The sequence below is a fragment of the Saccopteryx bilineata genome, chromosome 2 (genome assembly GCF_036850765.1).
Source record: "Saccopteryx bilineata isolate mSacBil1 chromosome 2, mSacBil1_pri_phased_curated, whole genome shotgun sequence".
NCBI lineage: Eukaryota > Metazoa > Chordata > Mammalia > Chiroptera > Emballonuridae > Saccopteryx > Saccopteryx bilineata.
In genome coordinates, this window is record NC_089491.1 from 309,149,485 (window position 1) to 309,221,015 (window position 71,531).

A 71,531-nucleotide genomic window follows, 5' to 3' on the forward strand; every position below is an offset into this window, starting at 1 on the left:
GCTGGCCAGAAAGCATGCGGCAGAGCTTCATTCTGTTTTTGTTTCTAATGCAGGCCTTAGGCTGGGTCCTGCCCCATTGGCTGGTATGGTGACCTTCAATCTTACTCTTTCCTAATTAGCTAGTTTAAATGATTGCATTAAGGGAGAAGGGAGAGGTGGGGATAGCTTTAACTTGATGAAACTGGATCAGTGGGTTTGGGAAATCATTGCCTGAAACTGGATGAAGGTGGCTGGGGAAATTCCCGTTGAAGAAAAAGAACACAAAGTAAATGTTGGTCAAATAAGTTTGTAATTTGATATATATGTTTGCTTGCTTATAGTTTGCAATGTATGTGGGAAACAGGCTGTAAGCAGGCTGGGTCATTATAGCCTGAGGTTTAGTTTTAAGACTAAGCTTTTCAGCCTGACCTGTGGTGGCGCAGTGGGATAAAGCATCGACCTGGAACGCTAAGGTTGCCGGTTCGAAACCCTGGGCTTGCCCAGTCAAGGCACATATGGGAGTTGATGCTTCCTGCTCCTCCCCTTTCTCTCTCTCTCTCTCTCCCCCCTCTAAAAAAAATCAATAAATGAAAAAGAAATAAAATAAAAATCTTAAAAAAAAAAAAGACTAAGCTTTTCCCCACACCCTTGACTGTTGCATGATATGGGGTGGTGTACTCTCATGAGGAATCCCATTATGCCTCAGATAAGTGACTTTGTAACAGAGACTTCCTTCTTTGTATATTGGATTAAAGGTTTTGAATCTACACTATACAGGGGGGCAGACCAGGAGCTTGCTCTCTCTCAGTTCCTGAGATTAGCATTAGAAAGGAGACCAGAAAAAGGCCATGTGGAGGAGGCCAGTAGAAGCAGCCAAGATGGTGGCTGTGATGGTGGCTGCAGCCACTGGCTTCACAGTAAACAAGTTGTTTTTCCTTCATAACAAATTCAAAAATTCACATGGTCCTATATGAACAGTAATAATACAAATGCTCAATATTTACTGAGGATTTATTACGTGACAGGTAGTTCTTAACTCTTTATACACATTAACTCATTGATTCCTCAGAAGAAAATTGTAAAGTACATATAAAATTTAGCTTGTTTCTATAAATGAAAAATTTAAGAAAAAAATTGTTTATTACAGTACTGACCCAGGGTCAAAAAATTAAGTAGCTGGCCCTGGCCGGTTGGCTCAGTGGTAGAGCGTCGGCCTGGCATGCGGAAGTCCCGGGTTCGATTCCCAGCCAGGGCACACAGGAGAAGCACCCATCTGCTTCTCCACCCCTCCCCCTCTCCTTCCTCTCTGTCTCTCTCTTCCCCTCCCGCAGCCAAGGCTCCATTGGAGCAAAAGATGGCCCGGGCACTGGGGATGGCTCCTTGGCCTCTGCCCCAGGCGCTAGAGTGGCTCTGGTCGCTACAGAGCGACGCCCCGAATGGGCAGAGCATCGCCCCCTGGTGGGCGTGCCAGGTGGATCCTGGTCGGGCGCATGCGGGAGTCTATCTGACTGCCTCCCCGTTTCCAGCTTCGGAAAAATACAAAAAAAAAAAAAAAATTAAGTAGCAGATTGTTGGGCAGATAAAATGTATTATGCTCACTTTGTTAAAGATAATACGTGAGGCCGTTGCCCAGGTGATATTAATGTGTGTTGAGAATCCTTGTAGCCTGGGGCTTGGTTTTGGGATTAAGCCTTTCCCACCCGTTTTGATGTGGGGTGGTACAATCCAATCATGTCTCAGAGACGTGACTTTGTATTAGAGACTTCCCTATTTTGTATATTGGATTAAGGGTTTGGATGTCTACACTATAAAATGGGGACGGAGCGGGAGCTTGCACTCTTGGTTCCTGAGATTATCATTAGAGGAGAGAGCAGAGCAGAGAGCAGAAGGAGGCCACGTGGAGTAGGCCAGGAAAAGCAGCCAAGATGGCAGAGTGCTGAGTGAGATGCCAGTTTGTGTGGAGTTTGTATCTGGGATAAGGAAGGAGATGGGGAACTGAGGAAAATAAGGCTGGTGAGCTAGAAACCTTTGATTCTAGGAAACTCGGATAAGTCAGTAGCTTTGTGAGCACTGAATGTGAGTGGGTTTTGGAGCCCAGTGTGTGTTTTTACTTGCCCGCTGGGTGCAAGCTAGAATTAAAGACTATGGCCCACCAGTTTGTGGCTCCGTTGTTTCTTTACAGACTGTCTGAATCCAATGCGAACCTGCATGGGCCGGGCAGCTTTGATAGTGGCAGCAGTGGCTCCTGGCTTTACACAGATGTCAAGAAATTTCCAAACCTGTAAGAATTTTTTGTTTATTTGAGCCAAACTGTTGACAATTGCATGGAAGCAAAGTCTCAACAGATTGAGAAAGTGCTCCAGAAAATGGCTATTTCACTACCCATTTTATATATCAGAATCAAAGGGAAAAAAATAAGGGAGTTACATGAAATTGGTGATAGATTTGGTGGGAGAAAGCAAAGTGGGGAAATCTCTGGGATTGGACAAAAAATAAAAACGCATATACTAAAATGTCTTTTACATAGCAGGTATAAAACAGCTACTAGTTAATTAACACGATAATAACAGCAATGAGGAGATTTATTGATTTTTGCTCTGGTGGGCCTACCCTGAGGGAAGCAGGAAAAAAAGATTAGCTGCATGTTATCAGGTACCTTTATTGTAGATGCAAAAGACAATAGACAGTCTAGATTAAGGTAAGCACTGATCTTTGTTAGAGAAAAGTACCTACCTCCCTAGGACATGACTACCCATCATGAATTGCTTTTAGTTAGAAAGTTTCCATTTCAGACCATCTTGTGTGGTGACTTTAGATCTCTGCATGTGCAAGGCCAACATGCAGGCTTTACCAGAGCTTGTTAGGTTCAACATGTGGCCCCCTTTTCCTCCACACAGAGGTGGAATTTGAATACAAGAAGTCACTCTTAACCTCTGTGGTCTACTCTACCTACTTTACAATACACATTGAAGAGCAGAATGCAAAGGTCTTTGGCACAATAATAATTTTGTATGGCTTTTAAAGGAGATATTCCATGTAACAAGAAGAAAAAAAAATAATGAGCTTAACAAAGGTAATAAAATGAGAGCAGATGTCAAAGGAAAGGTAGTCAGTCCTTTTTAAACTCTTATTTTGTTGCCATTTTCTCCAAGAAGATTGTTTAATTATAAGTGTTGTAAAGTAGCATTCCTAGAACTTACTTCCATGGCTTTATGTACAGACACCAAGTCCAAATGAATTTTTTTGAGTTTTATTAATATGCTGACTGCATATGACTGACATGGGGTATAGCTGACCCAAATCGTGTATACATGAAATAGCCTTGCAGCTTGTTATATAGACTTGATCACATACAGGTTTGGGGGAAGGGAAAAGGAAGGGGAACATGACACAATAATTAATTCATTAATATTGGGCAGATAAAATATATTATACTCACTTTGTTAAAGATGGCACTGCCCACGTGGAAGCCCATAGCCCAGGTGATGGTATTGGTTGCCCTTCTTGCTTGGGATGGGCGTGATTATATTAATGTGTGTTGGGGGTGAGCTGTGGGCAGGCAGGATCCTTGTAGCCTGGGGCTTGGTTTTGGGACTAAGCCTTTCCCACCCTTTTTGATGTGGGGTGGTGCACTCTCATGAGGAATCCCATTATGCCTCAGATAAGTGACTTTGTATCAGAGACTTCCTTGTTTGTATATTGGATTAAAGGTTTTGGTTTTTCTACACTATAAAGTGGAGCAAACTGGGAGCTTGCTCTCTCTCGGTTCCTGAGATTAACATTAGAGAGGAGAGCAGAGACAGGCCACATGGAGGAGGCTAGGAGATGCAGCCAAGATGGTGGAGTGCTGAGGGAGAAGCCAATTTGTGCAGAATTTGTGCAGGAAGAAAGAGATGGGGAACAGAGGTAAATAAGTCTGGTGAGCTAGGAACATTTGATTCTAGGAAACTCAGATAAGTCAGTGGCTTTGAGAGCACTGAATGAGTGAGTTTTGGAGTCCAGTGTGTGCTTTTACTTGCCCGCCAGGTGCAAGCTAGAATTAAACCAAATGGTCCACCAGTTCTTGGCTCCATTGTTTCATTACCATCTGTCCGAATCCAACACGAACCTGCATGTGAATGGCCACGATGGTGGCTCCTGGCCATACAATTAACAAACTTATAACATTTGTCTATAGGATCTATAAAAAACATTTCTACATATTGAAACCTATAAGGCAACACAATAGAAATGTCATTTTACATATCAAAGATATCACAAATCTTCTAGTGTCTACCTCCCATTCCTTTGTCTAGAAGTATATGTTATTCTCAGGATTCCAGGAAGAGAGGAAGAATTGAAATCAGTGTAGGGTATATAAATTTTGTCTCTTATTGAAAGGGAAAGAAAGTTCTTCAGATAACCTTTATTCTATAGTTAAAACTAAATGACCCAGTCGTCCTTGCAAGCTAGAAAGCTTCTGCATTTTTCTCCCTCCATTCTCCAAAGAAAGGATGGACAAGAAGCCTGACTTTTCCTCCTTAAATATTAATATTAAGTTTTGCAATTCTTTGGTACCTTACCACATTTCCCACTGGTTTATATCCTGAGTCAAATCCTTGACTCATTTTAAGGAGCTGCAAGGCTATTTCACACATGCACAATTTGGGTCAGCTATACCCTGTGTTGGTCATATGTGGCCGGCATATTAATAAAACTCCTCAAAAATTTATTTGGACTTGGTGTCTCTATGTAAACCCACAAAAGTAAGTTCCAGGAATGCTACTTTACAACATAAGAAAGTAGATTAAACAGTGTTGTCATATTGAAGCCAAAATAAAAAGTTTCTAGTTGTTCTAAAATAATAGCTGTCTTGGGATTCTGGAAAGGAAACAGTTTGGCTCAAAGACCCATTCGTGCTCTGAGGAGGAGTAAAAAGAGTGAGAGTCATGGAACCCAACACCCTAAAGACCATCCAGCCCAGTTCTGTTTCATTTTACTCAATATAGTTGACTAGATTACGCTCAGTTCTGGGTATAACATTCTGTGGGAAGCATTCACAAACTATTGCATCCATGACTACAGAAGTAAAGTCTCACAATAAAGTGCAGATGCTGTGCTGTATGAAGATCTCTCGTGGGAAGTGGGGCTGTCCTATAACTACGGAAGGAATACTTGCATGGCACTTCACAATTACAAAGCACTTTCACATGCTTTATATTCCTTGATCTTCACAGTAGTCTTCTGCAGTAGATGCTCCTGAGCCTACTTAACAGAAGTTTAAAGGAGGAAACCAATATGCCCATAGAATTGAAACTGAATATAAAACAAAGGCTCTGCTGACTGACTATACCAGGCTCCCTAATGACTGCTATCTTCTACTAGCTAAAAGGCAATCGTGTAGAACAAGGGTTAAATTTGTTCTGTTAGCTCTATCTGGGCTCTAAAGAGGAACAAACTTCCCAGCAGTACAGCACCTCCAACTCTGAAAATGTTCCAGTGGAACCGAGAGATTGGCATGTAGGTTGTTCTACTAATTGGAGGTTGGTCTGATAAATAGTGGTTTTTAGACTTCAGTTTATTTAAAACAAAACAAAATAATAAATGGAGCACTGGCATAGGATTAACACTCTTACCATTTGTTTTTTATCAGCCCATTAAAAAAGAGAAGCTGCAAACCAAAGAAAAAAATAGTATACTACCACACTATCTTTTCCTTCCTACATTTAGCTATAATCTGGTATAAGACTTTGTCACAAACTGACAACAATCCACAGAGCATTGTTTGAGAAATATTAGATAAGCAAGTTTTTGAGGTTCTTTCTAATTCTAAAAACTTGACAACTCTAAATCACATATTTTGATACCCATTTATGCCTTTCATATATTTTAGCTAACATCCTGAAGTCTTCCTCAGTGCTGAACAATGTGGTAAGTTCAATCCTCCAAATAACCCAATATAATAAGTACTTGCTAACCCACTTTCAGTGAAAACGGAGACTCTGGAAAGTTCTATGACTTGTCCCTGGTCACATAGCTGGGAGTTCAACTTTGGTCTTTGACTTTAGTGCCTTAATTCTCAACAATTGTATTACATTTCTTCCATTAAAATACTAATGAAACATTTCAAATATCTTCACAAACTCTGTGTTTCTAGGTATCAGGGTCTATATATTTTTAATTTCTGATTGCAATTAATTTCCTGTGATTGCAATCAGTATACAGTAACTCTACTGCAGTCAACAAAGTTAACAAGTATTTATTGAATGCCTACTATAGTTCAGCTAGTATATTTGGGGTTTATTGAGGCACACAGAGATATTTGTTGATTAGTTGAGCAGTAAATTGGTATAGGAAAATGTGTATCTATAAAATTGGCAATATAGTACTCTTATTTAAATTATTTGTTCTCTGACTATTCAAACTCACAACAATCACCAGCAAGGGGGGTCTTTTCTCTGACTTAACAACCCCCAGAATAAAAGTACTCATGTTCTATTACTTGAAACTCTCCTCTCCACACCAGGGAGTACAGTAAGGACACTACCCTTTATTTCCTCTGTTCTCTACCACTAGCCTGAGCCTGCAGACCTTTTTACAGTCTGAAAGACCAAATAGACTCCCTTCTGTATCCTTTTGAGCATGGGTCCCCAAACTTTTTACACAGGGGGCCAGTTCACTGTCCCTCAGACCATTGGAGGGCCAGACTATAAAAAAAACTATGAACAAATCCCTTTGCACACTGCACATATCTTATTTTAAAGTAAAAAAAAACAAAACGGGAACAAATACAATATTTAAAATAAAGAACAAGTAAATTTAAATCAACAAACTGACCAGTATTTAAATGGGAACTATGCTCCTCTCACTGACCACCAATGAAAGAGGTGCCCCTTCCAGAAGTGCGGCAGGGGCCAGATAAATGGCCTCAGGGGGCCGCATGTGGCCCGTGGGCCGTAGTTTGGGGACCCCTGCTTTTGAGCCTCTGCACCATTAAAAAGTGTTGGGAAGAGCATACTAAGAGCCAAATGGTAGGAAAAGTGAGTTTACAAGAAAAGGTGAAAAAATTTGGAGTAAGAGAAAAAAATTCTAAAGGGACTGGTGTTTGACTTCACAGTTTATACTCATATAATACTCAACTTGTGCCCTCTGTTTGCATATAGGGTTTGTATAACACTGCCACCTTAAGAGTCAAAAGATTTGTTTTGCACATTCTTGTGCAATCGGTATAGTTGCTATCTTAGTTTGAGCACAGAATTTGGAGGATAGGGGCTCAGGCCAGGCTGTAGGAGCTGTCCATGCTGCCCCTCTCTCTGCCACCTTCTCTGGTGCTACCTGCTTTAGTCCCCTTTAAGCACTGCTCTTCCCACAGCACTGGCACAGACTCATCCAGTGTCTGGACTCAGGGACGGTGGGTAGGTGAGGAGGAAAGTACAAAGAGCAAAATCTATTCATGACAACCTGGAGGCGACAATAATCACATTTACTTGAAAGTTGCCTGAGAATTAACTACCTGTTTTTTGTGTGGATATGCAAATATATACAATTGACCTTCTTAACTATTTTCTTCATCTGGATGTGGCCCCTTGTGGTGAGGCCAGAGGAAGTGGGATCTAAGTGATGGATTCTGTCTAGTTCTTCTTTTGGGCTGAGGGGGTGGCTGGAGAAATATTTGTCATTCTCTAGGCCACCCTTTTTCTACAGTTATTTGAAGAGGGGGATAAGGTGGCTAGGTAGGCTCATGTTCAATCAATGCATATTGCTTTACTCTAGCTTGTTCTAATCTGAGGAAATGTGCTTTCTGTTTCCTGTCCCCTTTCTCATCACCAGCACCTCCCATGAACCCCTTGCATAGACCATAATGTGATAAGAAAACAACATTATCATATTTTTCTGGGTATTTGGTAAACAGAAAACCTTCCACATTCTTGAACCTGAGCCATCAGTTCAAAAACAAGAAGGCTGAATGTGCCTCAATTCAAGATAACTCTCCAAAGTTCAGACCTGAATGTCCAGAATCTACAATGGAAAGTACAGCAACAGGGCTCTGCTATATGAGTCACTACCAGCTGGCTGCAAGACAGGAAGGAGCAAGGGCTTCATCATTCTGGAACACAAAACTGGGTTCACTTCTTAGATTTTTGTGGTTCTTAACAATTTATACTTGGACAAGTTGCATAATTTCTGATTGGAGGGCCTCATTTTTCTCATTTGGTACTTAACCTTTTCTTCCAGATATGCATTAATATATACAACAGACATTCAAAATGCAAACTTTGTATGCATTACTGAGCTAGGTTCTAGAAATTGAAAGATAAAGAAGCCATAGACTCTGTTCTTAATACACCTAACCTAGTGAGCGTGGCACACAAGGGCAGAGGTTCAATAGCACAAGGTGATAACTATTATACCAAAGATGCTTTGTGAGCACAAAGCAGGTACACCTAACTCACCAGTACAGCCTGCAGGGACACAAAGGATGGGCTATAGGTCAAGAGGCACCTGAGCTGAATCTGAAAAGCAAGCTTAAACATTGACTAGATGAAAAAGAAGTAGAGAAAGCTGTCTAGTCCATGGAGCAGCCCTGTGTAAAGACACATGAGCCCGAGAAAAGAAACTTGCTTTGTGGAAGCAGCTTGTTATGCTCTATATCTAAAACTTGACATGACTGGCAAGGTTGAAGAGGCAGGTAGGTGCCATGCTAAGGTTCCGCATTACTCTAGGACAAGGAGGACACTTGAAGGAGTGATGTGGTTAGACAGGGCATGTTTTCGGAACCTTTCTGACTATAGGGGGAGTTATTTTGAGAGGGCCATGTTGGAGCCTGAGAGGCCCATCAGATGGCTAAAAAGCTAGTTACCCCATTTTCCCCAGAAAAGGTAGATCTGAGCAATCTCAGCCAACATCTATGAGCCCAAGCTGCTCTGCGGCACAATTGTGAGGCAGGTAGTTTATCTCTGAGGTTCCTCCATCTCTGCTCCTTCTTCATTTGGCTTGTTGTTCCTCCTCAACTGCCTGATTTTCTCCTGGTGCCCTTGACCCTCCTTTGGATGACATTTCTGCTAAATTAACCTGTACCTAATGTTCATTGTGTAATCCATTATCACATTTAAAGGAATTCTGTGTTAACAGAGAAATACAAGGCATGGGCAGTGTTTACCAGTGGAAAGACATCTCTAACAGCATTCATTTCAGGACTCAGGGAATATGGCTGAGTAATGGAGACTACACTATGAGGCCTTCCCATTTTCACATTGCCTCACTCAGATCACATAGGAGAGGTTGATTCCATGTGACCCTAGAAAGCTTCTGGGGTTAAGTTTGTCACCAAATGCAGACAAGCCATGGCCGGTGAGAATGAGGCACCCTGTCCTCTGCCTTAAGAAAACGGTGCTTGGACGCAGGTCTGGAAGTGGAGACCATGAGTGACTATGCATACATGCTGGCCTTAATGCCTGTTGCTGCACAGAGTGAGACTATGTGTGGCCCCTCCACTACATCGACAGAGTGATACTTCCCCTTGGCACCCCTCAACCTCCAGTCACTTCTGATCCTGTTCTTACCTCATACTTGACTTACTGACCATTCCCCACAGTCACCCTTCCTAGAGATCATCCAGAGCAAGAGAAGATAGAAAAGGTGAAAGTTTGTGTTCCCATTGCCCACAACCTTCAGACCTCTGCCCCTTGGGGGAATATTTGAAGAAAGTCTACACTTTGGGGTCAGAGGGAGCCTGAGATGAAAGGGAGTTATGTTTCTGTTTTCCCACTTTGTCTAAAGCATGGGAACCAAGTGTGTGCAGGGCCTGCTCCCAATGCATGGTAATCCCTAAATTTTGAAGTAGAATCTGGAAGACAGGGAGATTCGAGAAGGGAAAGTTAAGGGAATTAGGGCCTTTCATCTCCTGGTGGCAGAGTAATGGATGGGTTGCCTTGGGTGAAGACGGAGCCTAGGCTGAAAATGCAACAAAATGTACACAGTGCTTTTCAGACTTCAGTGTGCAAACAAATCCCCTGCAATCTTGTTAACGTGCTGATTCTGAGTCTGTAGCAGGTCTGAGAGTCTATTTTCTATAAGCTCCCAGGTCATGTTAATAAAGGGTATAGAATACGTGGCATTAATTTATTTCCAAATAGTTGGGAGAAGCTCAGGGGCAGCTGAGCCGATAAGTTCTCCCCACTATTCTACTTTCACACAAGAAGCATTCAAAAGATGCCATGTCCTCAGGGACAAAAACCGCAGGAGAGAGTGTATGAGAAGAGCTGGAATGTGGTCATTGTAGGGTTCCAGAGCAAGGTTAGATAACATAAATGACATTGCCAAGGTATCATTGCTTTATGGCAGTCAAAGGATATTTTATGCTCTGCCTTAAATAATACTGTAATGCAACAAAACCCAACCCAAATGCTAGCAAAATTCCTGCTAACCACCCCCCATTATCACCATTATTATCACACCCACTGATTGGCCTTTCTTTTTAAGAAATGCTTTCTGGGAACTTCCTGTCAAGCTGTCTGGGGAAGATTCTATTGGCCCTTTGGTCACCAAAGTAAGTGGAGGCAGAAGGATAGAGGTGGAAGGGTAACTCCCAAGATTCCAGTGTCTTCTGACATATTATTACCTTTGTAAGAACTTACATTCAGGTGAAATGGCCCAGAAAGCAATGGATATATTCCAACTGCCTACAGGGCAAACTCTTTAATATTCATTACAGTGCATTTCCTCCTAGCTATCACTCATTTTACAACTTCCACATCTATTCATTTCTGTAATGCTTATGTCGTATCTATGAGTTAGGCAGGATAGGCATTTTTACCTGCTTTTCTCAAGTAGGAAACCTAAAGCTCAGAAAGTTGGTAGATGATGCAGCTCAAGAGGTCAGGAACCATGCCTCCAACTCAACCTGGTGTTCTCTCAAAATGTGCAGGGCACAGAAATGACACTCAGAATCCATGACTGAATGCTGAATATTCTGGGAGTTATTTACTGTGATCTATAAAAAAATGTTATTGAAGATCATCCAAGACCTGGCAAAAAGGGGCAGGGTGGGGGAGATTGCTGAGCAATTCCTTAATTTTAAAACCTCTATTTATTAATGTTAATTATAGTGAAGAAGTTTCTAAAATATGTATTTTCTCTTCATAGGGCACCTTCATCCTCATAGAGTCAAATATCATCAAATAATTCTCTGGCTGAACCCAAGTCTGGAGAGAAGTGAAGCTGAAGTGACAGCTTCTGACCACTAGAGGGACCCTAGGCACCAGCTACAATTTTCCCGCAGCAATTGGTACCTGGAACGAACAGTACAATCTCTTCGGAAAATGTAGGTCAGGTGCATATCTGACTAAGAATCCCTTCATTGTTTTACAAAACAAGTCCATAAAAAAATCTTTGAACTAGAAGATTTTAATTTGAGGATCCAAACAAAGAGATTAAAATTATCACAAGTAGGATCCAGACACCAGAATCAAAGACTATGCTTTTATAGCTCTTTCATTTAACATATTATCATAGAGTTTTAATAGTATTCTAGACCCAAATAATCGGACTCAGAATATTTCAAATTGAGTAAAAACAAAACAAAAACAAACTACTGAATAATTTGCCTCAGGCCATTCTGATGCACTGTCAATTCGGGGAAAGTTGCTGGACTGGTCTTTGCTCTAACCTAATGCATGGGATGGTCCTCTGCTTTGTTTTGATGATTTGTTACTGTCCAGCTTCAGCTTGAGTTTGTCTGTGACTGTGAACTCATAATTTAAATTAGTTTTTTTCTTTTATTCTCTTCTATGCTTTTCCTCTGATAGCAGTTGCAATTTATCTGTTTGCTAAATGTCTAATGTCTGCCTCTCCTATTTGTTTCTAAGCTCTGCAAGAGTAAGGCCCTCACCTGATACATGTACCACTATAAAACAAGAACACTGAACAGTGTAGAGAACATAGTACGTATGTAGGAGTGTTTTGGTCAGTGGTAGGATTCAAATAATTTAACAATTGGTTCTCTGCCCTAATGACTGTTTTAAGTATAAAAAGATAATATACTAAAAGGTAGTTTATTATTTCATTTAATACTTAAATAAGAACAATAAAAGAAGTACACAAAACTAGATTATGTTATGAGTTTTAAAATATTAATTAAAAAATTTTAAATATACCTAACAAAAACCAATAAAACTGTTATCTAAGATATTTTCATATTGCTTCTTTATTGGCATCCTCACTTGCAATTTTCTTCGCTTTTATCAGAGCATCATCCGTTGTGTGATTTATCCTTAACCATCTTTTCACTGTAAGAGTAGGATCCCATTTCTTTAGAGGTAGGCCGATTAGACTAATAGTCATTGTGTTTGATATTTTAGAAACAGGTGACGTCTCTTCTCTGAACATATTATGTTCATCTTTGAACATCACCTATGGATGGAATGAATATTACTATGGGCACTTAGAATACACTGTTGCCCAAAGGAATGTTAAAAAAGAGCAAGGAATATAATTTTGTGATTTCCACATTGGGCAGCTGCCCAGGCACCCACCTTAGAGAGAACCCTGATTACAAGTGCCATTTTAACAACTGGTTCGCCAAACTCAACAAAAAATTAGATATCGGTTCTACCGAACGGATGCGAACCAGCTGAATCCCACCCCTAGTTTGGGTGTATGTGTTTACACTAACAAGGATGCCACAGCCTATTCCTGTAATGAAGAATCTAATTGTGAAAAGCCTTTTCTAACATTTAGTCCAAATCAATCTCTGTGATTTCTTCCCTTCCAGTGTTTCTATTATGAAGCTACAACCACATACATGTCTAATGCTCATTTTACCGGACAACTATTCAGCTATATAAAGACAGCTCTATATTTTCTATATTTTTCCAGCATCAATGTCCCACTCCCACTCACCCCTGCTCCTCAACCCTTTCTTACAGAAGTAGCACTGTCATCATTTTGACCACTCTCTTTTTAAGAGTACTGATTTGCTAGTGTCACTTTCAACGTGTGGTAAACATAGCTGAGTTCTCTATCTCAAAAATGGTCTGTCCAGGGAGGGAGCCAGTGATATAGTATCCCCCACACCCACACCCCTGTCCTGTACATTGTATCTCTTACTGCAGTTTGAGTCTGATTTGCTATTTGGCCACCACACATACTATTGACTCTTGTTTAGCCCACTGTGAAGTGAAACCTCTAAGTCTTTTTTTGCAAGAACTACTGTTGAGTCAGGCATCTTCCATCCGTTTTTGTCGTGGTTTTTTTTAAACATAGATTTTGCATTAAACTCTATTAAATTGTATTTAATTTCTACAATTTTTGCTATCTCAGTGACTTTTTTTCCTTTCAGACTTGCAGAGCTTTCCATGGCTCTCCTTCCAACAATCGATAAAGAAGGTGAAGTGAGCAGCCTTGTTCTGGATCTTGAAGGAGTGGCTGTGAAAGGAGAAACATGCCTATATTTTTGAAGCTTCCAGGCTAATAGCAGAGACAGTCCACTTCTTCCTTACCTCTTTCTCAGGTCATAGACAGAAAAGGGCCAACTAAATTTTGAAGAGTTTTCTTTTTTCAATAGTTCACACCTTTTGCCTCTTCTCTGGGTAATTAGCCTCATTGTACTGGCTTCTAAAACCAACCTACCCACCTTGTAGAAATGTGTAAGAACATTTCTGCATGTGACAATGCTGCAGGACCACCCACTGATGGGAGGCTTTGTGGTTTGCTAAGGGTCTTTTGTTGTGTAATAGAGGCTTGGAATGAGAATTCTAGGTGACTAATGGCCTGGTCTATTTGCTATGTGTCCTGGGATCCAAATATGTTCAGGGTTATTGCAGAGAAGGCTAGGAAATTCTGAAAACCAAGGGAAAATAACTGACAGGTATCTTTTGTAGTGTCTTCAGCTTAGTAGACACTCAATACATTATTTAAATGAAATAAGCCATATTCCCCTAAGTGGTTTTTTGTTTGTTTGTTTGTTTTTTGTGACAGAGATAGAGAGAGGGGCAGAAAGGAACAGACAGACAGGAAGGGAGAGAGATGAGAAGCATCAGTTTTTCCTTGTGGCACTTCAGTTGTTCATTGATTGTTTTCTCATAATGTGCCTTGACCAGGAGGCTACAGCAGACCGAGTAACCCCTTGCTCAAGCCAGTGACCTTGCGCTCCAGCTGGTGAACTTTGCTCAAACCAGATGAGCCCACACTCAACCTGGCAACCTTGGGGTTTTGAAGCTGGGTCCTCCGAATTCTAGTTCAATGCTCTATCCACTGCACCACCACTTGGTCAGGCTACCCGTAGTGTTTTAAAGGGTTACCCAGAACTATAGAGAGGTAAATTGCCAAGCTGGGGGGAGGTGAAGAAAGGATCAGGGGTGCTTAACTGAAACTGAAAAGAAGAAGGGGGAACTGATAGAGAAAAAGAAACATCAGCTCTGGCCAGTTGGTTCATGGTAGAGCATCAGCCCGGCGTGTGAAAGCCTCGCATTCGATTCCCGGCCAGGGCACACAGGAGAAGTGCCCATCTGCTTCTCCACCCTTCCCCCTCTCCTTTCTATCTCTCTCTTTCCCTCCCGCAGCCAAGGCTCCATTGGACCAAAGTTGGCCTGGGCACTGAGGATGGCTCCATGGTCTTCACCTCAGGTGCTAGAATGTCTCCAGTTACAATGGAACAATGCTCCAAATAGGCAGAGCATCGCCCCCTGGTGGGCATGCCGGGTAGATCCCAGGTGCATGCGGGAGTCTGTCTCTCTGCCTCCCTGCTTCTCACTTCAGAAAAATACAAAAAAAAAAAAAAAAAAAAAAGGAAACAGAAACATCAACCCTGGAGACTAAAATGACTTTTAGGTCCTAGAAAGGTGTGGGCTCTCTCTAGCTGAATGTGATAAAATTTGAGGAGGTGGCCAGACCTTAAAACTGATTATAAACTAATGGATGACTCTTATTAGAACTCTACGATAGTCTCCTGTGACTCACTTTCCCTCAAGTTAAGATTAAAATTACAGCTCTTCTCAGTGCTTCTCTACTGACTAAAGCCTACAGTGCCCCAATGAACCCCAAAGTGTGGGTGAGGAAATGCAGCAAAGTCCTCCAGTTCCAGCCAGCCAGAAGGGATGCAGAAAACAAGTGTACAAGCCAAAAATTGTGTACTGACAATCCTTCAGTCTCTTCTGCTTCCAAATGATTGACTGGCAGGGGAAAGGTATCCCCTCCAGGGATTAGGGAGAGGAGATCTGTCTTCTGGCATTTTATCTGCATTAATTCTTTGCCTATTTGTTTCTCTTCCCCATGACACTGTATATACCCTTTAAAATGGGGCACAACGTTTTATTCATACAAAATTAATTAATTCACACATTTAGCACATGTTTACTGAGCTCTGACTATGTTTCCGTCACAGAAAAGTTCTTAAATAAAATCTATCCTGCATTTTGCTAAACTGATTTCTAAATTTCCTCACACCCTTCCTGCCCAAACCACCTAGCGGATGTGTAGGGATGATTTAAAGAACTTGGAGTTGGTAAAACAGTCACATCATCTGCAAAGTGCATTGTTGTTAATTAAAACCATGATTCACCTTATGCCCAGATGCAGGGCTGCTGATGTCAGAATAATTAAGTAATGTATGATGGTTTTCTTGTAAATCCCTGACAATTAGAGTTGGTAACAAATGGGGTTTAAAATCTCAGGGAAGGTCTCAATTAGAATTCCTCTGATGGTGGCTTCTAAAGGAAGGTGATGATGGGACTGGAGGGTAAAGAGAAATAGGGGTAGACAAAAGGGTGTGAGGACCAGCTTCTTGGTTCCTAAATCCTGGGAGGGGCTCAAGCTTGGAATAAACAAACTTGGAATAAATGGGCATCAATGTGAACTTCAATCTTCCCTTAAGAAATAAGTCTCTGTCCTTAAAGAAGCCTTGCAGACCACCCCCCCGGGGGCGTTGTGTGCTTCCAAGAATCTATTTCACAGCTTCCATTTTTCTGAGGGAATTTTTTCTTTAGTCAGGAGATCCAACAGCTTGTACACAGCTAAAGTCCTCCTTGCCAACCCCGAGATTAAACTATTCATGGATCTAAGAAAAGAGTATCTATGTTCCAGAAAGGTTGCCAAAAAAATGTCAGTTTCAGAACAATGTTGACGTGTTTGGTGACGGACAGCGGGTTAAATGGGCTAGGGTAACAGAACTCCGAGCAAAGTCTTAAAGAAATTACTGAGGTCAAGGTTTGAGTTTCCAAAGAACTATCTAAATTCAACCTAGATGATGACAGGGAGAAGGGACTGAGAAAAACCTGCAGGGATGGAATGGGGAGGAGACAACTATGGGGAGGTGTTTCCAGTCAGTCTTGAACTCTTCTAGACAGCAGGCTTTTGCTTCTGCCTTTCCTTGGTGAGAGATATAATAGCTGCTGAACTATCTGCAGTTTTCTCTAACTGGACTGAGCAAGGAGGGATTTTTACCTGGGGGCATGCTCTGGGGTGGGGAGTAAATAAAACAGCTCAAATGATCTTAAATGAAGTTCCCTTGCATCAGGTGGACACTGAAAGATTCAGTAAGTCAAAGACACCCTCGCTTTCTCCTTAACTAGGTCAGCATCCTCTGAGAATCCAGTACCTTTTTAAGGGAGCTGGAAAATATCTGGTAAGACTGAGAGAGTAGTCACAGGTTAGAGGAGAATTTACCTTCTAAGCTGATAATTTTGGGATGGGCTATAACTTCACCATAATCTCTAACACTGCCACCCCAAATAAGTACATATGCTGATTTAAAATGGTGGGCTTGTTTTACTAACACATTCATGAGCTGTAGTTGGAGACCATAGCATAATTTAGGTCTGTAAAAGATTTTTCTTCATTTTCTTTCCCTTCCTTTCTCTTTCAGAACATCTCCAGCATCTCAATCAGCCCCAAAATCCTGCCATTTGATTTAAGATGCACCGATCAGCAGCTAAGCACATGATTACTGAGCAAGGGGGGATTTTTACTTGGAGTTACTAAGATACAAGAGGTGGGAGTTTTTGGAGTGTTTGTCACTGCACCTACCCAGGAAAATTCCCCAAGCCTTTCGCACGGCTTGCCTAGAATGCTCTCGCTCATCTCTGCTCCTCCCCTGCACTCTGCTGTTTATGTCCAAGCCCAAAGAATCAAGCAGAACTGGCGTAGGGCAGAGTCAGGTATACTTCACCTTTGAAAGTGGAAAGATCATATTGTGGCTAAGATGTAAGGGACCCTCTCAAGTTTCCCCAACTTTTGATTAGGTTAAAGATAGGAACTCGTGTGAGTGTGAGTGTGAGAGTGTGTGTGTGTGTGTGTGTGTGTGTGAGTGTGTGTGTGAGTGTGTGTGTGTGTAATCTTGGGTAGAGGGTAAATTTGTTGATGATGGTAGAAATTGTTCCCCTTATATAGAAGGGCTTATTCATTGTTCTTCCAATCATCACTTAAATGTAGCTGTGTGGGGGTTGAGAAAAAGCCTCCGGGCCAAGATTAGCAGCCCCCAAAATCAGGAAGGTATTTAAGGAAGAGGTGCTCAGAGCATAGGGATACAGTGTGGAAGGCAAGATTTGTGTGGAAAAGAAAGGCTTATTACAAGAACCGGGGTTTAAAAGGGAAATTTAGAGGATTCTAAGCAGAAAAAGATCAGGTCAGTCCCCATCCCCTTTAAGTTTCTCATGCTGCACAATTTCTTGATTTTTAGTTCCCTGTACAAAATTTATAGAGAAAAAAACTAGGCACAGAGACAGGGGTATAGAAAACTCATGTGTAGGGAGCGTATCAGAATTACCGATTCTATGTCTTGAGAATGAGGATGGAGAACAGAATGAAGTGAAGGGGGCTAAGATAAGTCAGAGCACACACAGAGGTGTGTGCAATTCACACACTAGTGGTGAGGCAAGCACATATCAGCAGATGTTATTACATGCACACATATACCATGGATATGAGTTTTAACAGATCAAGACAGATATACATGCGCGTGCGCGCACACACACACACACACACACTTGGGAATTAAGGTCATGCCGAGAAATCAACCTCAAAGAGATGATTCCTCGGTAGTGGTTTATAGAATTATCTTTTTTTTTTTTTTTTTTTTTTTGTATTTTTCTGAAGCTGGAAATGGGGAGAAACAGACAGACTCCCGCATGCGCCCAACCGGGATCCACCCGGCACGCCCACCAGGGGCTACGCTCTGCCCACCAGGGGGCGATGCTCTGCCTCTCCAGGGCGTCGCTCTGCCGCAACCAGAGCCACTCTAGCGCCTGGGACAGAGGCCAAGGAGCCATCCCCAGCGCCCTGGCCATCCTTGCTCCAATGGAGCCTTGGCTGCGGGAGGGGAAGAGAGAGACAGAGAGGAATGAGGGGGGAGGTGGAGAAGCAAATGGGCGCTTCTCCTATGTGCCCTGGCCGGGAATCGAACCCAGGTCCCCCGCATGCCAGGGCGACGCTCTGACGCTCTACCGCTGAGCCAACTGGCCAGGGCCTAGAATTATCTTGATATGTTACCTGGACAAAGTGACATCTCAGGATGCTTCTCTCCACCTTTCTCACCACTACCCTGACCTCTAAACAAGCCAATAAGTGTCGGGGAGACAAAAGGCACAGGGGAAGATAGAACAGGTCAGAGAGGGAGGAGGAGTCATGTTCTGGACTCATCTTCTCCGCTTTGCTTTCTCTAGTTTCTAGTTTTCTTTCATTTTCTCTCTGTAGCACTTCTCTTCTTTCCTTACCTTCTAAAACTTCTCTTCTAGTTTCTTAGGTTTAGCTGCTCCCCTTTCTTCTCCCTTGAAAGAGATGGCAGTAACCCCACACCTCAAGAGAATACCTGTGAGCCCTGAGGATGTCTGTACATCCTTTACTTTCTCCTCAAACCAGCTATAGAAACAGTCACTGGCAGGACAATCTGAAACAAAATCAATCTCTCTCTCTCTCTCTCTCTCTCTCTCTCTCTCTCTCTCCTCCTTTCTCTCTATTTTTCTCCCTCTCCTCTACATCCCGAGACAAAATAAGAAACCACCAGCTTCATAAAAGCACCATAGACTTTAATTCAGGTTGGCAGGTGAGAAGAGAGCTAAGATTTTCCTCCAAGGGTGTCCTGATGGGAGAACTGTCTTGCAGAGAGAGGCAAGGAAGGCATGGATGTGCGAGAGGCCTGGTGGCAGAACAGGGCCAGGAGTAGGGGTGTAGCCACACCGTGCAGTATTGCCAGGGCTTCTGCCAGGTGCAGCAGCAGGTCCAGGGCCTGCTGGGCTGAACATGATGACAATACCAGGACCTTCGACCTCACTAGGGAGTCCAATCCCCGAAGCACTCCATGAGGCCACCAGAAAATGAACCAGATCCACAGGATATCAACCCAGGGACAAGACCTCCTGCCTAATACCATTTTCAGCCCCTTACTTCCCAATAAACCCAGTGGCAACAAGATAAAGATTAAAAAACATGTGGCAGAGTGAAAAAAATGCAAAATATCTTGGCTGAATGTCAGGGTGCAGAGTCCATTGGAAATGTTACTGGTCAAGGTGATTGGCAGCCCCAGTAGGACAGCCACTCCCCAAACTCCCACAGTAAGACCCAGGGTAAGGCCTGGGACCTGGCCTGTACCCAGTTTGGGACCCAGACAAGCACGGCAGCTTATCAGCAAAGCTTGGGCAAAGGCTGAGCCATACCAGACCAAGTAGGCCAGGTGGCACAGGTAGGTATTGTGGGCACCACTTAACCCTGGTGCCAGGATGGGCACAGAAAGGCTGAAGAGGGCACTACCCACAGCTAACTGTAAGAGGAACTGCCAGCCAGGACAGAGCTGCCAGTGAAAGAGAGGTCTGAGAAGAGCAAAGAGGACTGCTGCACTAGCTAGGATGCCCAGGATACTGGCGATGACGTAGAAAGGCAGGGAAGACTCATCCAGCAGGTTACAGGAATGGCAAGGGGCAGCTGCTTCCAGTCCAGTGTAGTTAAAGTCCTCAGGTCCGTAGGAATAATTCCACTCAGACGAAAACTCATCTCCAAAGGTAGTGTCACTGGAGTTCTCATCAGTGAAGGAGGATGAGTCCACCTGGAGGGCATCCCCAGAAGGGACAATCAGAGCATCTAGTTACCCAACTGAAGAGTCTCTGGGGAACTAAAGGGAAAGGGCAGGGAAGGGAAGGACAGAAGAGACCCTGGGGCTAAAGGACAGGGAGGCAGGAAGATTTAGATGCAGGGGGGATGGTGGTAAAGTACAATGCAGTTGAGACAAAAGCCTGTGGAGAAGTGGAGTCGTGGAAAAGCAAGGGAAGGGCAGTGGGCAAGACCGGTGAGCCGAGGAAGGTCTGAGGGAGGGTGACCAGGGACCTGATGGAACTGACTGGAAGGCAAATGAGAGGGAAAATAATGGGGACCTAGGAGACTTGGTAAAAAAGTAGAGAGGGTTAAAAAGGAAAGGGAAAAAAGAAATATAGAGACAGAGGGCCAAACAGAGGGGTATTAGGGGCAGAATTGTGGGTTGTGGGTTCTGCCCCACACTCACCCGGTGCAGACAGTTCCCCATGACACTGCTGTGCTCAGGGTAGGCAAAGAGAAGGGCTGGGATGGTTCTTTCACCTGCTGTGGTTCCAAGATAAGTGTCAGGGACTAATGAAGGCCATCAGTTCTGGGCAGGGCCGTGGGCTGGCACAGGGTGGAGGCACATTCGGGAAGCCTGCCTGCCTGCCTAAGCTTCAGGCCCACAGAGGGCGTTGGCCTCAAGTTTCCTGTTTTGAGGTTGTCCTGCTGGTGAGGACCTGCACTCGGGAAAGGAAAAAGGTGCGACCAGAAAGTGGGTGTTTTCCTGAAGGTGGAAAAGGAGGCTAAGAAGTAAGGGGCTTTCCATCAGGATGAACTTTTTAAACACAAAGAAGGAAGAGGAGGCCAGGGGTGAAGTGTGAGAAAGAGATAAGAGAAGTGCTGGGAAGTTGGAAGGAAAGGCAGCTAATGACTCTCATTGCTCCTCCATCCCTTTGAACTTGAGCCAATGAAAGATCATTCAGAAGCCATGTGTTTGTGAGAGGATATGTTATTGGTGCTGTGGCTAAATCCATTAGATGCTGACAAGCTGAGGAACATGTGGGCAAGGGCTCTTTGTGTATCAGTCTGGGGGGAAGAAGGTGTTTATTCACCTGTGCTTGTGGTTGTGTGCCGTGTATTGTGCACATATCTGAGGCAGGTGTCTGGGTTAGGGTCTGGGTGTTTGGTGTGAAAAGAGGAAGGGACTGCTTAATGAAGCTAGTTCAGGGAGTGACTGGGCATTTGCCTCATCACCTTGGGTGCAGTGAAATGATCTTTTACAGCAAACGGAACACATGGTCTAAGTTAGAGCAGGCTCTGGGGGACAATAGGACAGCACATTTTCAGATGGGTCTGTTGCCTCTGGGGTAATCTCTATTCATATTTCTTTCGGGGACACGAAGGCTGTGGGACTGTTGCATTGGCCTGGCTGTTCAGCGCCGGGTCAAGTTTCTGATGTGGGGAGAACTTGTTTCTTTCCAGCTGGCTGACAGAACGGTTGTCTACCGTGTAGGTGGATACCCCTAACTTGACACATTGGCTCTTTGGTAGCCCCTTTCCCCCTAGCTGCTTTCCTATGATCTCTGATGATCACCCTCCTTCACCTCCACATTTTATTTCCTCCATTAGGGAGATTTTTATTTGGACATTGGAAGGGGTAAGTCATGGAGTGTCCTAGTCAGAATGGTGAGATAGAGAAAGCTTCTTATCCAACAAACCATGTGATGTTTTAACTCCAATTCTGCCAAGTATCTCCTTCCCATTCACCTGGGGTGCCTAGCGGGGGAGTAGGGAAGCCAAGTTGCAAAAGAATGGGGACCTTACAAAGACCCTAGTTTCAGTTTCAAGTTCAATATGAGGAGGGTTGGAAAATGAGTTTGGGGGGGATCTGTTGAAACTGCCCTGGAACGATGTTGGCAGCATCTTCACCTTTGTCTCCACCTTCTCCAGTCCTGCCTGATGGCAGGCAGTAGGAAGCCACATCTTCCACTCCAAACACTCTCTGGAAAGCAAGGATCCAGCCAAAGGGAGTGAACACACTTCTCTCCCTTGGAGAGTTATATTGTTTCCATACAGAAATGTTCTTGGGAGGATGGTCTGGTGAGGTACACACCACCCCTGAAAGTACCAGGTGCAGGGATACCAACAGAGCAGCCCTTATACATGTATCCCCACAGGACCAAGAGCAGCAAGAAGGAGGCAGCCGAGCAACACGGTGATCCAGATATATTGAGGGTACCCCTCTGAGATTAGCATAGGTTAGAAAGGTTATAAAGATACACAATCCCCTCCCTGCTCCCTTCCCTTCCACCCACAGACAGACACACACAGCACAACGGCCCCTCTCCCCCCACCCCTGGTACAAATATGGCTTCTGTGTAATATGGACAGAGTGATTCAGCTCAAAGAGGAAATCATTTTTCCTGAAAGCAGGTGCTAGGAGACAGGGAGCTCACGGGTCTGGGGCCCTAGGCTGCCTTGCTGCGATAAGAGGAAGGAGCCCTGGCTTAGGGCAGGGAGCTGCTTGTGGTGCCCAGGGCCATACCCAGCTGCTGGAAGACCCGCAGTGATATTACCTGAACTTAAGTGGGCAGACCTGCTGGATGCAACTGCTTCCATTTTGCACACCCCTGGGTTGTCATAGCAGGGAGGGCATGCTGGAGGAGAGTGACAGCGGTGCCAAGGAGCATCCTGGGTCTGAGGCAAGGTGGCTGGCTGGACAGGAAACATGAGCAACTCATCTCCATGGCAACCAGCTCAAGCCACAAAGGAAGACAGAAAATCAAAAAGAGGAGTGGATATGGGAAGGAGACAGGAAGTTTCATTCCAGCTCTTAACTCATTAGGTACAGACTATAGAAAAAAAAGAAGTGACAGCAATTGTCCTAGGGTCAGGGCCAGGGAGAGGCCTGAGGGGGTGCATAGCAAAGGCTGTGGCACTGACTCCATAGCTCCAAGAAGGGCGGTGGAGGCAGAAGTTTGATGTTCTGTTTTAGGGCAAGACTAGATGTACAGCTGAGAACAAACATCCTGGGACTGTTTTCTTTATGACAGATGGGCACTGGGCGTGGCAGGGAAATGCCAGGAGGGAGCAACCTCCCAAGGTAGGTACCAAGCTGGCTATGAATCCTTCCCACCCAAGGCCCTTCTTTACATGTTCCACAGTCCACCCACCTGCCCAGGACCCACCTTGCTGCCTCTCACACGCACAGATGTACACACAAACACACACACATCCATACACTCACAGAGTTCACATTATTTTCTTTGTTTGGGCAGGAAACAGTTCAGTATAGTGAAGCTCCTTTTAGTATTTGTTGTGGTTATGTCTGCCTGGCTGCTGAGGAAAAGAGGAAGGACTGAGGGATGGCTTAGGAACTGGAAGGGGCCAGGTTGCACAGGATGGGAGGAGTCGGTGAACAATGCCATTGCCAAAAGTAGAGCGGTTGCCGAGCAACAGTCCAGGGGTTGGATGAGAGTGAGGGGCCCCTAGGCAGGGAAACAGACGCAGTTGGCCCTGGAGCAGCATCTGTCCCATAGTTGCTGGAGCAGAAGGGTAGCCTTGCCCTGCTATCCTTCAAGGGCAGTTCCTGTGTAAAGGACCTGTCTTCATACATCACGAGGGACAGGGTGGATGAGGTTATCTCTGCCATCCTTCCTCTCCCAGTCCACTCCTCCTGGCAGGGACCCACATCCTCCCCCAGTGGAAGCCCTGGGTCTCTGTGCGGCTGCATGCCATTTGCAGGTCACATCTCCTCAGAGACCCCCATTCATCCTTTCCTACTGAAGTGGAACAGGGGTATCAGAGAGACACCCGTGTCTCTGTTCACAGTCCCAGGTATGTGACTATTAGCAGCGGAAAGGCCACCTCCATCTCCTGCTCACAACCTCCCCATTCCCAGCGAAGTCCAGGAAGCCGCTCTGTTGTAGAGGATGGCGGGCTGGTGAGAACCCCCACTATGGCAGCCCTGCTCCTTTCTTGTCCTTACCCCTCCACCCTCATTCTCTTCCTAAAGCTTCAGTTTTTTTGCTTTTCTCACCCCAGGGCCCCTGCCCCTCCAGCCTGGAGACAGATTAGATTTGGGATTGTTACAAAAATAATAATAACCCAAACACAGGGAAGCCAGGGAAAGGGCTGAGGGCAACCCTTCCTCCCCCACCCCACCCCGTCCTCCTCCCTCCCCATTCCAAACCGAGTACAAAACCGCACCCAAAGCAGACATTCTGTACGGAGGGGAGGGAGGAGAGCAAGCAGGAGGGGTGGCCCTGGGGTCGCTCTGTACAAGTCCAAGTTGGTTATGGCCCCCAGCAGTCCCCATGGGGCCCCTGAAGAAGCACAGGAAGTGGGTGGGCACCCTAGATGAAATATTCCTTCTTGTCGTCCCCGCCTGACTGCCCGCCTTCTGCGTTGATGATGGCTGTGTCCGCGTCTGGGGCATCGTCAGAGCCTTTAGCCTCATGTGTCAGGTAGGTTCCTGGGGAGGAATAGAGGCTCCTCTTTTCAGAGCAGTTTCCAAACCTCTGAAGCCCCCTTGTCCACTTTCTTACCCACCCATCCACACCTTGCTCCTGTCATTTTTCTTTTGTTTAGAGCTTTCTTCCTCCTCACCTGACCTAACTTGCATGTTGCTGCCAACATCCCTCATCTGACCACCCTCCTATGAACTAATGAATCCTGCCTTTAATAAGAGAATATCATCAATAATCGTGGCAAAAAATAATGGTGTGTGTGTGTATGTGTGTATCTGTATGTGTGCATGATGTGTGTGCTTGTGTATATACGCATATGTACGTGGGCATGTGTATATGTATGTGTGCATGTGGCTATGTGTGTGTAAGGTAGTGCTAGGGAAACTGCCATCTCAGCTTCATGTTGAGAGCAGGTTAGCATTTGATCACTCAGTGTAGTCTGGCTAGAGCTAGAAGTTATAACAGAGGGGCACATCTGAGAGGAAAGCCTGTGAAGAAAGGGTGGAAAGATGGCATGTATCCAGGAGAGAAGAGAAAAGAAAAGATATTGTGGAGACTAGGGACAAAGAGATTAAAAGATAAGGGAAATGAGGCTAACCTGAAAGGAAGAAAGTGCATAAAGAAATGGGAAGAAGATGTAGAGTTTGGCTGTTTACTGCTCACAGCAGAAAACGCTGGTGACAGGGCAGTGTGAGAAGAGCAGCCGACTGGGAAAGTCTGATTTGACTGAGTGAGCAACAAAGTGGTGAGGCTTTCCTGTGGGGCCAGTGAGGCTCCATTTATAACAAAGTTGCTTGCATTCTTCTTTCTCAAACACTCATAAGGGTTGACTGGGTCTCTGAAGGCCCTTCCTATATCCAGCTTCTACCTGCCTGCTCCTGATCCATCTCCCTACCGCACCCAAGTTCTCCTGATACTTCCCTCATGCATCTGACCTTTGTGCCGAATCAGGTAGTGGCCGAGGAAGATGAGCAGGATGAGCAGCAGAAAGACAATGAAAGCCACAATCCCACCAATGATGGCATGGTAGGTGCTAGAGGAGGAGAGCACCGGACTCGGATCTAGGGAAGGGCCAATGCACACAGTCAGATCTTAGAAAAACCCGAATATTATGGCATTTCTGACCTGGCCACAGATCATCTAACACAGCAGAAAACATAAACTAATATCAGGAGAATGAAGTAACATCATTCAGCAAAGGGACCGGTTTGAATTCAGGTTTTTTTTACACAGTGTTTGGAACATAGTAATTTTGCAAAAAAGTATTTGTGAATAAATAGATAAATTGCCTCCATTTAACCTTTTAAGTTGAGTTCATGGCACTGAAGTTTGACTTTAGTCAAGTCAAAGATAATTGCTTTAACATTTAAATTATCTTTAAAACTTTCTCTCCTTGTCTTTCTATATTTATTTCTTCTAATTTCTGGGTTTTCAGAGTATTCCTTCCCTGTACACCTCATGCCCTCTCACTCTCGCGTCCACTTGATATTCTGAGATGGAGTTCCTACAGGGGTTTCTCAACCTATTAACCCATTGCCCTGATATCAGGTAGAGAGGGAGCAGTAAAACACTAATGAATCCAGGCCTGACCTGTGGTGGCACAGTGGATAAAGCATTGACTTGGAATGCTGAGGTCACTGGTTCAAAACCCTGGGCTTGCCTGGTCCAGGCACAAATGGGAGTTGATGCTTCCTGCTCCTCCCCCCCTTCTCTGTCTCTCTCTTTCTCTTTCTCTCTCTCTGTCTCTCCTCTATAAAATGAATAAATATAGTCTTAAAAAAAACTGATGAATCCAAGAATTGAGCACATCGACAGCACTTTACAAAATATGATAAACTGTGACCCACTGTATATAAAAAAAACAGTGTTCCTTCTTGGCAGAAGAGTATAGAGTTCCAGCAAAATCCTAATTCTCTAACAAGTCTTATCAGGAGGATCTACAACTGCACTCTCACTTCCTATCAAACAAAAGTTTGTGGAAAATAGACGATTTCCTTCATGGAAGTCCTACCATGCTTCCTTCAATGATGGCTGATGTCTCTGCCATTGAACAGAGAATCTATATTCTCTATAGCAGAATCTACAGAGGATCGATTCCCACAGCACAGATGGGCTAGTCATGCCAAGGACAGGGCCTGCAATCGCAGAGTCCCAAACACCTGAGAAGAAGTGCACAGGCCTAGCATACAGTGCTGATGTGTCCAAAATTACACTCACTGTAGATATGATTCTCCCACCCACGGGAGAAGTACTGTTTTTCTACAGGTGCAGCTTGAGTCTGAATGGCTCCCTGACTCATTATTATATATTTTGTCTTTCCTACTTTGTCTCCTCAAGCTTGATTAGGCCAACTTTTTAGTTCCTTATGTGTCAATACTTTATTTGAAAATAAAATATTTATGCTCTGGTTTTTAATGTTCTACTTGGGAGGTTGGGAGAAGATGGGCCGTGAATACCATGATATCATGGGGGTGGGGGGTGTGATGGTGTAAGTTAGAGAAAACAAAATGAAGGTATTCACTGTCTTTCTCCTAGGGAGCCTGTGCGACACAGTCTACATTAAAAGTAAATCCTGGATGGTTATTCTAGAGATAGGGAAATAAAAATTCCTTAGAAAAACAGGTTTCCATCAACATGACCTCTGGGGTCATTCAATGACAGGCCCGTCTCTAGGTGGAACACTTGAATTTTATTCCGGGCAAGCAGGAGTCTATTCCTGTGAGAAGATGCAGTAACTCACTCTACCATCAGGTGTCAGCACTGGAGCAGTTAAGTCAAACAGGACTGGATTTCCAGCACAGGGCAGAGAGAACCGCCACAGGGCACAAGAACTTGCTCTCATCATCCTCACAGTTTGTCTGGAGAGAGCTGAGAGCAGATACTTACTGCACCTCAGGGCACTGTCCTTGCTCTAAGCACCTAACTTTGTTTGTTGTGTTGAGACAGTCCCCACATGATGAGGTATGCCCTGAAGTTAGAATCACCCCGTCCAGACACTCACAGGACTCTTGTCCCTGGGAGGCCTGTCTATGGGAGACCTACCGTTTTCCACAGATTCAGCTTGCCTTGATGCCTCACTGACTCCTTATTATATATTTTGTCTTTCTTACTTTGTCTCCTCAGGCTTGATTAAGCAGGCTTTAAATGGGCATTTCACTCGAGGGAACTTCTGATATTCCCCTGACAATGCATTTCCCTATTCTGAGGGAAAGTTTATAAGGCTTTCTGAAGTGACCCCACTGCTGTTGGGATCTTCAAAAAATCTTCTGCTCGCTCTCTATAAAGGAACTTCTTTGTTAGCCTGTCTCTTATTCTAAAACTGGGTTTTATGGCCACACCTTTGGGAAGAACTTCAGAGAAGAAACATCACTTAATTCCTCTAGAACAGTCGTCCCCAAACTACAGCCATTTATCCGGCCCTGCTGCACTTCCAGAAGAGGCACCTCTTTCATTGGTGGTCAGTGAGAGGAGCACTGTACGTGGCGGCCCTCCTACGGTCTGAGAGACAACGAACTGGCCCCTTGTGTAAAAAGTTTGGGGACCCCTGCTCTAGAAGATATGGCATTGGAGAAAATATTCTGAATATTTATCAACATAGTACAAACTTATCTCAATTTCCTTCCTGGACCCAGGTCTGCAGGAAAGGAGATGGCAGCAGTAGTATGCATCCCATACTAGCCACAGGAGAAGGACTCTGAGAATAGCTTGTTGCAAAAACACAGAATTATTATTCCTTCTGCCATGTGAGTGCAGGTGCTGGAAGATGGTGTCATTTGAGTTATCAGTGCTAAACAGGCCAATAAAAGCCTTCCATTCTGTTGATCTTTTCATATTGTGCATGCCAGAGCGGATCTGGAGTTGTTTGTCTTCAGGCCCTCACTGGGGGTCTATTGGTTCCTTTAGTTCACTCCAAAGCACCATCTGGGGGTGTTCTCAGGTGACAGAAAGATGCAAGTGTAAGATGGACAGCGAAGGGGAAAAGAGGAACGCTGAAAGAAAACTGAGGGGGGCTCACCATTCACATTAAGGGTGTAGTAAGCCTTGTAGCTGCCCATGTTGCTGATGGCTGTGCAGCCATAGGTGCCGCTGTCACTCTTGTTGAGGAAGGGGAAGATCAGAGCACTCTCCTGGGCTATCTTCACGGGTGGTGTACTGCCCTCCTTCTCCCATAGGTACTGCTGGGGGCTGTTGAGTGTTCAGAAAAGAATAGGTCAGGGAGCTAAAGGAAGACAAAAATAACTGGGAGCAGGAAAGTCGGGGACTGTTTGATGAAAGCTTAAGAAGTTTAAGGAGCTACAGACACTGAGCTGCTCAGAGGCAGGAAGAGGGTGACCTCCTGGGGTTCAATTTGGAGAAAAAAGAAAGGTTCTAATTTGTACCTTACTATACCTTGGTTCTTTATGGAACCTCAGGGAATGGGGGACTGGCCCCTCCCCACTCCTGCTGTTTTATAGTAAAAACAGAGGATGGATGTTGTTAGTGTCAGGGCAAATGTAAGGTTCAGACAGTACAGAAGATGTAGGAAGATGGTATGTGAAGATCACAATCTGAGAGTATGGAGTTGTATTAGAGGCCAGGAAATGAATCTTCTTACACGGGATTGCCATGACCCTCACAGTATAGCAACAGCTTCTGGCCTTCCCGGGGGTGTGGAGGGTCTGGCCTAATCTTTGCCGTTGGTGTGTCTGTGGAGAAAAAAAAAATGCTGTTAACATAAAACTCCCACACTGTTCAAAAGATCACCCTGATCTCAAAATCATCCTGTTACCCATTATAGCTTCCACCCTTAAATGCCTCAGGAGTCCAAGAGGCTGTGAACAAAGACTTTGCCCCTTCTACTTCTTGTGAGCAAAGACCACTATTGCCATTAAATATCTGAGGGACTGGTACTGCCACCTTGTGGAGGTATAGACCTGGATGGTCTGTCCTTGGTGAGGACTTGAGAGATGTCTAAGAGAGGGCTAGGAAGGGGTCTCACTGGTATATCTGTGTTTAGCACACTGCCTAGCACATAAATGGAACTGAATGCGTATTTGTCACACAGCAAATATATCTGAACTTGATAATTTATTGAGCTCACAAACTTTTAATCCTCTCTTCTGTATGGAAGCTTAAACCTGCAGTAATGGTTGAACAAAAAAAAACATGACTTTCAGTGGTGAGTCCAAAATTGAAGTGAGAGCTTTGACACAGTAGGTGATGAGAATCATATTTTGGCTGCAAAAAGGCACTGACACAATATAAACGGGCTCTGCAAGGGAATCATGGCATCTCACTGACACCAGAGGGCTGCTGAGGAGGCTAGGTCTAGATGGCCACCTAGAACAATGCTGGTTTCCAACAACAGATAAAGATGTCAAGCTTCCCCTAAGGCTAGAACCAACTGTGACAACCAGTTAACGAATGGGTTTCAGTCAAATCAAACAGGACAAAGAAAATCAGGCAGGTGAGCGAATGGGTGTTCAGGGGCCCCACAGCCATAGAAACCTAACACACTACCTGGAGTATAGCATTTGTTGACTGACTGCTGATCACAGTTGTGCCAAAAAGCTCCCTGGAGAGTAATTGCTAGATGGTCTGGTACCTAAAAGAAATCTTCGGGACTCAGATGGGGGGTGGGCCTGCTTTATCCCCAGCCAGGGTCCAGACTCAGGGGAAGAAGCCCAAAGTCAGGGGACCTCACCCTCAGGACTAATAATCAGATTAATAAATTATAACAGTATAGAACTCTGAAGTTTACAAAGGGCTTTCATAGATATTGTTTCATTTATCCTTAAGAAAATTTAAAGAAGTAAGCAGGAGGCACTAAGAGATTACGTGCTGTGGTGAAAGTAATACAGCTAGCAGGTAGAGGTCCTGTAGTAAGAATCCAGGTTGTCTGCTTTCAAACGCAGTCCGCTAAACAGAAAATGAAGCTGTCCCAGACCTACCTCATGTTCAAGTTTCAGCAATAAGTTTAAATAGCCCTGAATCAGGCCTACATCAACCACAAGAAAGAGATTAAGGGTTTTAATTATTTTAGAAAAGCACCCAGCCTTTAGATGAGTTAGAACAAAAAGTACATTATTATAGAACTCTCTATCTTCGACCTTTATACTATATTTTCTTTCCCCTTTGCTTCCTCCATTCAGAAAAGTTCTTTTTAAAAATTTCCAAATTTCCTCAGGTAAGGAGGGAAGCCCTCGGACCTTACTCAAGGCAGGTTCCATGAATGGCTGAGGATCCCTGGAAAGGTTAAGAGTGATCATTGTGATAGTGGTCATCTTTGGGTCAAGAGCCCAGGAAAAATCAAAGACAGGGTGTAGGGTAGGAAAAGATCTGGGAATAATGATGCTAGAGAGGTTGTGTTTCCTACGACCTGTGTTTTCTTGAAACTATTCATAAGCCACATCAAGCAGAAGCCTTGGTGATCCCCATATGTATCTTCTCATTTAGCGAATAAAGAATCAAACTCATGGGGGTAAAACAAGTTTCTTAGCATGACATAGCCGGTAAGTGGTGGAGGGCAGACCAGAACCTGCATCTTCTGACCCCTCACTTCCTAGTTACCACTACAATTTACAAGCTAGTTGCATCATACTGGCCAACTCAAGCAGTTGGTAAACTTACCCACTGGGTCAAATCCTGCCAGCTACATGGTTTTATAAATAAAATTTTATTGGAACACTTCTATGTTTGTTTACATATTGTCCATGGCTCCTTTTTTCTTGCAAAAACGGCAGAAATAAATAGTTGAAACAGAGACCATATGATCCAAATCTTAAAATGTTTGATATTGGGACCGTTACAGAAAAAAGTTTGATGACCCTTGGCCTAGTCCTGTCACTTCTTGTCTCATTTTGTTTTTACCTACCTACTGCTCTGTGCCTGTTCCTTCATGTACAGTCACCACAATTTTCCTTTTCCCCACACCTCATCTCATACCTGATCTATCTTCACCCACAAGCCCATGACATACATAAAACTTCAATGCGTTGAGAGGTGGATCTGTCAGCTCCATTTAGAGATTCATGGTTCACAGAGCATATGATGTTCGCCCCATCATCCTCCCGGGTAACCTGGAATGTTACTGAGCTGCTCACGGTGAAGGTTTTCCCATTGGGATCTTCCTGTATTCGGGTTGGTTCTCCTAGAGTGCAGAAACACACACACACACACATACACACACACACAAAGTGAGCCCTAACATACAGATATTGTGTGGGCCCCACTGTAGACATACAGATGGTGAGTTTCAACTTAGACAAACTTAAGAAATTGTGAAATGGGTATGTACACACATGCATTCATGTGTGCACAGAATATCTGTCATTCTCACTTTTCTCTTCTCTATCATGCCTTGTGTGCACTTACACAGACATATAAAAAGATATGCCTCCCTCTCTCCTTTCCTCCCCCCATCACCACCTCCTCCGGTGAGCCAAGGGCAGGAGAAACTTACCGTGGAGCTCTTGTTCACCCTTCCACCATGTGAGATGAGCTGCAGGTTTGCTCCCAGAAGACTGACAATTTAGGGTGGTTGTCTCCTTTTCCCGTAATGATGACTTGTAGCCAGTGATTATGGGCTTCTGTGGGATTCCTACCATGCATAGGAGACAGCCAGAATATAAAGAAAAGGCCATGAGGTTACACTCAGCTCTCGGCTGAGATGGCATCTCTGGGGGACAGAATACCTAGGTCCTGCTTTGGTATAAAAATTTGGAGGGAGGAGGCATGGTAGTGGGGAGATATACCACTCCTGAGACACGATATGTGACTTGACACCCCAGAGCACAACTAGGTGGCCACAGAAACAGTGTGAAGCTCAGGGAAGCACAGAAGAAAATTGAAATATAGGATAAAATATAGAATGAGAGCACGTAGGCAACTGGGGTACTGAACTTAGACATTATAATCATACACTGCATGCACATCTCATGTTTCCCTCATACAGTCTTGGGGGGTAGATGGAATAGACATTATCATCCTTCTGTTGCAGGTTAGGAAATTCAGTTCAGAGAGAATAAGAGATCTGTTACAGAGCACACAGTAAGTAGAGGAGAAATGATCAGAGATCAGTGCACTTTGTATTTTGTCCCATTGCAAAGAAAATAGACTGAAGTATTCCAAAAGGCTTGGAGTCTTGCCTGGCTCTAGGCTTCTTCAGGGACCCATCTAGGGAGACTTGTTTGCACAGAAGCATGCTGCAGTGACACTGGGGTTTAGGAGCCTCACCCAGCACAGTGATGAGGGACTTGGCGGTTCTCACAGGCATAGTGAAGATGGAGCAGGTGTACTCGCCCTCGTCCGCTAGGGCCACGTTGCTGATGCTGATGCTGAGCTCATGGGGTGTGGATTTAACCAGCTGAATCCGATTATCTCGAAGGGCTGGGGGGGGGGATAAAAAATGGGAAGCAAGGCTTTTACCAGCACCTTTCATGTTTATCTTCAATCCCAGGGTAACTTTTTGCAGGGAAAGGGTTGAGTGTGATTTGGACCGGGGAAAAATCTGCTCCTGAGTTTGAGCAGTCTTTAGGGTACTGAGTCACTTTCCTAAGGCACTGGGCACAGTGACCTCAGCGACACACAGAAAATTAGTTTGGACCTCAGCTGCTTCCTTATGAGACACATAGGTCAACACTGACATCAGCTGTCTCATACTGCTGCATTTGGGTCAAGTCACCCCAGGACCTCATAAGACCATGCATGCACTAGGTCAGAACTGCAACAATGAAGTTTCCCTGAAACTAGTTGAGGAGCCCATGGCTTGAAGTTTCCTCAAACAGCCATATTTCTGCATGTCTCAGCCTCTGGACTACAGGGACATTTTCCTTCAGTGCTGCAATCCCCTTCCCCAGACTATGGTTCCCACAAAGAGAGATAACTCTACCTCTCTTTTCCCCAAAATAAAGGGTCTGTTGAGCAGGGTTAGACCACTGCAGGGATGAGTCCTCATGGTCTTTCACTTGACACTTGAGCACCACGGTGCCACCAGCCACCACCGTCTCATCAGATGTCCAGGGCTGACTGTCTGCAGGAGTAGAATTGGGTTAGTTTCTTGAGCAAGCCCTAGACCCGTACCCATTTCTGGGCCAAAGTTCACTTCTTTTAATTCAGACCATCCAAGGTCCAGATGTCTGTTTCTCTTAATGCATCATAGGGGAAGGATCAGGAGGAAAGAACAGAAGTGGTGGTAAGGGGGGGCCTTTTTTCTTCCTGTTTTGAATACACAGAAAAACAGTCATTTGTTGAATGTTTGTGTAATAAACTGAAATGGCTATGAACACTTAGAAGAATAAAGGATCTCCAAATCTACACATGTCATGCCATCAATACTGCTCACAAACATGAGGGGATATTTCAAAATGAATATGAAGTGATGAAATATCCCCTCATGTTTGTGAGCACTGCATATCTTTTCGGGTAGAGTTCTACCATTCACTTTTGGAAACACACATATGTACCTCTCATTCCATATTTTGCCTTCCTGCCACCACCTGCCTATATGAGTAAGAACAGGAGAAGCAGTTGTGACTAATAACTGAAAACTAAAAGTGAGCAGAAGGCCAGGCCAGTCCTTGGATTGCACATTCATGTACACAAGAGGTAGCTGATAAAACTTCAAAACATACAAACAAAAAGATTTTTAAAAACCAAAAACATATTGACGCAGACTCTTTCATTCATCAGCTCCCTTAACATGTTTCTTCAGTGTTAGTTCTACCTACCTCCCAGCACAAACCCAGTCACCATCCTGGTGCTAAAGAGCAAAGAATTAAAGCTTTCCCTTTGGTGTGATGGAAATATGTTGTCTAATCCTTCTCTCCTTAGTCAAATTAAACAAACAAACAAAAAATACTAATAAAGCATCATATGGACGAGCCACTGGGATCTCAAATGTGCCTTCTTGTCAGGCATAGTTGTGAGTCCCTTCATCTATGTGACACTTGCTTCATTCTCCCAGGATTATTGCTCCATTTTCCTCAAAGTATTGCTTCTGATTCCCAGTGTTGATTCCCTCATCTTCAGGACTGGCTTTCTGTGACCCGAAAGCACTGACCTTCACATAACTAAAAAACCAACACCTTCCAGCTCTGATTCTGAAACATCCACAGTATTTTTTTCTATGGTGCTAAATTACTTAACCAGCATTATTCTCCTCTGAATAGAAAGCCAAGAAACATATTACTTGCATACCCTATTTAAGTAACTTAGACAATCCCTACGCTCCCTATGGCACTGACCTTACCCCTTCCCTGTCTGCTTATTCCTTTTCTTCTTGGTCACCACAGTTCCATCTCCAACATGCAATGAGCACTCCTGGCAGAGAAGGTGCCCTGAGGAGTAAAGGCGGCATGTGCTGGAGTTGATATCAATGCTTAGCATAGTTGTCTTCAAATTGAAGCACTAGTTTTTAGTGTTTAGAATCATAAAAATTAGAATTGAAAGAGGTCTTAAGGATTATGGAATCCAATTCCTTCATTTTACTGATGTAGACAATGAGGCAATGGAAGTGGAGTTTTTGCCTAAAAAGATCATTCTACCTATCAGTGATTCTTGTTAAGACTAGAACTTTATTCTTCTGACTCTCAACGCAGGATTTATTTAATTGGAATGCCTCTCAAGTAATCATCTAATAAGAATTAACACTATATACAGTTTTGAGATGAATGAGGCAGAGACTGATCTGACAGAGTAAATTTGAGAGTGATACATTTCTTCAATATCTCAATGGAAGGTTTAGGAAGGTTTTCATTTCCTACTAGCTATATACCAATTTTTGAGTAGTAATCCCATTGTCCCTGCCTGGTTCCTTATAAAGACTTTTACCTTAACTATGTCTTCTAGGACTTCACTATTCTTGGAATCATTTTACTTTTAGAGAAAGGTGTAGGGGATACAGAGGTCTTTGTACTGGAGTAAGGGAAGAAGAAGTATGTGCTAGAGATGTTGGTCTAGAACTAAGAACTACGATGTCAGATGGAAAGGAAGGGAGTAAAACACAGGGTGAAGAAGGTCACATGAGTGGGAGATGATGTGAAGATGATTGAGGGCACTGAGTACACTGAGATGAGGAGTCCTGGATTCTCACCTTGACTGACCAGCATGTCAGGACTGCTCCAGCCTGTGGAGCTGATGGCCTCGTCGAGTGGAGCCAGAGTTCCCAGCTCCAAATCCTGCTCTTGCCAGTAGCCTGGGGAGAGAATCTCCATCAAGGATGAGCCCTACATATATGTTGCTGCAGTTTGGGATCTATATTTTCATTGTTGGAGGTAGGGGAGAGGCAGGCCCCTGTAAAAAGTAGGTTCACCAGAATACACAGGAGAAAGTGGGTTTCTCACAAATAAAAGAGAGATTAACGAAAGTATGTTAAAAAGGAAGTGAACTCTTCCTCCCAAGGGGTGAATTAAAGGAGGATGCTAAATTTTACCATTGAATCATATCATGATAGAGCCAAAAGAGATCCTGGGGTCATCTGGTCCCATTATCCCACTTCACAGGTGAGTATAATGAAGCATATAAAGGTAAAACATGGTATGGTAGAGGTTATCACAGAGAAAATGAAAGATAACCAAAGACTTCATTCCTTATCTAGGATTCTCTCTGCTACACTCTCTTAGCTACTAAAATAATGACAAGTTTAATAATTAGAAAATACTTTCACATTAATATTTTTAATAAACCTGTAAAATCAGCATTCAGATATTATCATTACTACTTTGCAGTGTGGGAACAGAATGAAGTGACTTGCCCAAGATCATATAAATAGAAGAACACAGACTGGATGTTAAATGCCTGATCCAAATTCAAATCTCTACTTTTTTCAGGTTAAGACCCTACTACTGAAGACAGACAACAAGGGTGAGGGCAGAAGTTGCCCCCACCCTTCCCAGATTGTTACCTTCTTTTGGGTGCTCAAATTCTCAAGTTTTCCTCCTTTACCCTCAGTCCAATTGCCCTTTACATCACTGACTTTGCTTGCTCCTCTGGCACAACAAATCTCTTTCTAGCATGTAGCCCATAAACCATTTTGTGACTGCACAGTGTCAAGGGCCTATTTCCCCAATTCAACCGGAAAGGGTAGAGGGACAAAGAAAGAGGCCAAAGACATCTTTTCATGGCCTCCGCCATAAGCTCAGAAGTAGCCAATCACGTGCGCAAAATTCAGTGTGGTCATCGGCTGCTGAGCAGAGTTCCGACCTGTTAACTTGTCTCGACCCAAGCTCCAGCATGATTTCAGTTGTTGCAGCATGCTGGTTTGAGAGACCAGTGGGGAAAGTGGGTGGGAGAGAAATGAAGCAGAAGGGGGCACTGGGACCTAGAGAATGGGTAGGGGTTACTGTGGGGAGAGGCACAGTGGCAGGGGCGAGAGACAAAAAGAGAAAGTGGCATATGGGTTTAGGGTCCAAGGAGAAGAAACGGGAGACGGACAGAAATGCTGAATCAGAAAGGAAAGAGGGGAGAAGGGAAGAAGGATAGGGAGAAATGAGGGGAGAGTTAGAGAGATCTTTGCTTCTGGATAGGGCTCTAAGAGAGTTTCAGGGGCTTGCAGGCCTTCATGGAGATGCCGCCCTCTCTGGAGTTCCTCACAGACATGCTCTTGGAGATTTAGAAATTACTCTGTACTAAACAGAAGTGTTAATTCCCAAATGAGAAGGGGAGTAAAATAGAGAAAACAGAAAATTGGTAGAGGTGGCCTGTAGAGGACAGGGCTCTCCTAGGAGTAGAGACCCTCCGGGGGTTCCAGGTTCTCACCCTGCTGCCTTCTGTGCACATCAAGGATGGAGGCAAGCTGAAGTTGATGAGTGCTTCAGGTTGTTGTTTTTTCAGGTTGTGTGTCTGTGGGTGTGCTGCTTAAACACATAGTAGGAAGCCAAATGTTTGTGCTCAAGTTTGGAATGGTGGATTGGAAGTGAGGAGCCAGAGGATCGATGCTCAGCGCCCAGTACCACTCAAATGAACAGAGGAAATAGCCATCTCATACACTGGCATAGGACTTCGAGTTTGCAGAGGTTATTTTCAACCATAAATCCACTGAATGTCAAAACAACCTTGAGAGATAAGCTACCAAATATAATCACTTTTTAGAGATGAGGTTTAGAAAGGTTCAGGGACTTACCTAAAGGCACCTAAAAAGACACCTCTCAAGGATTCTTTCTCTGGTGGTGCTCTCAAAACTTTTCAACAGCTCCTTTTTCTTATATCATTTCAACCTATTATATTGCAATTTACTTGTTTATCTATGTCTCCTCATATAGACCTTGAGCTGTTTGAATAAGGTCTTACCTTATTCATCTCTGTATCTTTAGCATTTAGCTCATAGTGGGTTCTCAGTACATTTAATTGGTCTAGTAATGCATTCCGCTGCAATTGGCATTGTGCTATGTCTATTCCTAATCAGGCAGTGTGTATTCTGTCCAACAGCATGAATTTGGTCTTTACTCTTCTTTCATCTGTGCTTCCCCCCCCCCACGCATTATCAATTTTGTTCTCCTTGCTTACATTCTTTTCATCCCTTCCCTATCTCTGCATTTTGCTCACTTTTTTTTTTTCCTGCATAGGATGAATAAGTGAAATGGTGATGTAGGTCATTCAAACCAAAGAAAATTGTTTAGGTAAAGGAACTGAAAATAAACAAATTATCTTCAATAAGTGGCATATTTGTAATATGCTTGGTATATTGTCTCTATAGGCTTATAGGGAACTCTGGTTTGTATTGTTTTAAAAATTGCTTAAGAAGTAGCTGTTTCATTTTCCCCTATGGGGTGACAAATTGCACACCTGTGATGATAAATTCTGGATGGCCACTCCCAGGGGAACAGATGAGTGATGATTCTATTAACAAAAACATGAATAAGTAGAAAAAATTATTACCTGGGTTGTGGAAGTCTAGTGCCTTTTTTATTTTTATTTTATTTTTCTTGTGGGAGAGACAGAGAGAGTCAGAGAGAGAGGGACAGATAGGGACAGACAGACAGGAACAGAGAAAGATGAGAAACATCAATTCTTTGTTGTGGTTCCTTAGTTGTTTATTGATTGATTCCTCATATGTGCCTTGACTGGAGGGCTACAGCAGACCAAGAGACCCCTTGCTCGAGCCAGCGACCTTGGGCTCAAGCTGGTGAGCCTTGCTCAAACCAGATGAGCTCTCACTCAAGCTGGCAACCTCGGAGTCTTGAACCTGGGTCCTCCACATCCCAGTCTAATGCTCTATCCATTGCGCCACCACCCGGCCAGGCTCTAGTGCCTTTTTTAGATTTATATAGGTTTTGCCATTCATTTATGACATCAGCACGATTTCATCAATTGATTCAGACTAGAAAGGATAACTTAAGAATACTCTGAAGGGACTATATGGACTTTGAAGTGGAAATAGTAAAATTCTTCTCAGATGGGGTCCTTAGAAGGAAAAGCAGACATTGAAACCACAGAACCTTTAGTGAAGGAGGACCCTCACAGAGCTAAATAGATAAAGAGAGATCTGGTCACATTGGTCATATTGTTTTCTTGCTCAGACGCCTTCACTACTTCCCTTTAGCTACAGATTATATCCAGATTTGTTAGTCTGGCCTTTAAAATTTTATACAGTCTAATGCCTTTCAGCTTTGTCTTTTCTTTATTTCACTCACCCCATATCCCAGATAGTTGACTATTGGGAATTGTTTCTGTAACCCCTTTGCTTTCTTACATTCATTCCCTATTTTACAGTAACTGTTGAGAAGGCCCTTCACCCATCTTCGCACATCTAAGCCCTCCCTATTCATCCTTAAGGCTTATCTTCAGTGGCATCTCCTTCCAAAAGTCTTCCCTAATTGTTCCAGGTGAAAACAATTTCTCATTTCTCTGAGTTACAATACTTTTTCTAGCTTCCCTAAATTATTCATCACTGTACTTTGTACTGCACTTTTGGCTTCTTTCCAAAGTTATACAGATCATGCAGGTAGGGTTGATATCTGATTCATTTTTATATCCAGTACTGGTACTAATGCAGCATGTTACACATAAAAAGTGCTTAATAAATATTTATTTAATAAATGAAACAAAGGCTGAGCGTCTTCTATTGTGAGAAATAGGCTCATCATCTGTCAGTAAAGAGGCAACAGCAAATGAAACAGGGTAAGAACAAACAGGCCAAGGAAGAGGGTCACCTATCCAGAGGCTGAAAAGCCCTAGAAGTCTACAAGATGGTGGCAATTAATATTTATCAATCGCTCTCTGTGTTTCAAGATCCAACTTAGATGTTCTATATTGATTACTTCAGAACATCTTTTTTTTAAAAACTCATTTTAGAGAGGAGAGAGAGTGAGGGAGGGGGGGAGAGAGAGAGAGAAAGAGAGAGAGGGAGAGAGAAAAAGAGAGAGAGAGAGAGAAGGGGAGGAGCAGGAAGCATCAACTCCCGTATGTACCTTGACCAGACAAGTGCAGGGTTTCAAACCTGTGACCTCAGCATTCCAGGTTGATGCTTTATGCACTGTGCCACCACAGGTCAGGCCCAGAACAACCATTTTAATAAGTATTATTATGCACATGTTAAGGATGAGGTAACTAAGACTCAGAAACTGACTAAGGCTCAGGGAAGCTAAGTAACTCATCTATATGATGGATTCAGTAAGTATGATGGGACAGGTTTTAAACTTAGATCTCTCTGGCCTGACATGTGTGGTACAGTGGATAAAGCATTGACCTGGAATCCTGAGGGCGCCAGTTCTAAACCTTGGGTTTACATGGTCAAAGCACATAGGAGAATCAACTACTAGGAGTTGATGCTTTCTGATCCTCTCCCCCTGTCTATCCTCTCTTTAAAAATAATGAATAAAATATTTTTTTCTTATTATTGAGACGCAGGGAAGCAGACAGACTCCCACATGCACTCTGACCCCAATCCACCTGGCAGGCCCCCTACCAGGCGATGCTCTCTGCCCATCTGGGGCCATTGTTCTGTTGCCAGCAACTGAACTATTTTAACGCTGAGACAAAGCCATGGAGCCATTCTCAGCAGCTGGGGTCAACTTGCTCAAACCTATCGAGTCATGGCTGCAGGAAGGGGTGAGAGAGAGAGAGAGAGAGAGAGAGAGAGAGAGAGAGAGAGAGAGAAAGAGAGAGAGAAAGAGAGAGAGAAAAGGGGGGAGGGTGGAGAAGCCGATGGTCACTTCTCCTGTGTGCCCTGGCCAGGAATTGAACCTAGGACTTCCACACACTAGGCTGATGCTCTATTGCTGAGCCAATCAGCCTGGGCCAATAAAATCCTTTTACAAAAAAAACTTAGATCTCTCTGACCACAAAGCTCAACCTTTCTTAACATTTTCACTATACTACCTTCTTTTGCAGAGCATGTATTTTGTGTCTGGTAGTTGGCTGGGGTTGTAAGGGGAAGATTACTTTCTGTATTGCTGGCCAGGGGTGGCCCACCTACATAGTATTCACAACACTCACCTACAATGTAATTTAAAAAAACCAGAAAGCTATAGCAAGTAGGAATTGGGTGCTTGTAGTGGAGGTGGTGATGGTGCTGCTGCTGGTGGTGGTGTGATTTGTACCCACTCTTACATTTTTTATTGGGTTTCTTAATATATCTTCATCTAATCCTTTGGGGGATGTTTTGTAAATTCTTAAAAGCTTTACAATGTGAGACTCTTCAGTTAATAAAGCTAAAGATCTGTCCAGTTAGAAGCAATGGAATCACCTTGTATTTTCATAGCACTCTAGCATCTATGCTAAAAACTAACATTACCTTCCTGTTTGCTCTCAGTTGTCTTGGAGGTTCTTAATTCTTGGTTTATTTACCCATGGGTTTTAGTATATTTAGGATTCCCAGCATTTTAAAGGACAAGATAGCCCTTTCACTCACTAACTTCCTTCTGATTGATTGTTCATGTTGAGAGTAGCAGAGATGGGAACTGGAAACTTACTAATGTGCCTCCCTCGAGCATACATTGGCACCTGTGATAAAGCTGTTCACTTATCACTCAGGATCTTGCACATAGTAAGTGCTCAATAAATATTTATTGAATAAATGAATGACTCAAATGAATAAAAATGTATTATGTCTCTAATTTAAGTGATGCTACTAGGGAAGTCTACGTGCCAGTATAAACTCTGACTGCTTGGTTTTAATATCTTCATTGCCCTGTCTGTTTTGGGAAGCTAAGGCACATTGGCCTTAGGGTTCCTGATCGCAGGTGCACATGTAGGATGGTGGGGCAAGGGGACCGAACTCTCCCAAATAACCGCTGCTGTCCTTGCTAGAACTTGGGTCTAGAACCCCACCTTACCGAGTAAAGAAAATCAGCTCCCTGAATAAGAGCTGATGGTGATGGTGATGATGATGATGATTCAGCACTTCTCTAACTTCGGTATTAAAAATACTCTTCATCCCAGCCTACTTATTTCTTATGACTACTGTGACAAGTGGGTGGAGGAGTGTTATCTCCATGGGAAAAATACGCCGACAGCTGTGGCCCAGATTACTGAAGGGACCCACTTTTTTTTTTGAAGGGACCCACTTTTAAAATGGTTTACCCACTCCCATGCACAGGTGGGTTCCCTGGCCAGAGATTTTATTCTAATTCTTCCCTGACCTCAGACACATAGTAAATTCTTGTGTCATACACTTAAAAAAAAAAAAAAAACTTTAACAAAATCATAATCAGATTTTAGCTCCTGAAACTTTTCTTGATGCCCAGAGCCAGTACCAGCTGAGTTTTGATTTAGGCAAAAACTCCAAGATTTTGAAAGTCGCTTTGACTTGAGAGACTTCTGACTTCAGAGCATAAAACCCTGATCAAAAAAACCTCAACTTTCTTCAGTTGCTCTTGGGATGCCAGAGATTACACAACTCCTATGAAGTCATGCTGTAGTTCCTTAGTCTAAGATTTTGAGGGCCTGAAATATTCCTTTCTTCTCTCCATTCCTTTGTAACTTTGCCTTTCCTTAAGCTCCCGATTCCTTGATATCCTCAGTATTACAGTGCAATCAGACAAAAGTTGGGGCCACAGAGGTGGGAGTTAATCTGTAATCTGGGGTTACCTTTCTTTTCAGAGATTCTCTGTGAATTTCCTTCTCTTTCTGATGCTTTTCAGGGATGGAGCTGTGCTGCCTCATAGGCAGCAGGTGCAGGCATCCCCAAACTACGGCCCCGCGGGCTGCATGTGGCCCCCTGAAACCATTTATACAGCTCCCGCCGCACTTCCGGAAAGGGGCACCTCTTTCACTGGTGGTCAGTGAGAGGAGCACTGTATGTGGCGGCCCCCCAATGGTCTGAGGGACAGTGAACTGACCCCCTGTGTAAAAAGTTTGGGGACTCCTGTTTCTTGCTTAGCTCAGATATGCTCTAGCTCACATTTACTTCAGAACTCCAAAACTCAGTTATGCTTCTGCTGCCTGCCGCCTCCCTGAGCGAGGCCTTCTGTCCAGCCTGCTGCCCCTCCACCCTCTTTCTGGCTGGATTGCTGAGCTCTTGCTTCTCCTTGTTCCCTCCCTCCATTGTTCTTTCTGTCACTGTCTGTTTTTTTTCTCCTGGAGTCTTATTTGTCCACTTCCTCCTTGTTTCCATCAGCCTCTTGGGCCTAAAGTCACTACTCTCAGCTTTGCTTTATTCTCCCAGGAGGCTTACAGGAAATAAGTGAAAACATGTAGTAACTAGAGGTGGGAACAGTAGCTTCACTCTAAGAAGTTCCTAACATGCTGATTAGTCCTGTAGCTTGGAAGAGCATGGCTAAGAGATCTAGGATTGATATAACCTACATTGTTAGATGGTCCAAGATTTAAGTTTGAAAGGGACCAATGTGGACTCACACAGGTTTATTATTGCACATCGGCAGACACCTTTTGGTTCCATCCTAATTAGGTTGTTGCAAATGAAAAGCTTTGTTTCCTAGGCTTGGAATGGTATGTGGCTTAGCTTCTCCAGGTCGAATGAGGAGAAGGGGACCTTTCTGGTAGTTGGTTAGCTTGCCTGTGGAGACTGGGGAAAAAAAATTACTCCAATTTTAATATGTCATGAATAAAAATATTTGTATATTTCCTTAAACCCTGCAATGAATTTGCATGTCTGATCATTTTTCTCCTAACCATTAATGGCCAAATACGGTTATTTTAAAGATCTTTTTGATTCTACCAGACAAGATGGAAGTGACATGTTTCTGAATGTTTATTACCAAAGTTCAATAACTTCTCTCCTCTTTCTGTTACACCTCATTCCTCCCAAAATATTTCCCTCTCTGTGATTCTTAGAAGCATAAACTTTTAGAGTTGACAAGAGCCTTAAGTAGCATCAAGTGCAGCCCTCTTAATTTAAAGATGAAAAACTAAGGTTCAAAGAGGTTTCAGAACTTGAGTACAGTCACACAGGCAGCTGATGGGAGCTGTGGTTATAACCTGATCACCTGTAATCATTGTCACTTGATAGCAGGTCTTTGTACTAGCTAATTCAAAGGTTAAGTTTCCATTTAGTGTGATTTTACTTGCAATGACATCCTCCTTTTCTACTCCACATCTCCCTGTGTATGGTAGTGAGGAACCCCAGGACCTTAGACTTCAGGGGAAGTGACTCTAATAAATGCTGGGCAGAATCCCTGAAGATGTCAAGAAACACATCTTCACAAACTTCAGGGCCTTATGGGCAGATTTCAGTTCTTATAAAAGAGGAGGCCAAGGGGCAGAAGCCACTTCCATGACCTTAGGAATTAAAAAGGATGATTATGAGAACAGGCTCTGTGTGTGTGTGTGTGTGTGTGTGTGTGTGTGTGTGTGTGTGTGTGTGTACACACGTGCATGTGCGCCGGCATCTGTCTGGTACAGAGCTATAGGGATGCTAACCTGATTGTGAAGTGGGAGACAGACTGGAAGAGATAAAAAAGAGCATGTCCTGCTCTTGAGCTAGAGAGAGAAAAAATCTGGAGGCAGAGGGGGCTTGCTGTAGGCTGAGGGGAGCCGTGAAAGACTTAGTTAAGATTCTGAGGAGCAGAGACTGAGAAGTTGGAGGTAGAGAAGGAGGTGGGGACAGCTGTTGCTTTGATTTGATACTGATTCAGTGTTATCCATGCATTAGTACTGGGCTTGCCATCTGTAAAACAAGGCCATCTGTAGCCAATACTATGTTGTAGCAAGAACTGCAATTGGGAAAAAAATGGAAGGGGAACCTATCCCCAAAGAGCCTCTTCCTAGCCTTAGCTTCTTGCTTCTAGGACTGAGCATCTAGCGTTCTGTACCAAGGCTGGTAGAGGAGACAAGACAGAGCGAAGGGATGGCTCAGTAAGTGCTTCTGGAAGAACAGGGGTCTGATTCTAATAATTTGTTTCTCAGGTAAGCCTCTGAGGCCAGCCATGAAATCACTCCTATGACCAATAGTTCTGAGACATTTTAGGAGTGTCCATCTGACCACTCCCTCATTTTCCTTCCCACCATGCTCACACACTCAGAAATCAGGACCAGAATGACCTGGGATCTGCAATCTAATGCAATAGAAAGTCAAAAGACCAGACTTTATCTGAAGTTTTAGATGTCCCTTGAACCACATGCCATGTATTTATACCCTTTGCTAAATTTATCTTGCTGCTTTCACATATGTGTAATAGAACTGGATAAAATCCACCCTTTGCCCCCCCCCCAAACTTAGGAAGTACTTGGAAAGGAAGCATGTCAGAGTGGAGTAAAATGAAAGTAGAATTCAGTGCTCATTGGAAAATAGGTTTAGCTATGGGAAATTAGGGGCTGGGAAAAAGCAAGAAAGCCCAGAGACATCAGAGAGAAGTAAAGGCTAGACTCCCCGAGGACCAGAAATCTCAGTCCAGGTTCTAAAACCTTGCACCTACCCTCCAGAACTTCAGTATTCATTTGAGCACATGAATGAATTCCCTTATCAACAGGCTGTCTTCTCAGGCTGATGACCTTGCATGGTAGGATTGCAATGCTGTCCAAAAGTTTAATTTATTAGAAGTCAGTCAAGAAAGGATTTATCTCCATTGGTTCCAATTTTACTGACTTGTTTTTAGTTTCCCTTCACTGGGTGATCAGAGGCAGGGTGTGAATGACAGGTTCAGGGCAGTGGTTAGAATGTTACATGAAAAATAATGTGTTCTACTCTTCATGTCCACACTGCACTAGCTTTCCCTCTTCTCCTAATCTTATCTGAGGTTCAGCCTACTTCCCTCACTTTCTTCATGTAAAAATGTATTTTTCAGAGAGGGGAATATTTTTAATTAGACTTACTTTGTGCCTTGCTGGAAATTTAATTCTTCTGTGAGACGGACACATTCTTCCAAGTCTACAGACTTCACAGTCTTCAGAGTGGTAAATAACACTCTTCTGACCCCAAAACCTCCTTTTCTCTCTTCTTAAAACTTCATTGACCATCTCTTCTTTAATGTGAGGATATACTCATTTTTGTGCCCCGAGTGCATATATATTTCAACTTGGTTATGCTGCCCCCCCCCAACATGTGTTCCTCAACCTACATGGCACACTACAATTTTTACTATTTATATAGCTGTGTTAAATTTTTTTCTGACATAAACACACAGTTTTCCTTATGACCCAGATACAGAGTCCTTTTCACAAGCCCATTATTAATAAGAATCTCTTATTTTCAGAAAACCATATGGCTTAAGTGCAGATGTTCTTCCCAAAGCAGAATTCAGGCTCTCTTCTTCTGTTCATACTCTCCAGGAGAGGGCCAGAATCCTCTTCTCCCCAGGGTTGAGGTTCAGTCCATCTGTTACAGACATTGGACTCCAGGGCTTGAAAACCAGAAGAGTTGGCATGAAGCAGCAGTTAAGGATAAATGAGCATTGTGACACTCAAGGGCCTAGTAACGGTGGTTTTTATATTTATCTGATATTATAGGACAGAGATTAAGGGAGGAAACATATATAATATATGTTTGGAAAGATATCTTTAAGAATTAAAGTAAGAACTGGTAGGGATGAGTAAGTACAATTGTCCCACTGTCACTTTTGCATTTTTTGAGGAATGATTAGGAACAGATGGTATAACTGGCTCCTCATTTTATAGTCATAGAAGAACTTGGCCCTGTACTCTTCAAAGGCTGATCTAAGCTATACTAAGCCTCAAGTTACTGTCTTCAATTGTATTTATTAAAGTTTTGCTGGGTTTCCAATAAGTATTTAAGTCAGAGACTCAACAAACCAGTTTACCGCTGTAGCTTTTTACACTACCTGAGACTTTGGCTGGAATTCTAGAATCAGAATAGAAGCAAAGAGCCAGGACAGAGAAGAAAAATAAATGTATCAGCAAGAATCTGTTTATTCCAAATGAAATCTTTTATTGAAAGTACTTGTTCCTTATTCTACCTTGCCAATATCTGGAACTATATGAAGAAAGTGTAGCCTTCATTTTTTTTTTTCTCCTAGGCCAAGATGATGAATCTGACCTTTCTGACCCTGCACTGGAAGTAAATGAGCCAAAGGTGCTTATAATTATCAACTAATGACACAATTAGGTCTAGCTAGGGACAAGAAAAAACAAATCCTTAGAGAAGAACTCCAAGAGAAAGATGAAGAGAGATCAGTGTTAAATAATTCCAGAGGTAAGAGTTCACATAGAAGAATGACACAAAGGTTGAAAAAAAAAAAGTTGGAACCTCTGCATGAGAATCCTTTCTGAAACACATCTGCTATGTAAGAGAAAAAGGGCCTCAGGGAAATGAGTAGACGGGAGATACTCCAGCTGTAACCCCAATCCTGTCTTCCTGAAGACTTGTAGATAAAGATAAATCACTTTTATTACTTGTCCTTGAAGAATGAAGTATCTCTTTGTTTACTGAGGAAATGGAAAAGGGGTCCCAGAAATTCATTCTGGAAGCCTGCTTCTTCAACCAGACTCTGCTGTAGGTCTTTCATTGGTGTTAACTAACATATGAAATATTTTACAAAAATTGACACAGGGCACTCAGCATTTAGAAGAAGGGAGGCTTGTGTAGTCCTTCTGTGATGGGAGGAACAAACTGTCTCATCTCAAACTGGCAGGGGTGGAGCAGTCTTGGCTCCTAGCAACACTTGATGTCATCAGCTTATTGGCAGATACCCCAAAAGAGTAGCAAAACCCAGTTTAAAGATGCATCTCCTGAGTTTTGGCCAAGTACTAGGACTCTGGGATGTGCTGGTTATGTATTTAATGCCATTTAGTTATGTATAAGATAGCTGTAATGATGGAGAACATGAGTTAGCATTCTGTTATTTGTTTTCTAAGCCTCTCATATGGTGAATTCCTCCATTATCTGTTCTGATAACCCATCACTATGTGTTGTCTTTTTATTTACCTCTAAGATTGAGGGAAAAGGGGGAGTAAGCTCCATGACAGGACAAATAGCATTAGTCAGGCTCAGGGTGGTTTTAAGAAGTTCATGCTTATAAACTAAGACTCATTTTGCATTCCACATTTATAGTGTATGTGTGGCCACTGTATATGGCCAATACTGTCTCAATCTAAAACATAATTACCGTATTTCCCCATGTATGAGACACAGTCTTTTTCAAAAAACTTGGGGTCTAAAAACTGGGTGCATTTTATACAGTGGCTGTAGATTATTTTACTTGCATTTCCTGCTTTTCGCACTTGTTTTTGTGCTCATTGTTGAAGGCAGTGATTCGTCATTAGACACAGATGAGGACAAGCTAATGAATGGGAGTTTTGACAGTGATAAGGAGTTGCATTAATTTTATGATGAATAAAATTTGAATTCAATAACTTATGTAAATATTTTTTTTTCCAAATTTCGGGCACCAAAATTTAGGTGCGTCTTATATGTGGGAAAATACGGTATTTGTCATTCTTTTTAAAAAAATATATGAGTCAACATATGGCAAAACATCCGGTTTTTCTGAGATTTTTTGAGGTCACTCTAGGCTTTATTTTCCTAAACATCTCAAACAGCATTTCTTTTCAACCTCAGAATTAGCTATTTTTCTGTTCCCTTCCTACAGTTGATTAGATGGTTTTGAAGACTCTCCAGACCTATATCTCAAGGTTGTGTTCCCCTCTTCCTGGTGGATCAGGTCAGGAATCATAACCAAGATCATGTGTGTATGTTTGTGGTGGGGGAGGGAAATTCCAACACTGTTCTAGAGCTGCATTGTGGAGAGCAGAGATTATTAAACTTGAAGAAAGAGCAGGACCATGGAGAGCAACAAGAAGAGACTGGAGTGTCACCATCTAGCACCATGGAGAGCTCAAGCACAGGTAGTTTGTTTCACAAAGAACACTGGAAGCAAGCCGGAACACGATGAAGGCAGCCCACTCTCTACAATCATACTGAAAGAACAGACATCAGGCCTTCTATTAGGATCACGTTACACACCCATCACTTGCTCTAAATGGCCTCCTGAAGTACTTTGTTTGATCCTCTTATATATACACCCAAGAGTACATAAAAGGTAAAGACCATCACCAGACTGAATTTATCAATAAAAGCCTTGGTAATTATGACAAATTATCTACGTATTAGTGGTGATGAAAAGGGTTTTAATTTGCTACAACCAATTACATATAAGTAAAATTACAGTTATCATCTAATGAAATAAGCAGTGCCACAGAGCCTGTGTCCTCGCAGAGACTCAAGGGCGTGAAGAAGTCACAATGTATTACAATCAGATAATATATGATCTGTAATAAAGTTAGGATGTTCTAAGTTACCTAAAATTCCTGTGAATAGTCCAGTCTTGATGATACATGGAAAGGAGAAATAGATTATGCTTCTGAGAAAGGTGTTGTCCTCAGGATTAGAGGTTACTATGTTAATTGAGATATTTGGTCACTTTCTTTAGGCTTAGGAAAATTTTGGTAAAGGGAGAAATGTTTTGGCTTTAGTGCTTGTTGCTTTAGTAAAGAATATGTAGCTTTACCAAGCCTCTATTTTGTAAAAATCTCAACAGCTTCATGTGTTCAAGACTTTTAAGAGCTTGGTATTTTAGTATTAGAAAGAAAAGATCTCCTTGTGATAACAGGAGATTGAATTGGGTTTTTACTTGGGTTATAGAAACCTCTAGGATCAACTGGTTCTGACTATGTAAAAACTCATCATTACAGCTGATTTTAAAGTTTATGGATGGATCGCTAGGGCATGACCTCATCCAGGAAAGAAAATATTCTAATGCACAGGTCTGTAGGCAATCAATAAGCAGGAATTATTAAATTTTAACATGGAAAATCAAAGGAGGAAATATAATTACCAAAATCTTCTAATACCTTGGATTTTTCATTCAGTAGTCAGTAAGGAGGTGAGCCAGTTCAGATTGTTTTCATGGAGAATCTGGAGCCTAGATTACTAACCTTAAGTAAAATCCCATTACTGAGACGTAGACAGGCTCTGGCCAGTTGGTTCAGCAGTAGTGCATTGGTCTGGTGTGTGGATGTGCTGGGTTCAATTCCTGGTCAGGGCACACAGGAGAAGTAACCATCTGCTTCTCCACCCCTTCCCCTTCATGCTCTCCCCCCCCCCATATATTCTGCTCCTGTAACCATGGCTCAAAAGAGTCGAGCAAGTTGGCCCTGGCACTGAGGATGGCCTCACTTCAGGTGCTAAAATAGCTTGGTTGCTGAGCAACTGAGCAGTGGTATCAGATGGGCAGAGCATTGCCCTGTAGAGGGCTTGCCAGGTGGATTCTGGTCATGGCACATGTGAGAGTCTTTCTCTCTGCCTCCTTGCCTCTCACATAATAATAATAATAATAATAATAATAATAATAATAATTAGACAGCAAAAGGGAAGTTGGGCCATTATACAGTTCTACTGGAATAAGAAACAACAAAAAATGTGACTAGTCACAGCCCCATGGGTTTTATTTCTATGGTGCTGACTATGAAGACATTTTTTTCCCTGCATGTGACTTAAGAAAAAGTAGTTTTTGATCCTATTCTACATATTATTTGAACTGCAATAAAGTAGTAACAGTAAGAAGTATCAAAATAAAATATAAAGATTTATAGAGCAATGGCTCAACCATCCAATCTGCTAATCTGCTATTTCAAAATGACTGGAACATCAGAAGAAAAATGCCATCTGTAGAATTTTATGACTACAGAACTATGAGTCACTCTCCAAGTGAACAGTAAATGTCTCCAACAAGGCACTCTTGAAATTAGATTTGGACCTTGTTACTTCCTCAGTTGGGGAAAGAGAGAAAGAGAGAGCTTAGAGGTAGTGAGCTGACTCATTTTACTGTCAGTCTAGGGCACAAGATTTCAAACCGTATGTAACAGAACTCCAGGATGTGCCTTAAGGATTATGCAGAGTAAGGATTAGGGGAAGAAGAGTAAAAGAGCTACAGGTCTTACTTCCCTGTTTTAACAAGAAGTTATTTTTTTGTGGGCCCCTAGGGGTGCTCAAACCACACTTGGAGAACTATAGCTGCAGATACTGGCAGGGGTAAGTCCATGAGAGAGAGCTGTGCACATAATGCTAAGTGCACTGAAACTTAACAAAGGACTGAAGGACTTTAAGCTTGGAAATACATAGTCAGGTTTGAGGTTTACTTTTAAAATTTTTTCCTTTTTATTTAATTTATTGGGGTGATACTGGTTAACTAAATTATACATGTTTCAGGTACACAATTCTACAAGATATCATCTGTACATTATATTGTGTGTTCACCACCCCAAGTCAAGTCTCCGTCCATCACCATTTATCCCCATATGCCCTCCTCCACTTTCTCCCACTCTCCCTTGGCAATCTCAACACTGTTTGTACCTATCCATGAGTTTCTCTCTCTCTCTCTCTCTCTCTCTCTCTCTCTCTCTCTCTCTCTCTTTTTGCTCAATCTCTCCACCCTCCCTCCCTACCCCAGACAGCTGTTAGCCTGCTTCTTATCGATCAGTTTGTCTCTATGTTTCTTATTAGTCCATTTTGCTTATTAGATTCCACATACCAGTGAAAATAATGTGGTACTTGATGTCTCTGACTGGCTTATTTCACTTAGCATAATGCTCTCCAGGTCCATCCATGCTTTCGTAAAGGGTAAGATTTCCTTCTTTTTTTATGGCCGATTAGTATTCCATTGTGTAAATGTACCACAGCTTTATAATCCACTCAACAAGTGTAATTTTCCTTTTATCTGTTTTATTTATTTGAGAAAAAAATTTCACATCTTTAAAAAAATAGTGAGAAAACCACTGCCCTAGAGGAAGCTAGTAAGACCAACAGTACTTAGCCTTAAAGAGATCTTAGGAGAAAATCATTGGCATAACTGATGAATAAGCAGTTGACATTCCACAGCTTGGGCCTCACAGCAGGTAGACTGGTTCTGCATTGAATTAACAACTCTTGTTAGACCACTCTCTCCAGTGGTTTCATCTTCTCTGTACAAGAAGATGCAAATACCTGACGGGAGAACATATACTTCCCAAAGGTTATAGCTGCAACTAGGAAAAGAACAGGAAAAGAAACAAAACAGAACAGTTACAGCTGCAACAGAAAATGGATGGAGTAGGTCTGCCAAATAGATATGTAGGCTGCTTTTGAGTTAATGCCTTCTGGACTTCTCTGGCACACTGAGCATGATCTCTATACTGGGCATCTGGCCAGTCAGCTGCAAAAAGGATGGCAGTGGACAGAAGATCATTGGGAAGGGAAAGTATATTCATGCATGGGGCAGTGCAGTACAAGGTTAAATTGCTATAACCTGGTCTAAAGCAAAGAGAGGTTGTCCACCTACCCATCTCTACACCAAATCAATTCACAAAGTGCTAGAATTAACTTGAAAAGGAAGAAACCAAGGAAGCCTGGTCATAATGTTGAATGTCAAACTGATCATCAGAGAGATATAACCACAGGACACTTTAAGTTCATAGGAACTGTATTCCTCACATCTAGAATTGCTCATTTCTGCCAATACTAGTGGAGAAATGTGAGAAGGAAGGGGCAGGTGGAAAACTCTGAATGTCTAAACTGTTCCTGAGCTTCCAGACAAAGCACTAATGGCCAGGTTCAGATATCACTTGTCCTTCTCTAGCCTCTCAATCCCTGTTCAAACTTATGAGCCTAAAATGTATGCTGTACTCCAGGGAGAAATATATCTCAGCAGCACAAAAAATCTGCTTTTCTTATTCTAAGTGGAAATAGTCACTCTACCACACACTCTTGACCACACAAGTATCAGTGTATTAAGATATCTTGTCCTTAAATGTTTATATCACATCTCTTCCTGTTTTGGTCAAACATTACCAGATAAGCTATGAACTACCTAGGTTTCTGCTCAGGGGCCCCAGATCAACTCAGTGGTGTTAGAAGTCCACTGTATGATCTTGAATGATCTTGGTCAGAATGGCTTCATCAATGAGCCTATGGGAGGTAGGTACATAGGGTACCACTATTAGAGCTGTTCTTCTAGGATCCAGAAACTAAGTGGTAGAATTAATTTAGATAAAAGATCATATGTAGCTATAGCTCGCATACATCAGTGCATCCTGAGACATTACACACTAGACATATGCCCACTATCTGGACGGACCACTATCTGGACGGATAATGCTCTACAAGGAAAATGATGCTTGATTTGACTCTTCCTAGTTAACAGACCTCTTTCCTCATTCCTGACTTCTCAACCTCTCCTTTAGAAATTCTCTGTTTAAAATATAATGCCTCTATGCCTCTTACTCTTTCCTTCAAGCCACTGGTCTCAGACATATTTATAAATATAAGAATAGAACATTTCTCTTCCTCTCGACCTTAAGCCTGCACAGAGGCCAAGCCTCCAAATTGAGAAGAAAAAAAAAACAAAACCAAAACAAACAAACAAACTATATATATATATATATATATATATATATATATATAGAGAGAGAGAGAGAGAGAGAGAGAGAGAGAGAGAGCGCAGTTGGTAAAGACATAACTAGCATGTAGATTTACTCAGTTCTTCAATGTTTACATTCTAGAGTTGAAGAGCTCACAGCTTTCTGGGATGACTTCTTTGTGTTTAGGTACCAGCCTGGTGCTATTAGTTCCCATTGCTGAACAGGTTCGATTTGGGTCTCTCTTTAATGCACCTAACAGGATGGAAAATGAAGGGGCTGCAGTTCAAAGTCAAAGTCTAGTAGAGGGCCTTTATTGAGGTACAAACACCCAGCGCCTCTCCTTGCCTTGCACTTAGCTTGCCCTCCATCCAGACTCTCCACACTTTCTCAGTGAGTTGGGTCAGCAGTGCAGGCCTCTGGGGAAGGGGGATTCCACTTAGGGGAGAGGGGAGGCTGGTATCTCAGTGGTGACTCAGGCAGGAATTCCCTTTGGGGAGTGTTGATGGGTACAGGGTGGAAGGAGTCAGCCAGTCAGCTGTAGGGAGGAGATCTCCAGTGTCCCCATACTAGCGGATGCTCCTTGATCATGATGGAAACAAGGCTGAGGGAGGTCAGGCAAGATGGAGTGATTATCCCTCCAGCACTGTGGCTCTCCACCTGTTTTGTTTTTCAGATGAAATTCTCTACATCATCCTCCCCAGGTTCAATCCCTCCCCTTCCCACCCCCGCCCCGCCCTGTGCCCATCCTTCTTGGCCACTGGGTCCATCACCCAGGAGCCTCCTCCCTTTTCTCCTCCCCTGCGGTTCTTTCTGTTTTTCGCTGGCATCTGGCCGGGCATAGCTACCACCCTCCCCCACACCTTCTCCATATCCCTTTGCTCCGCAGAGGGCTCTTTCCCTCTTCCCCTCCCAGCTCTGACTGGGCTGGAGCCTGGTGGATGCATTCCTTTAGTCCCTTCACAATCTGCCCTCCCTCCTCTGGGACCCGAGCCTCTGAGCTCTGGTTGACTGCCTTACTGGTCTCCTTACAAACTGCCCCCTACCACCTCATTAACTGTCAGCAACCTTTAAGAAAGCTGAGGTGCTCACACGTCGCTGACCTACATAGCCTGGTCCTGGGCGGTGGGAGGGGCTCTTCCTCAAGTCCCCTCACTAACCGCTAACCCCCACTCCCACCCCCGCCTCCTTTCTCCCGCACTCTCTTCCTTGATCTCCCTACCATTACAAACCAAAGAAGGTTTGAATTCCAGACTGGAACTAAAGGGCTCAGCATGCTACCCTACCTCAAATTTGGAAAAATCAATGGTTATCCCTGGAAAGAAGGAAACCCTCCTTCCGAAAATCTTGATTTTTGCCTAACCAATCCCCAACTCCTCTGATCCTGTCTGGATTTCTTCTCCCAGCTTCTGCCTCCTCTAGGAACATCGCCATCCCCGGACATCAACCGCCCTGTGTTGTTGTTTTGCTCCAAGGAGAAGCTCCCCCTTCCTTGCCCACGCCCCCCTCAACAGCCTCACCTAAACCCCCTTCCCTAGCCACTCAGAGCTCCGCTGCGGGTGGGGGAGCAGAAATGTTTGCATATAGCAGTTTGGGGGATTGCATTGGTCACCTAATCCTCCAGACGTACATACACAAACAACCGACACACGCCCTGACTGTCTCACTCCGCCCGCAACACGCACTGACACAGACATACTCACAGATACTGACACAGGAACGCAGACCAGACACCAACAGGACGCGCACACCCAGACACACACGGACATCAACACATCCAGACCCACAACCCCAGTGCACATGCAGACACACTCGACGGTGTACAGAAGAGTGCATACCCGGCACAAACACGACCCACAGAGAAACATGCTCACACAGACACAGGGATAATAGCTTCGGCTGACGACTTGAAACCCGGGTTCCAAACAAAGCCAATAGACTCCTTCTGCCCCCAACACTGCTCAGAACCCCCGTCCAGGTCGTTCTCCACCTTCCCTGGCGCCGCCTCCTCCCTCACTCACCGTCCTGGGAGAGGTTGGCCCTGCTGGGCGCCCAGCAGCAGGCGAAGAGCAGGAGCAGAGGCAGGGCGGAAGGATCCCCCATCGCGCTCCCGGCCGGCTCCCTGCTGGGCGCGGGCGAGCCTGGGTCCCCGGGGGCTGGGGCTGGGGAGGGTGTAGACAACGATGCCGACTGAAAGGACGCCCCGGAGCCGCTTGAACCCCGGGGCCGAGGCGGGGACCGGGAGGGAGCCGGCGCTGCTGCAGTCGCGGGGATTAAATAGGACGGTCGGAGCAAACCATTCGGTTGGAGGTGGAGGGGGGTGACAGGGAGCTGGGTTGGTCGCGGGGGTAGGGGCGGCGGGAGACTGCCGCACTCCCCACTCTCCCCGCTCCCCGTACCACCTCCGCACCATAGTGGTGCCTTCCACCCTCTCCCCCGGGAGCTCAGCCAGCCAAGCTCGGGTGTGGAGCTGAAGGAGGGAGCTAGCTCAGCAGCGGGACCCGCTCACACCTCTCTTAGGTTTGGGGTGGAGGGAAAGAACTAGGCAGAGACCTGGGCCAGCTGGCAAGAGCGGTTACTGCAGGTCTGGACAAAGGTGTGCACACTAGCCGAGGTTCTCAGCCCCTCCTCCCTCATCCCCTTTTGGCAACTGGGGAACACCAAGAGTCCCCCTGGGGGTCCCATATCAACAATGTGCCCAGAGACATCTCCCCACTGGATAACCAGTTACCTTGACTATTCTCCTAAACACTAACATTCTTAGTTCCTAACCCAAGCGCCCCTGGTTATCTCTCCAGCAACAATTTGTGGCCTAGGCGATTTCCTTTGAAAGGCATCTTTTGGGAAACCCAGAAATCATAAGACTCAACATTTCCCTCAATCCCTTGTAACAGAAATGACCTCCCTTCCCTCAAAACAGTGATTTCCCTTATTACTGCCCAACCAAATGGCTTGCACAGCAACTCAGTAATTTCCTCCTTAATCTTTCCTATGCCCCTACTTCCTTACTCCCAGGCCTTGTTCTTCATTTTCAAGTTTTAGTGAGTAAGATTCCTGGGTGAATGGTCTGATCTACAGACCCTTTTAAGAATCAGTGCATCTGAAACTGATGTATTTCTTGTCCCTGAGGTCAGGATAGTATAGATGGGAGGCAGGGTGTCTATACTTGCTCTTGGCTCAGGAGTTTCAAGTCCCTGGAGTTGCTGTTCTTTGTGGTAGAGTACCTCTGGAAGAGCCTTGGTACATCTCAAAAAGGGATCCTTCTGAGTCAGTTTGTTCAAATTTGGCTTTTGGAAATCAACTTCTAAATTTTAGAATCTCTGAATCAAGGAATTTTACATTTATAAGCATTCTTAGAAAATATTGCATCCATCCCTCATTATTCAGGTGCAACATAGGTCCAATGGTATTAACTGACCTACCCAAGGTTATACTGACAGTTAATAATAGAAAACACAAGTATTGGTTAAGACATGAAACAATATGATTGTCAAGGTGCCTTTCTATCCTGTGAGGCCATATTTTGTCTGTAGATGAGGGATTTGGGTTCATATCTTCCAACTGCTGCACCGGTCCCTTCCTGTGCTGATGGCTGAGCCTCACCCTGCGAATCCTTAGTGTTCAGGTTATCTTTCTTCCTCTCAGAAAAGTTTTCTCAGTTCTCTGTGATGGATACAAGGTCAAGGATGAGGGAAGTACTTTGTAATCAGTAAAACTTTATATAAGTGTTAGTCACTGATGGAAAGGACAAGAGAGAATATTCTCCAGGAACATCCTTCAGGATGATCAGAAGCTGCCCCACTGTTTTTCTCTCACAATTTCTAGGATTTATCTATGGTATCTGGGAGAAGAGCTCTTTCTGCCTCTTGAACATTTCCTGAGTGTCGGGGTACTGGTTAAGAATAATTTGTCGGACAGTGTTTGACCACCTTGGGCTGCCTGACTTGCCTGCCTTGACAATTCTCAGTGACTCCAAACCATTCCTCCTCCCTGGGTTCTCTCGCATCTTGAAATCTCTGAGAGGCACAGATGGAGAGAGTAGTGTGGTTGAAGGATGTAGAGACCCTGGTGTAAGAGAGAAGAAAGGATGGTCTATGGGATGGAGGAGGAGGAGGTAATGGTAAAACTGAACTATTTGATAGAGGTGGGGCCAAATTGACATGAGTTTAGTCATATACAGAAAAGCAAAGAGCAGGTGTGTTTTCAAAAAGAGAATGGGACTTCAGAGGGGAAGGATCAGGCTATCCTAGTGAAATGATCTTGATGGATAAAGAGCTACAATCTTTGAAGCTAGAAGAAACCTTAGAGATTATGTAAGTGGTTTTAAGAGAGAATATGTCAGTGTGGCAGGAGGACTAAGATGGGGGGGCGGGGTGGCAGGATGTGGGATTAGATTCCAACTGCCTCTTACTAATGCTCTTTTCCACTTGCTGCTTTGCAATGGTCTCCTTCCACCTGCCCTCCATTAAATCTCTAATGACTCTGTTGGGTCCAGCCCCACACTGCACTGGAACTGCTTGGGGGGATAACCCCAGGTGGGATGAGAGGAGAAGTTGTTTTGGAGAGAGAGTATTAAGAATAAACAAATGAGACTCTGGAATGCTCTTTTCCTCCTGGCTTCCTTTCCCTTTTCTGCACCATCAGCATCCCTTTGGCAGTATTGTAGGCCCTTGGAATTGGAAGCAGTCATTGGCTTTTAAAATCATAGAATAAAGGAATATTTGAGTTGTGAGGGACCTTCAAGATTACCTAATTAATGTCCCTTGTTAAACAGGTGTTGAAAATGAAACTCAGAGAAGTTAAGTGACTTTCTGTGTTCACATAGCTCTATAGTAAAGGTTTACTAATATTGGATAGGGAAGCACATACCATCTTTGGGGGCAGGAGAAATAAGTAAAAACAATCACAGTGCTCCTCAACAGTGTATAATTTGAGGAATTCCTCACTCCTGCATAGCTCAGAGTGAAAGGGTAGTTTCTTCTATAGTTATAAATTTCTACATTGAAATAACTTCTTATCTGTAACCATACTAATGTCCTTTATACATGCCAGCATCTACCAGGCACCCTATTCACTAAGAATAGATTTTCACATGAAGACTGACCTACAAAAATTATCATCATCATAAAAATAGGTAAAATAAAAGTATCCATGTTGGATTGTGATCTCTATGGTTACTTACCATTCTAAAATTCTATAGCACACAACATGTGTTTCCCAGAAATTTGCACAAAGTCTGGAGTAGATTGTCTGTGGGATTAAAGAGCTGGTAGCCACAGTGAAAGTTGAGGAGGAGGAAGGCAGAGAAAGGCAGTGCGGGGAAGGCGGGTTTAGGCTCCTGGATACCCTTGTCAACTCAGCAACAGCCTGGGTCATGGTGGGGTGTGGAATGTGAAGCTGGCAGCAGTGCTGGGATCAACACAGCTGTGTGGGCCTGGGCATTCCTTTCCCTACACTGCAAATGGGGAGGGAGAGGAGGGAATCAGCCTGAGTGGAGTGAATACTACATATTCATCTGGGAAGGGGATGACAGGATCTTTAGGGAAAAATAAAAAATCTCAGAAGACTTGGCTCCATTCTGCTTTGTACTCTAACGCTTCTTCTCTGTATGACTTTTTCTGTATTAGTAAATTTTACATAGATTTTCACATTATTTTCCTCTTTAATTTTCCACCAAACTAAACCAGTACTACTTATTCTGCTTTTTACTTCTACTGTCCAGTTTTTGTTTTGTTTTGTTTTTTTACAGAAACAGAGAGTCAGAGAGAGGGATAGACAGGGACAGACAGACAGGAATGGAGAGGTGAAAAGCATCAATCATTAGTTTTTCATTGCGCGTTGCAACACCTTAGTTGTTTATTGATTGCCTTCTCATATGTGCTCTGACTGCGGGCCTTCAGCAGACTGAGTAACCCCTTGCTCAAGCCAGCGACCTTGGGCTCAAGCTGGTGAGCTTTTGCTTAAACCAGATGAGCTCGCGCTCAAGCTGGCGGCCTCAAACCTGGGTCTTCCGCATCCCAGTCCGACGCTCTATCCCCTGCGCCACCGCCTGGTCAGGCTCTACTGTCCAGTTTTAATTAACCCTATCCTTAATAATAAGCTCTGTATGCGTTTTAATTATAATCTGAAGTGAATTCTAATTTCAGTTTTAACCTTAATCTATCATAGACCCTAATTACTAATTCCAATACTAAACCCAATTTAATTGTCAATTTTAACCAGTATCTTAGTTCCAATCTGTTATATGCCAGCAATTAGGACAGTGACTTGCACATAATAAAAATGATCACAGCTACTACTTATTGAGAACTCATTGTATGCTGACTTTGCACTAGGTACTTCACATATACACTATCTCATTTAGGTACCTGAAGGTACCCTAATGTGCTTGATACTATTAGCTGCCTTACAAATATGAAGAAGCAAAGTTTAACTAAATTATGTAATTATAAATACTAGATTCAAATCCACTGCTTAATTTCTGCTTGACTGGAAAGCTTGTGTTAAAACAGTAAAGTAATGCATTTAAAAAGTTAAAGCAATCAAACTTGAAAGAAACAAACTAAAGGGAAAGGCCTTCCTCTCCTTCCCAGACTGGCCATACTGTATACTCCCCACCCCTGGGATGGGGGAATCATTGAAGTTGGAGGTGTGCAGCACAGTAGTCCTGCCTCTGACCACCTCAGAAGACAGGTAAAGTCAAGGTAAATATCATTAGAACCACCAATGTATGTTCATGAGAAAGACATGGACAATTTGACTTTATGATTAACAACAACCACTAAAGGCCAAAGTTCTACAGCCTAAGTTCTTCACCCAGGTCATACCTTTTAATATTTACAAGTTGTTTGTGCAGTATGCATTACCTTTATTTTACAGAAAAGGACAGCAAAGTCTGGAGAAGCCAAGTTACTAGCAGAAGAGCGCAAGACTCGAGTTTCAAATACAGATTTGTCTTACTCCAAAGCCTACAATGTAACCAGTACACTTAGCCAGGAAGGCTTTTGAGAGGGCAGGCAGGGTTTTGCTGAACTTGCTTCTGAAGGAGAGATAGAAAGGATGACCTATGAGATTGCAGATGGAATCAGATCAACGTGGGAAGAAGCAGTACAGAGGGAAAAGGAGCAAGACAGCTAGAGCACAAACAGAAATGAGTAACAGGTGAGAGGGCCAGTGGGGACTAGAACAGATAGGAGTGGAAACCTGGGACAGTTTGGTGATAAATTCAGGCAAAAACAAAACCATGTTGTAAATATGAGTGACACTATCGCTTCAGTTTCAGGATGATTGATATATTTTGGAATGACAGTAGACACAAATAATCATCTGCAAAGAAAAACACACATTTTTAGTTACTTGTAGCTGTATCTGTAGCCTCTTCAACCAATTACCTCTGTATTTCTCCACTTGCATTCCATGCACTAGCACTATCAAGTGACTCGTAATTTCCCCAACACACTATGCTGTTTCGTGCCTCAGTGTCTTTGCACATTACTATTTCCTATACTTGGATTGTCTGTTCATTAGCTTGATGAAAGTTGTGCTTGTTTTTATCCATCCAAACATTGATGAAGTGTTATTGTCTCTGTTAAGCCTTTTACCCAAAGATAATCACTCCTTGCTAGGTGCCATCCTAACATTGAGTATATATTTCTATTGTTATACTTCTTTCACTGTGTTGCAAAGATTATTCTATATGTTTTTTCTTCTCCATGAGCTCTTTGAGAACATGAATGATATTTTGTGAATCTTGTTATTCCTGCTTAGTGTAGAAATGGAAAAATAATGGATTCTTAGTTAATTCTAATAAATAAAGCTGAAATAATATATTTATAAACACATAGGCTTTACAAACCTTTTTTTTTCCAGAGCACATACATGTATATTATACTATGTTTCATTAGTATACTCCCTTTGGTTGATGTAAATGTTCTTATGGATATCATGTGTCCAGAATAATGTGAATGATTCTAACATACATGTAAACAAATTTTCATCTGATCATTAAAGAAACATTTTGTAATTCTTGGAATTTATTTTAGAGCCTACCACAAAAGGTTGCATACCATCAATTGTGGAAACTTCTCATCCTTTGAGATTGGTTTTTAATGTTGCAAACAGCCAAATGTCTTCAGGATTCAACCCTTATGGATAAGTGAAGGTTCATGTTGGGTAATACAAAAACAAGATTTGGTTTAAAGCAATAAGAAATGGCTTATAGGTTGACTAATATGTTTGTTCTTAAGGCAGATCCCAAAGAGGAGTTCTAGAAATTCTTAAACAATGTCATTCCTGTCTATTTGTTAATACAAACATAATTAAACAAGAGCTTTGTCATTTTATAGGTGAACATATAAGAACACAAAAATTATGTCCAGAGTAGAACTCCTCATTGTTCATTTACAGATTATCAAATTTTTATATGAAATGTACAAAATGAGTTGAAATTGGGTGTTTTATCTTAGCTGTTTTGTTGCAGTGTGTAAAAAATTTATAAATTCCCAGCTTTTATTTTTTATTACAAAATAAAGTGATTAGTGGATGCTAGTACACCATCCCCAACTCCCACACCATTTTTTTTTTGTATTTTTCTGAAGTTGGAAACAGGGAGGCAGTCAGACAGACTCCCACATGTGCCCAACCGGGATCCACCCAGCATGCCCACCAGGGGGCGATGCTCTGCCCATCTGGGGCGTCGCTCTGTTGCAACCAGAGCCATTCTAGCACCTGAGGCAGAGGCCATGGAGCCATCCTCAGTGCCCAGGCCAACTTTGCTCCAATGGAGCCTTGGCTGTGGGAGGAGAAGAGAGAGACAGAGAGGAAGGAGAGGGGGAGGGATGGAGGAGCAGATGGGCACTTCTCCTGTGTGCCCTGACTGGGGCTCCTGCACGCCAGGCTACTGCTCTACCACTGAGCTAACTGGCCAGGGCACCATTTTTGAGCCTTATTATTCTGTGAGGAATAATGCAAAAATCAGAGATAGAATAATGTTTTGGGATGTAAATACTTGATAATTAAGATGAATTTAGTAGTAATTGTTTGCTTTTTAGAATTGTAAAATAAGAGTGAGTGTTAAAAAAAAAAAAGACCGGGGTCTCAAGACTACAAAGATGAGTAGATAATGAAACTTACCTTCAAGGAACTCCTAGTCCAGTAGAAAAAATAAGCAAATGCAATTACTCTACCATATGATAAATGCTTCAGTACAATTATAAATAAGTCACTGCAGAATCAAAGAAGAAGCAGAGATTAAATTTGTAGAAGATCTTAAGGAATGACTAAGTGTTGACCAGCTGTAAAAAGGATGAAGGGTATTACAAAAGAAGGAACAGCATATGCAAAAACAGGAAAGCAGAAAACAGTATAGTCGGTGTGGCTAGATTGTGAAGGGTATTTATAGAGATTGCTCTTTATTTTGCAAACAAGGAGTTATTGAAGGGTTTTAAGCAGGGAAATGTTAGTGTCAGATTTGCATTTTAGAGCAGCAACTCTGGCAGTGGTGAATGAATGGACTACATATCATCTGATTAAGAAGCCTGACCCTTATGGGTATCACAAATCCAGTAACATGGTATTACATAGGATCCACTGAGTGTGATCTTGTCTGAATCTATGAGTAAGGTGGAGGTAACACTTGGAACGTTGTTGTGGGACCCAGACAAATACATAGTGTGGCCAATGGGGTGGAGCACACAGTTGCAGGCAGTGGTGCACAGCAATGTGAAGTAGTGTGAGGTAAGGGGCTAGGTTCAATGACCAGCTTTCTTAGTTTTACAAGGACAGAGGCAATTTCCAGGACTTTCAACGCTGACCTTAGGAAAGCCCCTGTCAAACTAGCATAGATGGTCACCTTAGGCAGTACCTGGCAGAAATAGCCTGCACTCAGTGGCAACTGTTACACTTTTTCTCTGACAACCAGCTGGGGTCAGAGGAAGGAAAGCTGAGTGAGTTATTTTATGTCTGAGAGGAAGGTAGAAATGGGGAAGAGTAAGGGGTGGTGAGGAGTCAGAAAAGCTAGGCCAGTTGAATGGGAGGAAAGAGAAGAAAGGCTAGTAGGAGCCAGAGGGTGGAGGTTGGTGTCTGGTCCAAGATCCTGAGCTTTCTGCTTGTGGTAAGGAACATTACAGATTCAAAATGACAAGCATTGAAAAGAGTGACTATATGTATTCAGCTTCATATTCATGCATAGGTTTTATATATTCATTCAATGCTCATGGAGTTCCCACTGTGTGTCTGGTACTTCGCATATGCACTATTACCGTATTTAGTTTTCGAACACAGCCCTATGAATTGTAGGTAAGATTATTCCCATTTTACAGAGGAAGAAAATGAGGCTCAGAAATGTGGTAACTTCCTATAAGTCACACATTAACTGATGGAGCCGTGATCTTAATTTAAGTGTGCCTTCAAAGTCCCTGGTCATTCCCACAAACTAGTATATCAATCTGTGCATGATTGTAAGAGTTACATGGGGCACCTGTTAAAAATAATACAGGTTCTAAGGAGATTTTTGGTTCCAAAAGTTAATGACAAAGATCCTCAGACTCACTGTTAACAAGTGCTCCCAAATGATCCTTTAGCCCCAAACAACCCTGAAAAATAGCATACACAGCCTGTATCTTCTCACAAAGGCCTCATTGACTCTTGAAAGAATCCTATGTGTAAATAGTCCATTAGAACACAGTTGCATTAAGTTTGAAAATGTATCACTGAGTCTTTCAACAAATAATTTTCTTGATTATTCCTATCCAGTGATTGCTAACCTTGTTTATAAAGCAGTATGCAATCTGGCCCCTCCCTGTCTCTCTGACCTTGTGTGACCTCATGGCCACATTGTCTCTTCTTTTGTGTTTCTAACACACCAAGCTCATGCCCACACTAAACCTTTGCACTAGCTGGTCATCCTGACCTGACACCTTCCCTCTCTGCTTAGCGCAGGGCTGCTTTTGCTTTTACATCCAGTTTAAATGTCACTTGCTCTGAGAAGCATTCTCATTCCCTTGTAATCTCTTACTATTTCCTACTGTGTTCTTTATAATTTCTTTTTTTGTTTATTCCCAGTAAACATCGGGAAAATTGAGAAAAGGAACCTCAATTTTGTTCAAAGTTGTATTGTCAGAAACCAGAAGGACATTGCACATAAGGCCTGACACATAATAAGTGCTTATTAAATGTTTGAATAAATGCATGAAAGACAATACTCTCACTCACTACATTTGGCCACATTCTTTGATTTTACACTTTGGTTTTAGCATCAAGAACTTTTTCCTTAGGTCCAAAGTAAATCTCCCACTGTCATTTAAATCTTTTATTTCTGGTTCATAAAAGAAGACACCTTTTTCTCTTTCCTAGACTCTAAATAATTTTCTTCTAGCTGGGGTCCCCAAACTTTTTACACAGGGGCCAGTTTACTGTCCCTCAGACCGTTGGAGGGCCGGCACATATAGTGCTCCTCTCACCACCAATGAAAGAGGTGCCCCTTCCGGAAGTGCAGGGGGGGGGGACACAGAGGGAGCGGTGGATAAATGGCCTCAGGGGGCTGTATGAGGCCTGTGGCCACTAGTTTGAGGATGCCTATAGAGGCTATAAGACTGTTATTAAATTCCCCCTTCACCTCCTGTATAAGAGATAAACTGTCCTCCTTCTTAACCTTCTACCAGTTCTTTTATCATTTCAGAACCTCTTCTCTGATTCTTTTTTCTTAGATAGTTGGATTCAGAACAGGTCCTATTAGGTGAGTAAAGCTGTGGTTGATTATTTATGAGTTGAACATGAAATGCTGTTTCTGGTCCTCATATATTTTTCTGTTATTCTTGATTTTAAAATCTGTCTCCTTTTGCTAATTTATGGTCACCTGTGGTCCTTTTGGTCCTAATATTTTTTTAAGCCCAGAGTTTGCTACCTCCAGAGCAGTATTCCCTAGCCAGGTGACACTTGATGAGATTTGCCACCAGAGCTTCTAGTCCTGTGGTTTGTTTGTGGACTAGTGTCCCCACATGCACATGCCTGTCAGGCTGACCATTGCTGTGGCTTTCCTGTAGCTAAGCCAGAAACGGAGGCAGATACATTTAGGTATTCTTGCTACATTCATATGAAGCTGCTGTTAGTGTGGACTGGGAAGGAAGTTCAAGGAGTGACTATGGGTCCTGCTCTAACAAAATTAAATGGGTTCTGGGTCCAGCTGCAAGGAGCCATTCATTCCTGTCTCGACCCATTGAAGAGAGTGCAAGAGTGTGAGAAAGCGTGAATTTTGAAGTTGGACTCACCTGGCTTGAATACCAACTGTGTCACTTTTTTTATTTGAGTCAGTTTTTTTCATTTGCTAAATATTAGACATTATTATTGTCTATTTTGTAGGCATCCATGAAGGTTTAATGAGAACATTTATGCAAAACCCCTAGTTGAGAACTCAATGCACATCAGTACCCCTTTACTTCGGAGCACATGTGTGAAAGATGTTTCTCAGCTCTACTTGGATGTACCATAGAATCTTGTTCTCTGCCCATTATTTGAATATAAAGTACTTCTTGGATCTAGATTTTCAGTTCCAATAAATTGTTTATTCTTACTCAGGGCTCCTCTGTTGAGCTTGCTTTCTGCTACCCTCCCAAGGCCACCCTGATTCTTGGCCATTCCTGATCCTATGCTCCCTCAGTGTGGTCGCTTTCTGTAATGCAGCTTCTTCCCAGCTACTTGGCCAAACTACCGTATTTTCCCATGTAGAAGATGCACGTTTTTCTGAAAATGTTGGGGTCTAAAAACTGGGTGCGTCTTATACAGTGGTTGTAGTTTTTTTTACTTGCATTTCCCGCTTGTTTTTGCGTTCATCATTGAAGGCAGTGATTTGTAATCAGTCATAGATGAGGACAAGCTAATAGATGGGAGTTTTGGCAGTGATCAGTTGTATTAATTTTATGATGAATAAAATTTGAGTTCACTAAGTTTCTGTAATACATTTTTTTTAAAATTCGGGCCCCCAAATTGAGGTGCATCTTATACACGGGAGTGCCTTATACATGGGGAAAATACGGTAGTTTCCAACTCCTTTGAGTTAAGAATATGTACATAAAACAATTTTTAAAGTTTATGTATGTATTTAATTACCTCTTAATGTATGGCTCTGTTTTTTATTTTTAAATTGAACTTATTGGTGTAACATTGGTTAATAACATTATATAAATTTCAGGTGTACAACTTTATAGTAATCTGTACATTCCCCTATATGCTCACCACCTAGTTTAATTTCCTTCTGTCACCATATATGTCACCATGCCCTTTACCCACTTCACCCTCCCTCCACACATTGTCTTCTCTGATAACCACTCTTCTGTTGTCTGTGTCTTTAAGTTTTATTTGTTCATTTGTTGTTTCTTTGCTTGTTTGTTTTAGACGCCAGAAATGAGTGCAGTCACATGGTTCTTGTCCTTTTTCATCTGATTTATTTCACTTAGCATGATATTCTCAACATCCATTCGTGTTGTCGCAAATGGCAATATTTTATCTTATTTTGTAGTTGAGAAATATTCTATTGTTAATATGTAACACATCTTTTTAACCATTACACTGGGGAACAAAATTTTTGTTGAATCCACAAAAACACTTGTTCTTGTCTAATTTGACTGTGCTGATTCAAATCTGACATTAGTTTTTCTCTGTAAGCTACAGGGTTTTTTTTGCAATTCAAGATTTTAGGTTTTCATATTATTATAAAATTTTCAACATTGAGTTTAACATAATAAAGTAGAATGTCTTCTTGGTCATCATCTTTGTGAAAACATAATAATTTATATAGTGCAGTAAATACACTAATATACTAAAAGATATGATTGCATCAGAATTTGTCTACAATTTCAAAATAGAACATATTAAAACATTTATTTTAATCATAAAATTTGTGTAAAACTTATTTAAATTCTATCCAGGCAAAAATTTGTGTTTGTAGCTCTTGCATTTGTGTACTTGTTGAGGACAATCTTGTTTGATACTCCAGCAGTAGTCTGCTCATCACTAACAGCTCCAAGATTTTTGGGAAACTTATCAAGGTGACTGTTCAGGAAGTGAATCTTAATGCTCATGTTACATCCGATGTTGTGAAAAGCCAACAGCATCCTTTGAACTAGAAGTTCATAGTTTTCTGCTTTTTTGTTGTCAAGGAAGTTTTTTGTAACTGCCACAAAAGACTGCCATGCTGCTTTCTCCTTCTTATTCATCTTCCTGGCAAATTTTTCGTCACATATGAAGGTTCGAATTTGAGGTCCATCGAATACACCTGCATTTATCTTCTCGAAAAACAAGGTAGGAAAATCAGAAATAATATGTCGAAAGCATTCACTTTCTCTATTCAAAGCCTGAACAAACTGTTTTATTATGCCAAGTTTGATGTGAAGTGGAAGAAAAATGATCCTGTCTCAATTAACTACAGATTCATTCACAGTATTTTGCATCCCTACTTCCGGAGCTTCACATTTGGCCACTCTTACTATGTCCAGTGTTTCTTCCAGCTCGGCTGTCCCACAGACACAGAAAGCAAGGATACTTAATGAAACCTCTCTGTTGTCCCAGCAGAAAATTTATCATTTTAAGATCCACACAAATGATCCAGTTATGCTCATACTTCAGAAAGTTGAGGACAATTTTTATGTCATTATAATCTCACAGATGAGTTGAATAACCAGTTGGAACCACTACATAAACATTACCATTGTGTAAAAGAACACATTTCAGACTCCGTTTAAAGCTGTCAAGAAATAGCCGCCATTCTGTTGGACTATAAGTGGTAACACCTAGCTGGCTGAAAAGACTACTGATATCATGACAGTAAACAAAGTGTTTGTCTTCGGGAAAAAAGTCCACAAAAATTTGTTCACGCTTCCTGAAATGGGATACTTTAGCTGACTGGTGAAGTACATTCTTTTCTTAAAGACTGGAGGCTAATAACTCAGCTGCTTTCTTCGATAGGCCCAAATCTCTTACTAAGTCATTCAATTCGGGTTGGCTAAACTGCTGAGGGATTAATGACTGCTTGGCATCAGAAGAAGATCCTTCAGATTCTACAACCATTTCCTCATGCATCTTATCAAAATACACTTGATTACCATGTTCACTTTCTTCTGGTCCTTAGAAGAAATAAACCATTGAAAACTGGAACCGGGAGTGTCTCAGAGTGTGGGATAGGTCATATTGCTGAAGGAATATTAGGATATGTGATCATATGCCGTTTTTTCTTGCCAATGCCTTTTGCGTGGATCAGACAGAAATAAGAGTCACTGCTGTGGTCCTTAGGTTCACGCCAAACCATGAGAATACCAGAAGGCATTCCTTTGCATTTTCATTTTGTCCAGTCACAAAACATTTCCTCACAATTATGGCACACAGTATGAGGAGCCCAATTCTTGTCTTGATCGCCAAGGGGTACTTGAAAATAGGCAATATATGCACGTGTCACAAATGATGAAATACTGAGCCTTTGATGTTGAAGTGTGTAACAGCCACATCTATAACAGAAGGTGTCAGGACTAGTCTTACATGTACGTCTACTTGAAGAAGCCATGATTCAATCTTAAAACAAAATAAGAGGGTGTTTTTTATCAGATAATAATTTTTACATTTAAAAACAACTACAATTATGTAAAAGTGATGTTTGTAAAACATTAATTGCCTTGTGGTTATGTTCAATCCAAGAGTTGTTGCCCTTTATCTTCAATTTAAAAACCAATGCATGCCATTAACTGTAACAAAAAGAAATTAAAATTGCATAAAAACTAGAGCATGCACCAAAAAATGGATTTCAGATTTGGAATCAGTGATGCAGAAATATATAGAAACAATTCTAAAACCTCATGCAATAGAAAATGAAAAAAAAATTGTTCTTCAGTGTTATTTATCAAAGGACACTTAGATTGTTTTCATGTCTTGGCCACCATGAATAATGCTGCATTATGAACATAGGAGTACATATATTTTTACAAGTAAGTGTTTTCAAAATTATCAGATAGATATCCAGAAGAGGAGACTCATATGTTAGCTCTATTCTTAACTTTTTGAAAACCCTCTATCCTGTTTTCCATAGTGGCTGCACTAATTTACACTCTTATCAACAATTTATGAGAGTTTCCTTGTAAATGTTTCCTCTCCAACATTTGTTATTTCTTGTCTTATTGATAATAGCCATTTTAACAAGTGTGAGGTGGTATCTCTTTGTAATGTCAGCCTCTTAGGTAGAATTATCTCAATTCTCCTAATCTTTTATCATTGCTTTCTAACATTTATCTCATCTGTCAGAGATTCTGTAGGAAATATATTCTGCATTTTTAGAGTTAGTAAGTTCTCTAAGTTTCAAATCCCATCACTTGTTGCCTTGTTCAACATTAAATTCTTTGTCCTATGAATGCTGAAAAGGCATTATGTTGCCATAGATTAATCTTAGAAATGGCCTCTTTTTGCTCTCAAAACCAAATCTCTTTAAGTTAATAAAAAAAACACACACTTATTCTTGTCTTGTCAAAGGGTGATGATGGTGAACCGAACCTTGCATAGCCCAGAATGCCAGTACTTCAAAGTGAAGATATATAGACAAAGAATAAATCTGCTCTGTCCCTCCCCTAATTGCATAACATGTGTAGCAAGGGAAATGAAGAATAATTTAGGATACAGTAAGTACACCAGTTTGTTTGAAAAGTCTTCCTAAACAGGACAGAAAACCCAGAATCCATAAAGGAAAGAGCTAACAAATTTTACTACATGAGTTTTTAAAATTGATATAATTGTAGACACATAGACAAAGTTTAAAAGTAAGTTACAAAGTGGGAAGTTTTTGCTTACAACGTATATAGCAAGATACTAAGCTGATAATATGCAAAATATCTAGTAAATACGTATAAATAAACATTTGAAGAAGAAATTCAGCACAGAGTATAAGTAGAAACTCTTAGAAAAAATAAAATTTCCTAATAAATTGCATTTGAATTTTGAGAAATGCCAAGTTAAAGCAGCTAAGAGACACTAGATTGTTAAAAGTTGTCTGACCTGTGGTGACGCAGTGGATAAAGAATTGACCTGGAATGCTGAGGTTGCCAGTCTGAAACCCTGGGGTTACCCAGTCAAGGCACATACCAGAAGCAACTACTATGACTTGATGCTTCCCACTTCTCTCTCTCTTCTTTCTCAAAAATCAGTAAAATAAAATCTTTTTAAAAATGAGTTTAAATGGCAATGAGATACCACCTCACACCTGTTCGATTAGCTATTATTAGCAAGACAGGTAATAGCAAATGTTGGAGAGGCTGTGGAGAAAAAGGAACCCTCACACACTGTTGGTGGGATGTAAAGAGGTACAACCATTATGGAAGAAAGTATGGTGGTTCCTCAAAAAACTGAAAATAGAACTACCTTATGACCCAGCAATCCCTCTACTGGGTATATATCCCAAAAACTCAGAAACATTGATACGTAAAGACACATGCAGCCCCATGTTCATTGCAGCATTGTTCACAGTGGCCAGGACATGGAAACAACCAAAAAGCCCATCAATAGATGACTGGATAAAGAAGATGTGGCACATATACACTATGGAATACTACTCAGCCATAAGAAATGATGACATCGGAACATTTACAGCAAAATGGTGGGATCTTGATAACATGATACGAAGCGAAATAAGTAAATCAGAAAAAACCAGGAACTGCATTATTCCATACGTAGGTGGGACATAAAAGTGAAACTAGGAGACATTGATAAGAGTGTGGTGGTTACGGGGCGGGGAGGGGGAAATGGGAGAGGGAAAGGGGGTGGGGAGGGGCACAAAGAAAACAAGATAGAAGGTGACAGAGGACAATCTGACTTTGGGTGATGGGTATGCAACATAATTGAACGACAAGATAACCTGGACTTGTTATCTTTGAATATATGTATCCTGATTTATTGATGTCACCCCATTAAAAAAATAAAATTATAAAAAAAATAAAATAAAATAAAAATGAGTTTGAAAAGAGTTAAAATGATGGGTGATATCTAGTGTTGGCAAACGTTTGGGGAAGCAAGCATCTTCATTTATTTTAATGAGAATGTAAATCTGTGAAGTATCTTTGGAACTCTTTTGGTAGAATGTATCAAAATTAAATATGGAAATACTATTTTCACAAATACCATGATTTACTCATATAAAGGTGGTTCATGTTATCATTTCTAGTAATAAGAAATGAAAACCAAATATCCATCAATAGTGAATTAGTTAAATAAATTATACTGATTTATACTTTATAACAACACATAACTGTTAAAAATAATGAGGTAAATTTATATGAAGAAACATGGAAAGATAACCAAGATATATTGGTGACTGAAAATACAAAAAATATGCATACTTTTTATTATCCCTTTTGT

General features: G+C 42.5%; 2 protein-coding genes across 4 annotated transcripts; both read right to left on the reverse strand.

Annotated features, from left to right (window-relative positions):
- Positions 1–18,960: 18,960 nt before the first annotated feature.
- Positions 18,961–23,070, reverse strand: ACKR1 (atypical chemokine receptor 1 (Duffy blood group)). Of its 2 annotated transcripts, XM_066261700.1 has the most exons (4): positions 22,536–22,600; positions 21,889–21,961; positions 20,444–20,520; positions 18,961–19,990 (listed from the first exon to the last, which is right to left on the reverse strand). In XM_066261700.1, the coding sequence occupies exons 3-4, from the start codon at positions 20,462–20,464 to the stop codon at positions 19,007–19,009; spliced, it is 1,005 nt and encodes a 334-aa protein (XP_066117797.1). In that variant the 5' UTR covers positions 20,465–20,520; positions 21,889–21,961; positions 22,536–22,600; the 3' UTR covers positions 18,961–19,006. The 2 variants fall into 2 exon arrangements, with proteins under 2 accessions (XP_066117797.1, XP_066117796.1); XM_066261699.1 differs by lacking the exon at positions 21,889–21,961 and having other exon boundaries at positions 22,536–23,070.
- Positions 23,071–23,197: 127 nt separating this feature from the next.
- On the reverse strand, positions 23,198–55,422 carry CADM3 (cell adhesion molecule 3). 2 transcript variants are annotated; one of them, XM_066261697.1, is made up of 10 exons: positions 55,172–55,422; positions 35,500–35,601; positions 33,298–33,438; positions 32,643–32,795; positions 31,870–32,007; positions 31,387–31,557; positions 29,023–29,113; positions 28,444–28,613; positions 25,364–25,489; positions 23,198–24,433 (listed from the first exon to the last, which is right to left on the reverse strand). In XM_066261697.1, the coding sequence occupies exons 1-10, from the start codon at positions 55,251–55,253 to the stop codon at positions 24,315–24,317; spliced, it is 1,293 nt and encodes a 430-aa protein (XP_066117794.1). In that variant the 5' UTR covers positions 55,254–55,422; the 3' UTR covers positions 23,198–24,314. The 2 variants fall into 2 exon arrangements, with proteins under 2 accessions (XP_066117794.1, XP_066117795.1); XM_066261698.1 differs by lacking the exon at positions 35,500–35,601.
- Between the last annotated feature and the right edge of the window lie 16,109 nt (positions 55,423–71,531).

Excerpts from the sequence above, each read along its gene's own strand:
- ACKR1 (XM_066261699.1), bottom strand. The coding sequence starts at position 22,689 with ATGTTTCCTGTCCAGCCAGCCACCTTGCCTCAGACCCAGGATGCTCCT. Across the intron at positions 20,521-22,535 it reads GTCTGCCCACTTAAGTTCAG|CAGGTGAAAGAACCATCCCA; the intron begins GTAATATCACTG and ends TTGGAACCACAG. Across the intron at positions 19,991-20,443 it reads TGGGGAACTGTCTGCACCGG|GTGGACTCATCCTCCTTCAC; the intron begins GTGAGTGTGGGG and ends GATGCCCTCCAG.
- CADM3 (XM_066261697.1), bottom strand. The coding sequence starts at position 55,253 with ATGGGGGATCCTTCCGCCCTGCCTCTGCTCCTGCTCTTCGCCTGCTGC. Across the intron at positions 35,602-55,171 it reads GGCCAACCTCTCCCAGGACG|GCTACTGGCAAGAGCAGGAT; the intron begins GTGAGTGAGGGA and ends TTCTCTCCCCAG. Across the intron at positions 32,008-32,642 it reads GTCCCTCATCACTGTGCTGG|GAATCCCACAGAAGCCCATA; the intron begins GTGAGGCTCCTA and ends TATGCATGGTAG.